This window comes from Topomyia yanbarensis, chromosome 2 (genome assembly GCF_030247195.1).
Source record: "Topomyia yanbarensis strain Yona2022 chromosome 2, ASM3024719v1, whole genome shotgun sequence".
NCBI classification, from domain to species: Eukaryota; Metazoa; Arthropoda; class Insecta; order Diptera; family Culicidae; genus Topomyia; species Topomyia yanbarensis.
This window is the reverse complement of record NC_080671.1, coordinates 422,562,035-422,622,982: the sequence shown is the minus strand read 5'-3', so window position 1 is coordinate 422,622,982 and position 60,948 is coordinate 422,562,035. Positions and strand designations below refer to the sequence as shown.

General features: G+C 38.3%; 2 protein-coding genes across 6 annotated transcripts; both read right to left on the bottom strand.

The window, feature by feature from the left end:
• Nucleotides 1–2,687: 2,687 nt before the first annotated feature.
• Nucleotides 2,688–20,081, bottom strand: LOC131685243 (glutamic acid-rich protein-like). Its single transcript, XM_058968836.1, has 4 exons — nucleotides 19,664–20,081; nucleotides 5,601–6,035; nucleotides 3,835–5,256; nucleotides 2,688–3,702 (listed from the first exon to the last, which is right to left on the bottom strand). The coding sequence occupies exons 2-4, from the start codon at nucleotides 6,023–6,025 to the stop codon at nucleotides 2,880–2,882; spliced, it is 2,670 nt and encodes an 889-aa protein (XP_058824819.1). The 5' UTR covers nucleotides 6,026–6,035; nucleotides 19,664–20,081; the 3' UTR covers nucleotides 2,688–2,879.
• Nucleotides 20,082–26,700: 6,619 nt separating this feature from the next.
• On the bottom strand, nucleotides 26,701–29,108 carry LOC131685242 (uncharacterized). 5 transcript variants are annotated; one of them, XM_058968835.1, is made up of 4 exons: nucleotides 28,978–29,003; nucleotides 28,845–28,893; nucleotides 27,967–28,184; nucleotides 26,701–27,876 (listed from the first exon to the last, which is right to left on the bottom strand). In XM_058968835.1, exons 3-4 carry the CDS (start codon nucleotides 28,158–28,160, stop codon nucleotides 26,823–26,825), a joined length of 1,248 nt encoding a protein of 415 aa, XP_058824818.1. In that variant the 5' UTR covers nucleotides 28,161–28,184; nucleotides 28,845–28,893; nucleotides 28,978–29,003; the 3' UTR covers nucleotides 26,701–26,822. The 5 variants fall into 5 exon arrangements, with proteins under 5 accessions (XP_058824818.1, XP_058824815.1, XP_058824814.1 ...); XM_058968832.1 differs by lacking the exons at nucleotides 28,845–28,893; nucleotides 28,978–29,003 and adding an exon at nucleotides 29,024–29,108 and having other exon boundaries at nucleotides 27,967–28,171; XM_058968831.1 differs by lacking the exons at nucleotides 28,845–28,893; nucleotides 28,978–29,003 and adding an exon at nucleotides 28,533–28,825 and having other exon boundaries at nucleotides 27,967–28,171.
• Nucleotides 29,109–60,948: the final 31,840 nt, after the last annotated feature.

The following is a 60,948-nucleotide window of genomic DNA, read 5'->3' as shown; positions in this document are numbered from 1 at the left end:
TGTGATGTCTAGTATTTATAGTAAGAGTACAGAGTGCACAGACCTAATACAGTAATTCAAATTGGGTACAATTCAAAAACCTGTCATTTAAATTTAAAATAGAGTTGCCAATATCGAGTATTACATCTGAATTTTGTTGAACAGGACAATCACCTGCGATGATGCGTGCACTTTTGGAGAGTTTTAGTACTCAGTCGTCCATTAAACTTCTTCTACTATTTTTTTAAATAATTCATAAGTGAACTCGGTTCAATGCTTTAGCCAATCGAAACAGTGGTGCTGTTATCTAGTTATATCTATTCCCAACAATAAAAATAATAAAATGAGTTTTACTGGTTGTCCAACAGATCTCACGCGAGCTCTTGACCATTGCACGTAGATACCTGTTTACGAAACAGGGAAATATTTTTTCCTTACCAACAGCGTATAGGGGGTCGTTCATATCTATCTAGCTATTGAACACTTCCGTGTCATAATCGTGGTTGCTGCTTTTATGTTCGAAAACATGCTTGCTTGTTGCCTTTATGATTGTGAATTTCCTTAATGATTGTGCTGGCTGTAGATTTTGAGATATTGTCGCAGTTTTTGCCGTTGTCAATATTACCTGAAGCGGTAAATAAATCGTAATGTGACGTTTTTTCACAGAACTGGAACGTACTAGTTTGCCTTTGATATGTGCAAAGAATACTATGTGTAATTGTACTATCGCATTATGTTTTGTACTGCATTTCTCCCATATGTGATATGTATCTCTAAGTAAGGTGTATCCGATCTTGTAAGCGAACATTGATTCTCTCATCGTCCATTTATATGAAGATCTTAATTACAGCATTGTCACACACTAATGGTTTAATGGCTTTAAATCATTCAAAATCGATGATTTCGCCTGATCCAATTTGTTGAACGTTATGAGCGCGGAATACCTGAGGTGGTGGAACTCAACAAAGGTGGCTATCGTAAGTATAGCCTGCATTTTCACCTTCAGAAAATGTTCCTCACCATAAATACTCGGTCTTATGCGATTCACCACTAATCACAGTATTTGGCCGGTGCACCACTTCTTGCTTCTGCGACTCACTCATCTCGATAGATTACTAGGGCATAGTATAGTAGAAGTTTTTCAGACAAGGAACACAATATAAAAGTAACTTTATTTGTCGTTCGCTTCACTCCGGATGGGACAGAAGCATAAACCACAATGAATCTCGTGACCATTGATTTTGGTTGTTGGTAACACCAATCTTCTAACTTTATCTCAAACCAAACGAGCTACAAGCTAAAGTCGCCGATAATAATGTTTTTGAAATTTATTTTCAAAGCATTTCGGGGGGGGGGGGGGCTTTCGCTCAAGGGGCCTGGTTCGGATTGCTTGCTTCCTGTGTTTATAAAACATTGTGCCCGAGCACTTTCTGCACCAGTAAGTATTATTTTCCAGCATTCAATCTCAGAAGCTGCTATAGTTCCTATTCATAAGGCTATAATGTTGAAAACTACGGAGGAATCTCGCTGCGAAACTGTATGGCTAAAGTTCTGGAAAAGTTTGCCTATAATGCGCTGCTTCTTCCAACATAGTTGACGAACGCCAACACGGATTTGTTAAAAATCGTTCCGCCACTTCGAACTTGATGACGTACACAAGCTTGCTAGTCCCAGCTGTAGAAAAACATCAACAAGTGGACGCTATATATTTTGATTTCGCGAGAGCATTCGACAATATGCCCCACAACATTGCTGTTTTGAGACTGGAGCGACTAGGTTTTTCGGCGGGATGGCTAACCAGATGGCTGCAAACTTACCTCTCACAATGATTCGACTTCGGCTTCACAGGCTCAAGCGCTTTCGAAACGTCAACCGGTGTGCCTCAAGGAAGTCACTTGGGGCCTCCGATCTTTCTTTTATTCATCTACAAGCTAAATGATAATCCGCATCAAGTCTGAAAAACTACTCTGCTGATGATATCAAAATCTTTCGTTCAATTGCCTCAATACTTGCTGAACGGCACGCATAAGCTGACCAACTCTGACGAAAAAATCCGTATACCTTACCGCAACGAAGCGAAATCGTTCACCTGGCTCAGGCAAACAGTCCGCACAGATCAACGTCGATAAATGTAAGCTTCGGACGCTCGGCAACTCTAAGGCGTTGCGAATATACCCTTCAAGCAGAGGCATCCAGAGGGAGGATTCTATCTGTGACTCGGGTATGTTATTCGACAGAAAACATTGTTTCGCCGACCACATCACTGTAACAACAGCGAAGGCGTTTGCAACATTGGATTTTATAAAACGGAACACAGTCGATTTTGTGGATTTCTACGCACTGAAATCTTCATACTGCGCACTGGTCCGGTGCACCCTGGAGTATGCTGTACAAGTATGGGCGTCATACAACGCCGTTCGATGCGACCGGCAGGAGCGTGTTCAGAGAAGCTTTGTACGATTTGCTCTCAGAAAACTGCCTTGGAATATAAAATAAATAAACGAATACGATTAGTGTCAGAAGAAAAGCGGTGCAGCGAAAATTGTGGACTGATCAAGTTGAAGGGGTCATGCGAAGCCTTGTTGTCCTCAGAGGGTGACGATCAGCCAGTTAACTGAGTTTACTGAACACGTTTCATCGATACATACTTCTAAGGGGTGTAAGAGAAGGTTTCTGCCCCCAGCTTATGGTAGGAATAAAAGGCTGTGTTTAAAGTTCACTAACTATATTTGAATTTAACGGGGTGATTAAGCTCGCAGAATGCTGGACTCGCCTCCTTCCTAAAATTATTCGCCGAAAGTAATTTTTATCTCAAGGCTTTTTGGTATCAATTCGAAATATCCAAATCACATATGGATAACCGCTGTAATCTCGCAGATATTCACATCCCGTTTACTATTCTATCGCCATCTATCCTGTGAGTGTGGTTGATCGTGATTGTGCCTTTTCTGTTCATTTCTTTTGCTCCAGTGTTCTTCTCTGTCCTTATAACGTTTCTCGTGGCTTTCTTTCTGTGATTTTCGATAGCCATTGTGATCCCCGCGATGTTTTTCGGACTTACGATGCTTGTAATGATCGTCATCGTCGTCGTCGTCATCATCATCATCATCATCACCGTCACTATCATTACCGTTTCGGCGGTTGTGGTGTTGCTTCCGGTCGTCATATTTACTAGAATAGTCCTCTTTATGTTTCGACTGTTTATTATAATCTTCGTGGTAATAGTTCAGATAGGATCCTTCGCCGGAGAACTGTTCGTCGCTATCGCGATCTTTCATTGCGTCCCATTGCCGATGATTACCATTTTTCTTGTGGTCTTTCCATTCCTTACTCTTCCCTTCCTCAGATGATCGTTCGTGCTTGTTTCCGGACTCTCCGCTCTCATGCCGCTTGTAATTCTTTTCGCCGGAGTGCTTGTTCTTTCGTTGTTCTCTATCGCCTGAAGCTTCCTTCCACTCTTTCTTGTAGTTTTTGTTTTTGAAGTCACCGGAAGACTCTTTCCACACTTTTTTCTGGTGCTTGTCGCTGTCGTGACTTTGATGGTGTTTCCAGGAAGATCCATCACCGGAGTAGGTGGCCGGTGTGTTGTTTGATTTGTAATTATGTTTTTCTCTGTTGTCTGGCTCCCGTTGGCGGTTGCCGTTTTTGAACTCTTTGTCCATGCCATTTTCACTGTCCTTCCATTTTTTGTGATGCTTATGGTAGTCCTTTTGTTCATGAGTCCTAGTAAATGGAGGGAAATAAAGAATGGTTTAGTATGACTTATGAAAAACCTTAACCAAAAAATAGGCTACTAATGAGTCAAACACTACATAAATACGTTTTAAATAGAATTAGAAAATTAATTTTACTTACTTCAAATCTTCCGTTGGGCGTTGATCTTTCCACTCCTTCCGTTCATCGTGTTTTCCCGTTTCTTTTTGCTCTTCGTACGGTTGCTTGTCATTCTCTTTTCGCTCCTGCGGTTGTTCGCGAAGATCCCTTACGTTACGTTGCAATTCTTCCTCTGTTTTCCTATTAACTTCTTCAATCGATTCCAGACCAACTTTCCGCAGGAAGTTATTCTTCGTCCTTTCCCAATCCCACAGCTTGGCGGCTTTGTGCTGCAGCTTACCGTGCATTTCCGGTTGATGTTCAAACTTTTCCCTTACCCATGCTGGATAGCTGTCCCACTGGATACCCGGGGGTGCTGGTTTGCTCTGTCCAGGTTGATTGCCATTTTTAACACTCGTCGTACTCCTTTCATCATCGGCAACGTACCCGCCATCTTCCGTTACAGTGTCCGGTTCGGGCTCCAAGTCTAGAATAGCTTTTAAGCCCTCGATAATTGCCGCTCCTTCTTCCTTGATTGTACCGTAAACAGTATTGTAGTCGGAAGCAAATACCGAGGGAGATGGAGCTTTCGGTGGAGGAGTAGGGACTTGCGGTCGCTGTTCGGGCACTTCATCGGGAGTTGATTTTACATGCGTTTTATAACTCTTAGGTTCCTTATATTTTCTATGTTTCTTGGCCCATTCCGCCTTGTGTATTTTCGCGTCAATTTTGCGTTGTTTAGCATCGCAGTATTTGGCTGTGTATTCCGAAAATAGTGAATCTTGTACAGCATTTTTGTTGTGGCAAAAATCGGGCAGCACGTAATCCTTATCGGCAAAATGCTGTTTCGCGTAAGCTTTCTGTGGAGGAACACTTTTCACGGCAGGTTGTTCTGGTTCCTCAGTGACGGGTGGTTCTTGTTCTGTTTCCTGTGATACTAGTTCCTCCATTTCATCCTGTATCGTTTTCATAAAGTCGGCATCAGCTTGCTGAACTTGTTCGTCCAATTCCGATCGAGTGTACAAATGTTTCAACTTGTTCATCTCATTTTTTAGAATATTATTTTCCAGCTCCAACTCGGAAATTCGTTGCTCATGCTGGAAGTTCACCTCGCCAGTTTGATGCTGGAACAGTCGAGAGTTTCCAACCAGCACTGCTGCAACGGCCGTAACGACCAAACCGACTAGATACAGAGAAGCACGGTTTACTTCCCTCCAGGGGACGATCGCATCTCCCCGTACCAGTGCTTGATCATCGTCACTGTGTTCACGTTTCCTCTTGAGCTGCTTCCGCCTTCGAGTGGTCTCACTTGTAGAGCTCTCCTTCTCTGGAAGGGCGGGTTGATCGCTCGACGGAAGTTGGTTTAAGTCAAAGCCTTTTTTAAAGTGCAATCGCTGTTGATCGGTTGCATCTAGAAGTGCCTCGGTACTTCCTTCGCTTATTACGCTGATGCCATCGGATGAGCTGAAGCGCAAATATAACAAAAGATAAGTTACGTGATCCGATAAAGGAGTTGATTTATAGTAACATTTACTGTTGGACTAGAGTAAAGAAAGATATTCTCTTGATAACCTGAACCCGGAAGCACGTGTATAACTCGCGTGTCATAAGATAAGCTGCACGTGTTATGATCGTTGCTTTATGATTCTGTTTCTAATTATGTACTTATATGTCACTCTACCTGTAAATTGTGATCTATAGCGGTAATGACCTTTGAAAATGCTAAATGTTTTGAATACGCAGCTTAATTATAGGAAAGGGCAATCTTTCAAGTCATATCCGACTATGGAAACAATAATAATACTTACTCAACGCTATGCTCACTGTCTCGTTTCTTCTTGGTTTGTACATCTTCGTGTGCACTTTCCTTGCGTTTGCATATTGGTGATTTTTTCTGGACGTTTTCTACCCCACTTGGTTTAACGCTACTATTTTTATCGGCCTCTTCTTCTTCTTCTTCATCGGCGTCGGAGCATATTTCTTCCTCTTCTTCGGCAGATTCTTCTTCCCCTTCCTCTTCTTCCACGTTACTGATATCTTCCTTTTCCAAGTCGCCTGGGTTGGCAGGCTTTTTGGAGTCCATAGCGTGCGGTTCGGTACTTTTCAGCGGACTGTCCACCAGTGTCCAACTCTCGAATAGCTCGCTGCTAGGAGAGTCTGATTTACTGCTGCTGCTAGCATTCTCAGCGGTGGAGGATGCTGCGCCGGTGCCGTCTTCACCTGATGGGTCCATTAGCGGTTTGCTAGAAAAAACGAAAAAGCGCATTTTGAAGATGAGAGCTGAGAGACTAACGATTTTCTTGTTTATTCTTCTAATTTTAAATCTGATTCGTGTGTGTTGGGTGCTAATGCTAATAGTGGGCTCAGAATTAATAGTGTTTGTTTTCTATACTATGCTACGCTTATTTAATCAGAATCCAAAAATAATAGTTAATTAAATTTAAATATTAAATTCAATTGAATTATTTTAATAAATTTTATCCATTAAATTAATCAATCTGTTCAATTCCTATAAATCATTGATTTATTTAATAAATTTAAAATTTATCATCAATCAAATCAATTCTTTCATTCAATTCATTCAATTAATTCAAATCATTTAATCCATTAAATTCCTTAAGCTCATTAAATTCAATAAATTAATTCAATAAATTGAATTATTTTTTTAAATTAAATTAAAGAAGTTAATTAAATTCGCTAAATTAATTAGATTAATTATGTTCATTAAATGAATTAATTAAATTAATTATGTCAGGAAATTAATCGAATCAAATAAATTTAAAAAAAATGATTAAAAAATAAATAAATTAAATTAATTAAGTCTATTATATTAAACAAATCAGATACATCCATTAATTTAATTAAATTATTTAAATTCATTGAATCAATTAAAATAATAAATCAATTAAGCTATTTAAATAAATTAAGTTAGATAAATAAATTAAATAAATTAAATTAATTGAATCAATGAAGTTAATTAATTGAATCAGTTAAAGTTATCTAATTAATTAAATAAATTAAATGAAAATAACTAAATAAATTAAATTAGTTCAATCAATTAAGCTATTTAAGTTCATTTAATTAATTTGGTCTTTAAATTAATTCAATGAATTGAGTTTTTGAAACTAATTAAATTTTTTAATTTAAATAAAAATTTTAAGCTGATAAAATTAATTAAATTTAGTTAATTGATTATTTTTTTTATTATTATTTCGACTATGTTAGTCGAACGCCGGTTGTCACGGTAAAGATAGATACGTCTACGTTTATCAGGACACATGTTAGTGAACTCGGGTGATTCGTAGTTATTCTGCCTAAGCTCGACCCTCATTAACAGAAGGCAAAGATTAAACCCGTACGATATTAAGCCTGTTCTAATGACCCTGCCACTTCTAGTTTTCCGATCTGTTTACTTCACTTGAGTACTATGGCTCTAAGTTTCATAACTTTCCCTACCCAGTAATCTCTAGCTAATTGAATGTCGTTAAAACGTAAAAAAGTTAATTGATTAAAGTAAACAAATTTACTAAGGCGATTAAATTAATTACATTAGTTAAATTAATAAAATTAAATAAATCCACTAAATACATTAACTTCATTAAATGCATTAAACTCATTAAATTAATTAAAATAATTAAATTAATCATATTAATTTAATTGATTGAATTAATCAAATTAATTAAATTGATTATATTAATCAAATTATTTAAATTAATTAAATTGATCAAACTATTTAAATTAATTAAATAAAGTAAAAAAATAAATGAAGTAAATAAATCAAATAAAATGAATTAATTAAATTAATTGAATTATTTAAATTAATTACATTAATTAAACTAAATAAACTAACTGAATTGTTTAAATTCATTAAATTCATTAAATTTATTAAATTCATAAAAATTCATTGAATTCATTAGATTCACTAGATTCTTTAAAATCGTTAAAGCCATTAAATCACAAAATTTATTTAATGCCTCAATCACAAAATAAATTATTAAATTAAATTAAATGTTTTGTTCATTTATATTGATGTCGATTTATTTGATTTATTCGAATTTTTGATGCATTTGATCTATAAAATTATTTGATTAATTTAATTCACTGGATTTATTTGGTTTATTTAATTAAATTTACTTATTTTATCAATTTTAGTATTCATTTGATTTATTTTATCAATTTTATTCATTGTGTAAATTTTTCACTCAATAATGATACACATTTCATACATTTTAATTGTGTTGTGTTTTTATTTGTCCTACTCGATATACAGTGAAGACCCGATTTTTATCAGCACCCGATTTTATTAGCTTTTTGACCCGATTTGTTTTCAATTTGTTTCTAATTTTGCACTGTCAGACCCCCTCAAGGGAAATTTAAATTAAATAGTCAGAAAGGGTTATGAGCCTATATCTAGGGACTTCAGAAGAATGTTTTAAGAGCTTCGGTTTCTTAAAACGAAAGAAAAATATAAAAATAAAATAGCTCCGGTATATTACGCTTTCATAATCTAGTTCACATTTTTATGCTACTCCAATAGTAAATTCAAGAATAAATATCACGATAACGCGCCGAGAAACCGCGAGTAGGCTCGTTAAATCATTAACATCATTTAAATCACGACTCTTTCAGCCAATATAATTAATACAAATCAGTATTTCAAAATTAAGTATTATGATCGTTAAAAGATAACGAAACATGTTCAGGAAACAACAACAGTAACCCAACTAAATAGTTGAGTGTAACCCAACGTTTTATTTTTCGAGGTGTTTTGTTACGTTTTTCGTAAACGGTACATTCAGCCGAAGGTCATCGTGCCGAAGGCCATTAGACCGACGGTCATTTAGCCGAAGGACATAAGGCCGAATGGTCATTAGGCCGAATCGTCACTAGGCTGTATGGTCATTTGACCGAATGGCTAGTAGGTTGAAGTAAGGACCAAATAAAGTAGTTGGAACTGAACATAAGATTTAGAACAATGACTAGTTTTCAATGAAGGGAATACCTCTTTTGCGATTTTTTTTTAACTTTAAAATTTAATATTTAGCAAGTTACGTCATACTTTTCGCTGCATATTTAAATGAAGAAAATACTAGGTTCGACATCAATATGTCGCTATGGGCTTGCCGCCGACTTAACCTAGTTAATTTTTTGTTCTCTGATAATTTGTGTAACTGACGTAATGGAATAAATAAATAATATTGGAGCAAAATGTGACTACGCCCACATCGTTTCAGTTCGCATGTTGTCCGACATCGCTACCGCTCCGTCTGTTTTTGACCGGTGACAGCGGCGTTGGTGGTGTCGCAATGTTGCTACCTGTCGACGGCGGTGCACAGTGGTCCCAAAGAGCAAAAAAGGGGGTTTTTTAGATTGCGTCAAAACGGTTGACTTTAGCAATATGGTGTCTTTGAGAAAGTTTCTTGGAGTAGAACCCCCCTTCTTTCTGGCTTATCAGATTAATGATTAATCCCCCTAATAGTGAGTTACGAAATTTATTTTCTTCAATAATTCAGATAGACAAATATTTACTTCAGCAAAGTTGTAGAGAAACTCGTTACAAACATTTTATCCGAAGACTTTAACTCTCTATCTTTTAAGGTTTTTGAGATATGGGACATTGTTTGTAAAAGGCCCCTTAAAAACAGTTTTTTCATCATAAGTTTTCTTCTAGATTTTTTCCATTATTTAAATGTTGTAGAACATTGTTTGGACTATTAAACTGCATTACTTTGCCGAAGACGGAAACTTGCTATCGCTAGTATGTGTGGAGATATTCACATTTTTTTTATTGAAAATAGCTCTTTTTCCAATGCCGATAACTTTTAAACAGGCAAAAACGGGCAAACCACTTCACAAACAAATTAAAGTGCAAGAAAAGCACAACAAATGCTGGAAAAATCAGATCTCCCCAAGGCGGCCCTCTATGGAAATACTTGAGCTGAAGTTTGTCTCATTCCGTCATCAAATGCAATTGATTAGTCGCCGTTTGGTTGCACTTGCGCCATTGTTATGAAGTAGGCGCAAGGGAATTGTCAGTTTCCGGTATCAGGCGTATGCATTGAGTTTTTGAACAACTGTAACTTTTGACCCAAGCAAACAGAAGTTCGGATAATACTTAAAAAGCACACTTTAAAATTCACAAAAAGTTCTTAGCGAACCTTCAAGCTGCTCAAGCTTTAATATAACTGCTTAACCCACTATTAGAACATAAAACGTATTGCAAAATTACTTAAAACGAGAAGCTTATGTAGTTCCTTTATATCAACTTTCGGTTGCTTGGGTATTTACTCAAGACGTGCTTACAAAAGTAAGAAAGGATAATTATTACGACTTTAACCCTTTATTTCAGAACTAACAGTAGGGTGTAGCGTAGTTGGTAAATGGATTGCCTTGTACGCAGCGCATCTGAGTTCGAGTCCCGACCCCGCACATAGGGTTAGAAATTTTTCATGAGATTTTTCTAACCCGAAGAGGCGAATGACCTTAAGGTTAAAACCTCTATAATCGAAATAAAAAAACTAACAGTAATATATGGTGATGTATTTAATGCCGGAACAGCTCTAGTATGGACAAACTTAGGCTCTAGTATTTCCACAGAGGGCCGCCTTGGGGAGATCTGATTTTTCCAGCATTTATTGTGCTTTTCTTGTACTTTAATTTGATTACAAAGTGGTTTGCCCGTTTTTGCCCGTTTAAAAGTTATCGGCATTGGAAAAAGAGTTATTTTCAATCAAAAAACGTGAATATCTCCACACATACTAGCGATAGCAAGTTTCCGTCTTCGGCAAAGTAATGCAGTTTAATAGTCCAAACAATGTTCTACAACATTTAAATAATGGAAAAAATCTAGAAGAAAACTTATGATGAAAAAACTGTTTTTAAGGGGCCTTTTACAAACAATGTCCCATATCTCAAAAACCTTAAAAGATAGAGAGTTAAAGTCTTCGGATAAAATGTTTGTAACGAGTTTCTCTACAACTTTGCTGAAGTAAGTATTTGTCTATCTGAATTATTGAAGAAAATAAATTTCGTAACTCACTATTAGGGGGATTAATCATTAATCTGATAAGCCAGAAAGAAGGGAAGTTCTACTCCAAGAAACTTTCTCAAAGATACCATATTACTAAAGTCAACCGTCATAGAGTTCCAGAGTCTTCGACAAGGTTTTTTTTTTATATTTTATTTTCTTCAATTTTCTGTAAGACAGGATACTCTATCTCGAATCATTAAAAAGTTAAGCTTCTGATTTTAAAAATTTTAGAACCACTCTATCCACTATTTAAAATAATAGAACAGTACTGTAAAGTGCAACATTTTATCATGAAAACGAAGCTATATATTATATTTTGTCCACCGTGAAAGTAATTTAAACATATTACAAAGGGTCAAGTCATGAAAAACCAAATTTTTAATAATACTTTTTCAATTTTCATTTTTTTCCAACCTATCCCTCAGATGTTTTTCAGAGTTTTTGAAGACAAACATTAACACATCAAAACCTTAGCTTCTATTATTCAAAAGATATAAGCACTTAATATATCAAAAATAGGTTTTTTTAATCAATCAATCAATTTAAAAAATATCATATTCGCCCTTTATTGCAGAGGCTGAGAGTAAGAGTGGGTTAAAATTTTGTTCAGAGCAAAAGTGGGTTAAAATATTCTGTTAGATCAGAAATGGTATAGTCATCACACCTCAGGCAAAAGTGGATCAAATATTAATTCGCGCAAAAATGGTTCGACAAAATTTTCAGGGCAAGACTGGTATAGAATATTAACCCATTTTTGCGCTAAGAAAAGAATCAGAATTTTCTTATTCGGACTTGTGGGAAATGAAATTTTATTAAATTTTTCGATGCCTTAGAAATCGTGTAATATAGGATCCGTATAGGTCAATAGGCATCGGAAATTGACGATTGCCGCCATTTTGAAATCCAAGATGGCGACTTCCGGTTCCCACAAAGTAGTGAGAACCACCATCAATATGGGTGTCATTTGAAAGGGAATGGTGAGCAGACATCGAAAATTGACTTTCACCGCCATTTTGAAATCCAAGATGGCGACTTCCGGTTGCAACAAAATAGTGAGAACCACCATCAATATGGGTGTCATTTGAAAGGGAATGGTGAGCAGACATCGAAAATTGACTTTCACCACCATTTTGAAATACAAGATGGCGACTTCCGGTTAGAGGTGTGCGCCACGCCGCCGCCGCCGCCGCCGCCGCGCCGCGCCGACGATTGCATGTAAAAATAGTAAGCACATTGGCGTGACGCCGGCGCGCCGCCGACCTTTACCTGAAATCGGCGGTGCAGCGCACACCTCTACTTCCGGTTACCACAAAATAGTGAGAACCACCATCAATATGGGTGTCATTTGAAAGGGAATGGTGAGCAGACATCGAAAATTGACTTTCACTGCCATTTTGAAATTCAAGATGGCGACTTCCGGTTACCACAAAATAGTGAGAACCACCATCAATATGGGTGTCATTTGAAAGAGGATGGTGAGCAGACATCGAAAATTAACCTTCACCGCCATTTTGAAATCCAAGATGGCGACTTCCGGTTACCACAAAATAGTGAGAACCACCATCAATATGGGTGTCATTTGAAAGAGGATGATCAGCAGACACCGAAAATTGACCATTACCGCCATTTTGAATTCCAAGATGGCGACTTCCGGTTACCACAAAATAGTGAGAACCACCATCAGTATGGGTGTCATTTCATACACCTTTAAAATTTGAAGATCCAAGGAATATTAATAAACCCAAAAATGGATTGAAGTGAACCAAAAGCAATTTTATTGAAAATTAGCATTTTTTCGCTTTTTTCCTCATATAACCTATTTTAAAACCACTAAAATTAATATGGAATTGCATATATAATATTTTTATTGATGCGAGAAACAAATCACAAAATTTTAATTTCGCGCGGGTCGATCATTCTTATCCAGGGGATGGCATCCGTATGTTGATGTACAGACGTTGACAGTATCCAACATATAGTGGGCCCGGTCGCTTCTAGGCTCATACCTCCCATGCTCTTGCGCTTCTAGGCTCATACCTCCCATGCTCTTGCATTGGGTTGTTTTATCTTTATAGTTAAACTGAATCGGATAGCGTTTCCGAGTGAACGTAACGATTGAGCATTTACTCGGATGTAAAACCATTCTGTTTACACCACGTAGTAAAGCTCTCCAGTTCACTATGAAGAAACTCGGAATCGGTTTTATCCCGTATTTGTCGAAAAATTTTCATATCATGGGCGAAAGAAAGGCGGGGTCCTTGTAATTTAATATTGATGTCATTAAAGTAGAGGAGGAAAATTAATGGACCGAGATGGCTACCTATTGAGATGCCGGATGTAGTGAAGAATGGTGCAGATAGGCAGTCCTTAATGCTGATTTGGAATTGCCTTCCATCGAGGAACCAACGCAGAAGTTGTCCATGAATACCGAGTTTGTCCAGCTTCGCTATTGCGACATCATGGTTGATTTTGTCGAAGGCCGAACCGATCCATGTGAATAGCATCGGTTCGCAATCCGTCAGTAAATCCATCGAGCACATATGTTGTAAACGAGAGCAGGTTGGTCGCTGTCGATCATTTAGGCATAAAACCGTGTTGTTGCAATGTAATGTTTTCAGTGAAAGAAAATCGGATCTAAAACGGCTACTACTGAACACCCCCTTTCAAACGTTACCCATGTTTATGATGGTTCTCACTATTTTCTGGTAACCGGAAGTGACCATATTGGATTTCAAAATAGCCTAATTGTCGATTTCCGATGTCTACTGACCACCCCTTTCAAATGACACCCATATTGATGGTGGTTCTCACTATTTTGTGGTAACCGGAAATCGCCATCTTGGATTTCAAAATGACGTAATAATCAATTTCCGATATTTACTGACACCCGCTTTCAAATTATACCCATATTGATGATGGTTCTCTCTACTTTGTGGTTACCGGAAGTTGCCATCTTGGATTTCAAAATGGCGTAACAATCGATTTCCGATGTCTACTGACCCTTTTTAAATGACACCCATATTAATGGTGGTTCTCACTATTTTGTGGTAACTGAAAGTCGCCATCTTGGATTTCAAAATTACGTAATAATCAATTTCCGATATCTACTGACACCCCTTTTCAAATGACACCCATATTGATGGTGGTTCTCACTATATTGTGGTAACCGGAAGTCGCCATCTTGGATTTCAAAATGGCGGTAATGATCAATATTCGGTGTCTGCTAACCACCTCCTTTCAAATGACACCCATATTGATGGTTGTTCTCACTATTTTGTGATAACCGGAAGTCGCCATCTTGGATTTTAAAATGGCGGTGATGGTGAATTTTTGGTGTTTGCTGACCATCCCCTATAAAATGACACCCATATTGATGGTGGTTCTCACTATATTATGGTAACCGGGAGTCGCCATCTTGGATTTCAAAATGGCGGTAATGATCAATTTTCGGTGTCTGCTGATCATCCTCTTTCAAATGACACCCATATTGATGGTGGTTCTCACTATTTTGTGGTAACCGGAAGTCGCCATCTTGGATTTCAAAATGGCGGTGAAGGTCAATTTTCGATGCCTGCTCACCATCTCCTTTCAAATGACACCCATATTGATGGTGGTTCTCACTATTTTGTGGTAACCGGAAGTCGCCATCTTGGATTTCAGAATGGCGGTTATGGTCAATTTTCGGTGTCTGCTCACTATCTCCTTTCAAATGACACCCATATTGATGGTGGTTCTCACTATTTTGTGGTAACCGGAAGTCGCCATCTTGGATTTCAAAATGGCGGTGGTGGTCAATTTTCGGTGTCTGCTCACCATCCCCTTTCAAATGACACTCATATTGATGGTGGTTCTCACTATTTTGTGGTAACCGGAAGTCGCCATCTTGGAATTCAGAATGGCGGTAATGGTCAATTTTCGGTGTCTGCTCACCATCTCCTTTCAAATGACACCAATATTGATGGTGGTTCTCACTATTTTGTGGTAACCGGAAGTCGCCATCTTGGATTTCAAAATGGCTGTGGTGGTCAATTTTCGGTGTCTGCTCACCATCCCCTTTCAAATGACACTTATATTGATGGTGGTTCTCACTATTTTGTGGTAACCGGAAGTCGCCATCTTGGAATTCACAATGGCGTAATTATCGATTTGCCATATGTACTAACCACCTCCTTTCAAATGATACCCATGTTGATGATGGTTTTCACTGATTGGTGATAAATCATTTTTGAAAACATTCTTAGAATAAAAATGGAATATATATATCCTCTCAGGGCAAAAGTGGTATATCTTTTTAACTCACTTTTGCTCTAAGGTTTTTTATCCCATTTCTGCTCTGACTGGTACTTAAACCGGTTTTGCTCTAAATAAAACGTATACCGCTTTTGCTCGCAGCGAATTTTTAACCCACTCTTGCTTTCAGCCTCTCAATTATAACTCTAATTATGACCTTATTTTTAGTTGAAAAAGAATTGTCTTTTATTTGCCTCGATGAGTGATATATATTGTTATTCCATAGAACCATTTTTGGTGAAAAATGGGTTGTACTTTTCAGCGAAAGTTAGATATGTGGTGCCATGAAAGAAGTTATTCGCCCTTTAGGGGGTCCTCTTATATAATTGTGCAAAAAGTACCTAATGCTTGATTATTTTTTTTTTGAAGAAGTAAAATTACTTAGACATATGCGCTATTCTGCAAAATGTTTATTAAGGTTCCATCTACAAAATAAATTTTTTCGAGATGTCAAAAATGACGTCCAAAATGGCGGTTCAAAAGGTGTTTTAAAAACTGACCTCATCTGCGGGCACGACACAGGTCGCAATTCGTCGTCTACAAGCATCAAACGATCTTGAAGATTACATTCCGTAGAGGCACCCCAACCTAAAAAACATGTAAAAAATTGATATAGAAACAAAATGGCGGCCACTTGAAAATAAAGAATCGCTTTTTCGCATCATTTTTCCACTTTGGCTGGCTGTAAAAAATCGTAAATGATCAAAATATTGCGATTTTGTAGGTTACAGCGCCCGAGAATGTTGTCTTCTTTTAGGCAGACAAAACCCGAAGTTGATTGGTTAAATGGTTTAATATGAGCCCGCAGGTTCGAAAAATCTTGTTCCGAGAAAGCCGCCATTTTGGACGCCATTTTTGACACTTTGCGCTGGAAAATTTTTATTTTATAGATGAAACCTAAATAAACATTTTCCAGAATAGCACACATATCTAAGTCATTTTACTGCTTCAAGAAAAAAATATTAAACATTAGGTACTTTTTGCCACAATCATAAAAGAGAACTTAAACAATCTTAAAGTTGTCTGAAGACTATTTCAGTTTTAAACCAATACCGAAAAAGATATTTGATTAAAACAGTTTTTCTAAGAAACTCTAAGAAGCACCTTAACCTTCGATTTTAAATTTGTTGTAACATGTAAAGTATGTCAAATAGCGCTTACATGTTTTCAACAAACTTTTCCAAATTTTCGTTCTACAACTTTGCTGAAGGTCGTTTGGCTCCAGCTAAAATCATCAAAAGGTTAATTTTTTTATCTTAGTAAAATTAGAATCATCCTAACTGTTGTTTTAACAAAAAGAAGGTGCTCACAAACTACGAAAACTTTTCCAAAGACTTAATTAGGCTAAGTTGTTTAGTTTTAGTAAAATCTCAAAATTTTAATGTGCAATGTTTTTTTTGTAATTCGTTTATTTGACACGGCTCATTGTGGTAACTTAACGGAGCCGTGGGTCTATTAAAGTATTACAATATGTAAAAATAAAAATAAATAGAAATAAATATTATGTAGTATCCTTCGGGTCTCGTCCACGCGATTTTCTATTGCGCGGGGAGATCTTCTTTCGCGGCAAGGTACCAGAGGGGTCGATTATTTTTTTTGTTTCCGTCGATGCCATCATCGTCTATGTTCACGATCAGATGTTCCTCTTTTCTTATGGCCCTTACGGGTTACAAGTGTAAACCTGTTTTCATAGGTATTGGCTTCCTCGCCGATGATGCTATGATTCTGAAGCATTAGATGCTGCTTTTATAGTTGGTATTAGGGCCTGAACAGCTGCCACAAAATTGGTAACCGTTTGTGGTTCTGGTGATGGTATTGAAGTCTGTGTTTCGGATTGCTTTTCCGAAGATGCGTGGAAAATTGGCTGTGATGCATTCTCCTCAGCATCTTCCGCACAAAGTGCTCTATGATGTGTCGTCTGGTTGCAGTATTTGCACGTAGGAGTCTGCCCTTCGTGGGTGCATATCGTGGTCTGTTTAATGTTATTTCCGTTACATTTGAATTGTATGGTGAAGTGGGAGGGAATAGATCTTTCCACTCGCATCCTCACCACAAGAACACCGTTAGGATTACCCGGGAAGAAGTTTCTCCAAGTGTCAGGTGTAACGGATTCCACTTTTCCGAATTGCGACATGTATTTTGTAATTGATTCACAGGGAGTACGCGGTGATAAATCATCTATAAAATCATTTTCTATGTACACTGGATTCTTCATTTCAACACTGTCACTTTTAATCACGTGTTTCAGGTTGTTCTGTAAAGCGAATTTCTGTATGCTTGGTCTAATGTGATGAATGATATCAATACTGCACTGTGCAGATGATGATATAATAAAATCCGCTTGTTTTGAAGTCATGCTACTTCTTTAGTAAAATACCTTTTCTCAGCGAATTTTCACAAACTTATAATGTTCCACGAATGTTTTCAGTAGAAGAATACCTTTAGAAATATATAGTGTTCTCATGAATTGATTGATGAGGTGATTTTTTAAGAATTTATTTTCAATTTTAACCGATTTTCCATACTAATTTCCATATAAACTTTGAAATTTTTGGAGGGTCCGTAGACGCAACCGATCGGTACCAAAATTTGCACAATTAACAATTACCAAGGGCCATAACATGAATCAGTAGAGTCTGGTGGAGTTAAAAGTCAAAAATTGAACCAGTCTAGTGTACAGTCATGCAGACATCAGAAGGTTGATGAAGCAAAGTAGACTATAGTGGACTGGGCATGCAGCGCGAATGTCAGGAGAGTAACCATCGTTGACTGACCGCGATGATGATGATCAGTTTTCATAGAAGCCGATACATTTTGATATACTGGTTCAGTTTTTACGCTATCCAAGGAAGCTGGAAACAGTTTTCACATCCTGTTGTATATTCTGCTCACCATAAACCTACTACACAGAACCCTAGTATAACAAAACGTGATCATCGCTTCTAAACTGTTTTTTAGGGTGACACCTCCTAGATGCATTAGAAATGTAATGTAATCTAAACCATATAACCAAATTTAAAATAAAATTTAAAAAAAAACATATATGGAGGTGTTCCATATGCGTGATGGAACCCAAATGTAACCAAAAAGTTACGCAGAGCCTAAATTTACCGTGGCCCACTCTAATCTTCAAGATACAACACAGTTAAACACAGGGTGTCATGCAATAGTATTTAGATTTAAAATGCACTCTCACCTCTCACGCTTCCTATTAGCAATATAGCGGCTAATTAACTGCGAGTTTACGTTAACTGCGTTAAGGTAAGCTGAGACAAATGTGTCATCGCTCATCACCAGCACTAACAGTATTGAAAGCGTGTACACGTGTAGCGAAAGGGCAACGCCATTTAAAATACTTTTCAACAGAAACACACGTTATACAAATGCGCTTTTTGTGGGAGGTAAAGATGAATTGCACTGTATATGGTCTAGCAAGTGCATTGGACGAACATCTCAAACAAAGGCAAACAAAGGGAGATGCTAGCTTTGGCCGGGCCGGTTTGTTAAATAGCCGATGTGCTATACCCCTGCAGCACGGATTATTGACCTTATGAAACCAGGTTGTTCTTGCGTTGCTCAGGTAAATGGAACCGATTGCCTTCTCCTGGTTAGAGATGGCAATGTAAATAGGCGTTTCCTAAGTTAGTCCTTTTTTATAAACTCATCTTACTTTTCAATGTGCAACTGTACTAAGAAACTAGAAACAGGATCAAGTCATGGGACAAATATGAATCTATTCATAGAAGTATGGTTATAAGTGTGGTAAAGAGATCTCTGCCTGGTAAAGTAGCAACATCTTTGATCTGATGTAGCAATTGCCTATTATGCCGTGATGATACTACGCAGTTCTATTTACCCTGTATAATAGCTTGTTTAGTTGACATGGCACTATGGCAGACGGATATCTAAAATTAAGTGATGGAATGAGTTGTTGGGTGATTATTTTCATGCCCTAATGCTTGCTAATATAATTTTTTATTATTCTCTGCTCCCGAACTATTTTTTTCACCAAACATTCTCTATTAAAATATTATTCTCTAGCGAGACAAAAATTGCGCTTTTTCCTTTGATCGAGGTAATAACTATGGCGCACTTTATTTATTATCATCCAAGGAATATGTCGGCTTCCGGCGACACAATGTAATACCTCATTTAAAAGTACGAACCTGTACATTCATGGAGTTTAGTTCTAATTACCAACAATATCATACTGACAACCTCCAGCTGACGACATTGTATTCGATATGCTTCAAAGTAACAACACAATAACAATATGATAGAAGTGCAACGAGTCAAGAACTCGTGTTTAGGATTGATATATAGAAAATCAGCTGCAAGTCCCTAATTATAATTATGTCTACCATGCAGGACAATGCAAAGATATCAGAGAAATTCAAAGCAGTTAATTGTACAGAATCAGGTCGAAAAATGATCGAATCGATAAAAAATGACGTAGCCATATAATTAGTTTTCACTTTCCTATTGGATATTTTATGCATCATAAACCTACTACATATAACATTAACATAGCAAAACGTGATCATCGCTTACCTAAATTCTTAACTGTTTTTTTCGGGTGACACCTTCTCGATGCCCTACAAAATTACGTTCTTCAAATTTGGCCGCAGTAATTTTCAATGGCTCAGCGATGATACTATACACACACACTGCACAATTTGCTTATCTACTAAACACCCTCAGCTCCACGAAAAAAATTCGCTCCACAGCTGCTTCCAGCGACGGTGTTTGCACTCTAGCGTTTAGCCAAATCTGTCAGCGAATTGTATATGCACGTCTACTTGGATCGAAACTATTGTTCCTCGCCAGCAGAATCTGGCAAAGGGTCATTTGAGAGCACTTATTTTGCACTTGCACTTCCACGCGTATGACGACGCTTCAATGCGGATCTGTGTCGCGTATCCAAATCGACGACGACGACACAACGATGTCAAAGGCATCACAGGGAGAATAAAACTCAGCGAATGAATGAATGAATGCGAAGGCGGGGGAGGTAAAACATGTGTTGTGGCATGGCAGTTTTGCACACGAACACCTTCGAACATGCTTGTTGTGTTTATTCTAGACTTTGCGAGTAAGCATGCTACACATACAAATTTGCTCAAATAAAGTATACACAACAAACTGGTTGAGGCAGATCAGTTCCAATATTTCGTATCCGCGAAAATCACTTTGTCTTTTCAAAAATGTTTACGAATCTTTTATCGAGAAAGTTTTAAAGCACGATGTGGACGGTAAACGACGTTTTGATGCTGCAATAATCTCAAGATAGTGCAAATTTTTATGTAATTTTAGAAGAGTTTGGAACTGTTTTAAATTTAATTACAATAATATTGTCCGAAATTTTGAAGACCATCTCGAATCAAGCTGTTTATGCTGTGCTGGCATAGTTTAGTGCAGCATAGATCGTACACGGCTTCACATACACGCTTGATGAGTATGTTTATGCTTTTGACTTCCCCTCGTATACAAACGGGTCAAGCGTGTGTGTGTGTGTTTGTGTCAGGTACAGAACTTCACCATCCTGACGCTGAATTGTATGGAAGTTAACGAGAACTTGTGTGGAAGTATGTCTCGACTATTTTGTGTTTTAACCCTTTTACGAAGAATTCAGTCCATTAGCGACTGCGAACCATTCTTATTTTAATCTAGATCGAAGTATTTTGAAATGAAGTAGATCAGCCATAGGATTTCGTCTGAAATTGAAATGAATTCCAACTGTGCACTAGTTACCCCTGTTGTAGCTGTTACTTGAATAAATTTAGCTTATTTTAGGCAATTAGACGCGGCTTTGCATGGATTCAGGCGTAATCGGCTTAGGGGGAAATTGAACAGGAATTGCTTTTTGCATCTGAGTAAGAATATTTATGAAATCAGTTGGAATTCTAATTCGATTTCAGTCAGAAACTGTTTCACTCTTCTGGAATCATATTCTATTGCCGCAAGATTGGATTGGCTTGGTATGTAGACGTTGCGGAAGTGTCAGCAACACTTAGGGCCGATTTATTCACCTTCGCAGCGAATGTTTGTAATGTCCAGTCAGTGCCCTGACAAGAATATTGCAATTGTGCTTGTAAAAATTGAGCATGACTATAATGACCGTACAATGCGTAGTGGCTACTCCATGATTGACCAGAACAAGTGAAATTGCACAGCGAATTCAATGAATGGGAGTAGCTATCCATCCTCAATGTGCATGTATGCAGAATTATATACTTCGAAATGCCAATAATGGCGCCGGCCACGTCCTTACAATCATCGGGGAAGGGGAGGAATGTAGTGTGACAAACGTTGTTATGTAGGCCGTATATACCTCTGCTTCTCAATGTTTGCCACGGGAATGAGTTTTTTTAGTAGGATGGGATAAAGTGTTACACAAATCTGTATTCACCTTGATAAGTGATACGATCTATGCAGCTCTCGGAAGTGTTATCATGTGTTTATTGCTCTAGGCAGAATTTATGCCGAGAATTTATGATAGATTTATCGTTTATTGAATTAATTTTAAAATGCTCAGTTTGTAAAAAAGCGATTCCAGCTCCGCATGGAAAAAATGTGTCATAAATTCTATAACAATCACATTTTTACGTTACGAAAACAGTACTATGAACAAAAATCATGTGTTTTATAATTATGTTAAATTTCCCTTCAGTAACATGTTTTGTAAACTTCAGTAACGGTTTCCGCCATGTCATCACCAAATCAATTTTCTGTACGTGAACTAGTTCACAACTTTATGAACATTATTCATAAAACTAAAGGTTGACTCATGATGTTATTCATAGATTTTGGAACATTAGCTCACAAAATCAAAACATTCTGGAAGTTTTTTCGTGAATCATTTCACGAAACTCGGAATTGTATTCATGAATCCATTCAATCCTTGTGAACCAATTCATGAATCCTAATATATTGGTCACGATCCAATATCCCTGATCGTGAGATAGTTCACAAAATCATGAAATATTATTCATGTATTTGTGAGTTGGTTCATGATTTCTAGTATAATAGTTGCGTCTGACCATGCGTGCCGGTGAAATAGTTTACAATATCATTCATGTGTTTGTGAGCTGGTTCAAGATTTTTAGTATAATAGGCATGAATTACCATTCGTGCTCGTGAAAGTTTTTCCGATATCATAAAATATTTATGTATTTGTGAACTGAGCTATAGTCACAACCGCCTTTTTTGTGCTCGTGAAATACTTCACAAAATAATGAAATGTTATTCATGTATTCGTGAACTGGCCATGAACCTAGTATTGTAGTAGTCACGACTGACCATGCGTGCTCGTGAAATAAATCACAAAATTGTAAAATATGTATTCGTGATTCGTGAACTGGTTAATGATATCTAGTATAATAGTCACGACTTACCATTCATGCTCGCAAAATAGTTCACTAAATTACAAAATATTATTCATGTATTCGTGAACTGGGTAATGATTGCTATTACACGATTAACGATCTATTTTGCGATATTGAGAAGATATCCGTAATCCGTATCGTATGTGATATTGAGAAGTTATCCGTAATCCTTTTCAATTTCATGTTCATGGCAATAAAATCTGCACGTGAACTATTTCAAAAAAATTGGAGTATTATTCGTGGAATCATTTCTGTTCCATGCACTTTTTCATGAAATATCCAGATACTAGTGAGCAGCAATAGGTATGAACAGTTGTATCGTTATTTATTTCATAAGGTTCAGTGTGATGCAGTGTGACAGAAAACCGAAAACTTCGCTGAGAACCACAAATGGTGTTCGTGATATAGTTCATAGAACATGATACCGCGAATCACTAACATGAACAGAAATTACGAAAATCGTGACTGGGATCCTGAAACTATAAACATAAATCACACAACTATTAACAAAAATGTCAAAAATCGTGAATAAGATCCTGACATCATGAACATAAATAAACAAATCTCTACTCGTGAATAAAATATCACAACAAGGTGAATAAAAATATAAAAATAATGATAAAGTTCCTGATATCATGAACATAAATCACATTACTCGTGACTAAAATATCAAAAATCGTGACTAAGATCTTCAAATCATGAATATGAGTCACTCTACTCATAACTAAAATATCACGAAACTGTGAATTGAAATTACGAAAATCGCGATTAAGATCCTGATATCATGAACATAAATTCCGCTAGTCTGACAAAAAAAACCTGATAGTAAACTCATGAATAAAATAGCACGGTAACGAGATGAGAAATCGGAAAAATAACAAGCAAGCTCCGGAAATCATAAACATCGTTTGACTGTTGGCTATGTATTCCCAAATTATAAACTAGAATGATGATAACAACTAAACTTGTCCAGAATACGACAATAGTAACCCACCCAAACATTCGTATGTAACGCCATGTACATATTCGGGGCGAACTAGTTTTTTTTGGAAACACAAATAGTTTCATGAGTACGAGGTTTATTTTTTTTATTTTCAGGAACTTGGTCACTTGGTTTTCGTAAATCGTTCAGTTCACGAAATCGTGTTCTTATTTTCATGAATTAATGAACGGATGTATTTCGCGAGGACAGTCAACAGCCGGAAGTGTTGCTTATGTTCAATTGAATCAGGCAGGTAACATTGACACGGAACACGGCATTCCAAAAAGAATACAATATAATGAAAAGCGATTACTTTTAGTATTATGAGACATTTGTCGATATATATATATATATATATATATATATATATATATATATATATATATATATATATATATATATATATATATATATATATATATATATATATATATATATATATATATATATATATATATATATATATATATATATATATATATATATATATATATATATATATATATATATATATATATATATATATATATATATATATATATATATATATATATATATATATGTAATTAAGGGCTCAATAAAATACGCATTATTTATCATGTAGAAATTTTGGTATTATTTTTAATGACAATTATGTACCTATTGGCTTCTTTCTCCGCGGACGATTGATTCTTATGTTATAACGGGTGTTCAATAAAATATGAGAATGATTGCACTACCTTTTTGTAAATAAAATAAAGAGCGGAAAAAAAATTTCTCTTCGAGAGAATTACTCTCTGAACTCCCTAGAAATGGGTGGCATGTTTCTTTTCGCTCGGCTGCTGTCAGTTCAATCGAAGATGGCGTCGAAACAGCAAGCACTCCGCGAGCGAGCATATTGCACGGTTTTACGAAACGCTCATGGAGCATCATGAGGATGGGAGGTACGTCTTCTGCTCGGACAAGACGTCTTCCCATTACACCAAGAAGAAGTATCTTGAGGAGAAAAAGATACTGTACATGCCGAAAGAAAGGAACCCGACCAACTTGCGCCAGTGCCATACCATTGAGGATTTTTTTCGGCTCCCTCACTGCCCCAGTGTACAAAAATAATTGACGGGCCAAGGATACGAAGCAGTTGACCACCAGGATCCGGAATTGTATCCGGAAGGTGGACTTCAGTGCCGTCCAGCGCTCTTGTGAGAGCATCGCGACTAAGTTCCGTCATACGGCTGACCAGGGCCTCTTCTTCAATATTTATTGACGTTTTTTGAAGAATAATTGATAATAAATATTTTTTTTTCGCGCTGGTATCACTGCCGAAAATTGTTTTGAATTTTTCTTGAAAATTATCAATACTCAACTATCATACATAATTCAAAAGTTATCATTCGCTGAGACAAGACCATGCGTATTTCTCACGCGCATCAAATACCCAGTGGATTAGTTTCATAGTTGGTCTAGTAAGCACTAAAAAAACAAAGAAATTAGTTTGCTCAATCTAAAGCAATGTCAGCTCGATTGGCATCAAACGGCGGATATGTGATCCCTTACAATACCATCACATTAGAGAGCATTTAAAGTTACATGCGACGAAATATGTGCAGAGCGAATATTGTGCTTCATCCAACCAACTGACCAAGGTGCTTAGAGTTCTAAGGTGATTCGTCCTCGGCAGTAACTAGGTGAGGAGAGAGGTCAGCTTGCAGTAGACTGCGGGGAAGAAAAATGACAGCGAACAACTTTGTTTACCCATTGAAACCAAAGTAAACATATGGAGAGAACTAGTAAACAATGTTGTTAGTTGTCCTTTCTAAAACCATCATGACTGATCGGCGTTTTTGAGGATCGTATCACCTGAGAATAAAAACTCCTTGCAACTGATAGTGATAAAACTGGCTCGAGACCAACGAAGTCAGCCATTCAGCTTGCTAAAATGCAGATTGCACGCCACACAGAAAGGCGAAAATTTGCGCTTGGAATGCGGTGCAGTAGCTACCAAGCGAATGGGTTTAGTCTAATCTCACTTCACGGCAGTAGACGCCAGTATCATCCGCAGACACTCAGCTTGCCAATCTGTACTTGACTTAACGAAGGACACAGTTGTCGGTTGCTAAGCATAGCGTGTATCCAGTTTGTGGTATATACAGGTATTCCATGACCTCGTGCTGCTTCCAAAATAGATTCGGAAGACACATTGTCAAGTGCACCTTTAATGTCAAGAGAAACCTCTTAACTTGATTGCTTTTGCGAAAAAAAAAACTCTTCTAATGTTGTAGACAATATTGTGTAACAGGTTGGTGGTATATAGTAGTCTTCCCCCGCTGATATGCATGTTGCAATGCATGTAGCAGGTGCTCAAGGTGGCTCACCCAAGCTAACATCCCGAATCTAGGAGGTCAGACTGATCGGTCTAAAGCTCTTTGCCACACGGCACCTTTTGGAATGAAGTTTACAATTTTTTTGCGCCACTCTAATGGAATGTATCCTGTGGCAAGACTACAAGTAAGAGCTGTTATCAAAAAATGATTGAAGCGTTCATATCCTCTTTGAAGTGAAACTGAAATGATTTTATCTTTTCCCGAAGTCTTATACGGAGCGGAACTTAAAAGCGCCCCTTTGATCGATTCGATAGTCACAATTCCAAAAGAAAATATCCCAGAAACAGGACCACCTGAAAAAAAATTAGGGCCAGTCATCGTTGATAACTTTTTACAGCCTGGAAAGTGTTTGTGTCAAAATTACAGTTGAGTACTTCGTCTACTTCAGGTGGGTATTCACCATTCGTAATTCTAATTGAACTGACATAAAGGAAGATTTTGAAAGTAACTTATTTAATACACTAGTCTCGTTGAAACTTCAGACATTTGTGCATAGGCTTTTTCAACCACTTCGCTCAGCTCAGCTCAAGTTCGCGTAGGACAGTAAGGATACAGTTTAATCATATTTGTACGGTTAGGGACTCCGAGAGCACGTCGACCAACATATCCATCATGCCATAATTCATCCATCTTTTTTAAATACATAGAATTATTAAAAAAAAAAATTAAAAATTGGAGAGCTTTGAGTGGGGAATTACTGCTAGATCCACTATTTTCCGTTACCTTCAATATTTTTACAAATCGAAAGAACGTCAAAACATACAAGTTCCACTAGTCAGTCATTTTGCAATAGTCAAATAAATTGAAGACATTTTAATTTGTAAAACACATAGCTTGTCACATCATCAAAGAGCACGAGGATTAGAAAATTTGATCGTTTTATTGCACTGGGAGATTATTTGTATAGTAGGATAAAATATGCGATTATTTCAAACTATGTAACTCATACCACAACACTAATGAAACTCGCCTTTCTTCGTATATTAATGTCCTCTTTTCGGTAGCTGTTGCTTAGAATCCACCGGCAAGCTTCGGCGATTATGTCCATGCTTTCCACGGTGACTAGTCTTCATCGATAGCTTTTTAAAATGCATCGACCTGCGGTGTTTCGGCTCGGGTTTAATCTCCCCATAGTCGCAATCCGCGGAGTACAGAGCATCCTGGGTTGCATATTTGTTGTAGCAGAATATGGGCAGTCGCTTCAGGTTACCCTTCAGAGGAGGAGCATCGTCCTTTAAAAATGCATCACCGGGATGGGGATCTCTATCAATCTGTTTGGTTTGATCAAAATTACATTCCTCTGAGAAGAGTGCATCTTGGACTGCGAAGCTGTTGTAGCAGTAGGATGGGAGTGCTCGGAACTTTTTGACATCACCCTGCGATGGGAATGGCATTTTCAGATTGTCAGGTTTTGGAATATTATCTTGTTCAACTTTGCTATCTTCGGAAAAGATTTCGTCTTGCGAATTTGGATTTGTGTAATCATCGGGCGGTGGACCACCTAGATTTAATATATGTTCATCATCAGCTATTTCTGGTTTCAGAAGAGTTCGAGTGACTTTATTCTTAACTTGTGATGTCAACATTTTGACTACGCTCTGATAGATTTGTTCGCCCAGTTCGGTTGGCGTATCAGCGCATTTCAGGCATTCTATCTGATTTCTTAGTTTGCTGTTCTCCAACTCTAACTCAGAAATACGCTCCAAGTTCTTGGCTGTATTGTTCATTAGATCCGCGATTCGAGCTTCGTGTACGATTTTTAGTTCGCCTACTAGGTTGTGATACATTCGTGAGTGACCGTATAAAATAGCGGCGTTCGTTGCCAAAACCACACCAAGTACTAGAGGAGTTGTCCAGGTGATCATTTTTCGGGGTAACTGTGATGTTTCATCCTTGGCCGGCACTTGATCTGCATCTTCTTTGTTCTTCACATCCTCTTCAGGGACAAAATGTGTATTCAGTAGGCGAGTATGTGGAAGTGCTTCCTCGCTCTCGCTGATAACACTGATACTGTCCGATGAACAGCTATCTTGAGAACTGAAAGTAGAAAAGCTGATTTGTGAAAAGGCCTACACATTTTTAAAAATGGGATCAATTTTCTGTATGTTTCATATTCATTCCACTTACTTCAGGCTGTTCTCACTAGATTCTCGTTTCACCCTGTTTATTGTATTTAGATGGTCTTCACTTTGCTGTTCGGAGTCGGTTAAAAGCGACCAGCTCTGGAGATCTTCTACGCTGGATGTGATGGATCCGCTTTCAGAGGAAGTCGGGTTTGTCGATTGCACTTGGTCGTTTGCTGCTATCGGAGACTCTTCCATATCTGATAGTTCTAGTGATTGGATTTAAATAAACAAAGAAATGTGGCTATGATTTGAGCTGCGAATTACTTTTCGTTCTAGTATCTTTTGTGTTAGAAAAATTAGGAAACAAACACTTGTACTGTATGGCTTCAAATTATAATTTATCTCAATGAACTATAACTTAGAAATTCTGCCGACATTTAAGTTGAAGACATTCAACGAAGTTCGTTTGTAATCCTTCCCAACAAGAGGAAACATCAAACACGATTTATTGCTCTAATAATTAACAATTCAATTATTCGAGCTTTCACTAGAATATTGTAATTGGTTTTGCCATTTTGGTTTGTGTACCTCAGACGAAAATTTTGAGAGAACCTTACATTCACTGACTTGTGTCGAAAATGACGAAATTCTTTCTGTTTGGGTTCCCTCCTGATCCAGTAGTATTGGACGTTTGTATCCTTTTGCAAGCCAATATCAAATCACCACGTCCGAATCGAAATAAAACTTCTCTTTTTGTGACGTGTAAATTTGTAACAAAGGAACAAGAGGAGACGAATGCTGACGACGGTCGATGTTTGCAAACACGACGCGTATGCGAACCGGACAAGATTTCGATATCAACTAATACACATAGAGTAGGCTCTGCCATGGTAAATGTTATCTGATTTGATTATTTTATAAATAAACAATAACACTTATCTTGTTCGAACTGGTTAAAGTATATTTTTAAAGCTGGTAGGAAGGTTTCCTGAAATATTTCAAAATAACGAAACTAGTTTATTTCACTGCCAACAGAAACAAGCAATTAAAATCCTTTCTAAATTGAGATTACTTTCATTTCGACGAACCGGCAAGTTAAAACGTATGTTTGTAGCTACCTGCTAACTGCATCCTTTGGCTTTGATTTGTGTTGGAGTCAGTTCTGTTTTTGTTTGCTTTTTGGTCTGGTGTGAGAAACGTGGCCTTGTGTAGGTGGAGCAGTACGTACAGTCCCTGTCAATATGTATAAGTGAGGTTCGTGTAAGTTGTGTCAATTCAATGCTCGTCAAGTTGCATGCATGGTGACTGAAAAGTGACGCTTCAGAGAGCTCTTGCGGTCGGTAGAGAAATCACGATCGAATGCTTCAGCTAGCGAATGCTTGGGGGATGTGAGCTAATGTTAAGTAGGGTTGCGAACTTTGTGTCAGTGGTTTTTAACCTTTTCTAGCACCCTTTCAGAAAGTACTCAACACGTTGCCCCATCAGAAGAAAGGCAGATTAGTAGACAAAATTAAATACACTTACTCCATTGAAAATATTGATTATGAAGCTGTTTCTGTAACTCGACCTATACTTATTATAATTTTAACATACTGGATCACTATTTTGTAATGTTGAGTTGTATTTGATGAATGCTTAAAACAGTTCAGAATGCTGTTTTTTTTTAATTTTTTTGGTAAATGTTATACATTTTATCTTCTAATTGGAAATTAGAAGGACCACACCTGTTGCTTGAACTCACAAGAATATTTGTTGATTCATTCATTGATGCTTTCTGGTACCAATTTTTCTCCTTGAAAAGCAAATTGGGTGAAAGCCATTTCTGCGCATAAAGTGCACAAAACCTGAAAATAAATCAGTTGTTGAATTGCGCTTCGACTACGTCTCACTAGAATCCGAGACTGACTTGGAGCCGGAATAACTTTTTTATATCGTTTAAAAAGGTTCTAACCTTAGAGTCATTCGTCTCTGTTTTCGGGTTCGAAAAATTTCTGTTGACAAAATTCTACCCTTAGGTTCGGGGTTGGGAATCGAACCCAGGCGAATCGAACCCCAGTCTACTTTCTACTTCTGCCTGAGTGTGAGTTTTAAATCTGTATAGCACAATATCAGTTTTGCAAAATTGCAAAAACTTTTCGATTGTGTGAGGTAAAAAAGCCGAACTGATGAAGAAAAATCAAAATTTAGGCAATATAATACCATTTCATCTATGGACCAAGCTTTCTAGTTATATGTTGCCATGATTGTAACCTTCCTAAAGTAATCATACAATTTTGTGGACTTTCGACTGGATACATACAAATGTAGCGAATGCAGTGGTCTTAATCATATATCGAAACTATAAAAAATACATAGAATCGATGACAATTTTATAGATGGACTGAGATGCGTTTTTGCAACGGTTTATTGAGTGGCAGTGTATTCATTCATAAATAAGCTTTGTAGTATGTAGGGTAGGCGAGCCCCTATTCATCTCATTAGTCAAGATTTCACACTATTTTGATTGTAAATCGGCTTACAGTGATTGGATTGCACTAAAATAGGCACCTGCAGCCTTGCTTCGTTTCTAAGAAGCAGTAACATAATAATCTGGCTTGAAAAATGTAAATTCCTCGCGTTTGAGCGGAACAAAGAGTCGAGTACAACGCACCCCTATCCATCCTACCATTTGACCTTATTGTTGAATAGAGATAGCAGACATTGCTCTAACTAATTAACTAATGTATTCAAATGGGTGGGATGAATACAGGAGCTAAGATGAATTAGGGCACAGTAGCCCTACCTATTAGAAGACTCAAAGTAGGATAGGCTGAGTGGAAATCGATCACGTGAGATCAATCAATTGATCTAACGTAAATAGTAAACTTTCATTGTGGTTTCTATCGATTCGCGTAAATTTGTTGCTAAGAACGATTTGCCTTTCTCATATAGAAAGGTTATGCAATCACTCTGAAAACGTCAACCTAATCCCGGCCCGGAGGGCCGAGTGTCATATCCCATTCGACTCAGTTCGTCGAGATCGGAAAAAGTCTGTATGTGTGTATGTATGTGTGTGTATGTATGTGCGTATGTGTCAAATAATGTCACTCATTTTTCTCAGAGATGGCTGGACCGATTTGCCCAAACTTAGTCTCAAATGAAAGGTGCAACCTTCCCATCGGCTGCTATTGAATTTTGGATCGATCGGAATTTTGGTTCCGGAATTACGGGTTTCAGGGTGCGGCCACACAGAAATTTATCATATAAACTATAGGAAAAATTAAAAATAGAATTTTTATTTTTGATGCTAAATGTGTTCAAGGTGCATGAAACGTCGAGATTTGATGCAAACTCGAAAAAAAAAAATTGACGACGATTCACTTTTTTGGATTTTGGCACATTTTGCCTTTCTCATATATTGCCTTTCTCATATAGAAAGGTTATGCAATCACTCTGAAAAACGTCAACCTAATCCCGGCCAAATTTTTTTTCGACTCGCATAAGGTTTCTGGATTTTAACAGGGGCATAATTGATGGTTTACGGAGAGGGGTTACACCCCCCTCTACTGTTCACTCCCCTCCTTTAAAAATCTCCTTAAATCACCCCTCAGACCACCACCCCATCCAGCCCTCATACCCTCCCTTTCAACCTCATCATCTTTAAATCACCACTACATCACAAAGCATACCAATTTAAGCTGGGGAGTCGTTCGTCCATGGGACTTTCGCCCTCCTCACATACCCACCCCCGCATGACAAAATGAGTTAGCAAGCAGATAACATTGATCTAATGCTGATTAGGCTAATGGAGTATGATATTTTTTTTGTTTCAAGTGTTTCACCGTCGACACGTAGCTCATCAAGTTCGTGGCTGGCATGCCATTGTGTATAAGTGCAAAGTGTACTAAGAATGTAATGGACATTTCCACAATTATGTTGAACATAAAAAGCCTCCGTGCCATAGTTTAGAGAAATGAGAAAGGCACAATTGCATCGCTAGGTGGATTAAAACAGGTTTTTCTTTGTGCAACGAAAGTACAGATTGCTATCATGCAGGATACGCATGCAACCACTAACAATTTAGATATACCTACTTACATATTAAAATCTTTGGATTTATCTATTGGAATGTATTCTTAGAAGTATTTCTGAGCGATATGTGCAAACAAATTGAAAATTTACCGTGAAATGGCTGAATTATAAGTTTAAATTGGACCACTTTTCGTTACATACCATTTTTGTTGAATTTGCGAAGTGCACCCCCATATCGACAACAAAGACGTAGTTCTACGTAAAAAACAATCCATTCATAAGTTCATGAACAAAAATTCACGATTTCGTGAACTGAACGATTTGCGAAAATCGTGACCAAGTTCCTGAAATTATGGACAATGAACCTCGTGTTTATGAAACTATTTGTATTTAAAAAAAGGTTTGCGTCAAAATTATACATGACGTTACATTGCAATGTTTGGTTGGGTTACTGTAGTTGTTCCCTGGACAGGTTTTGCTTTTGTTATGATTCTTGTTCATAACTTGGGGATACACTGGTTTATATGAAGTGTACACCCAAAACGAATCTTTGAGAGGGGTAATGCATCTGTTTTTTCGCTTTCGAACTGTGAGCGAAAACCTCCCAAACGATGCGTTAGTGTTCAACCAGCCTCATACTTGTGCAATACAATATCGGACCCCATAGCTACACGCTGTTGGCTCATACAGTCCAGAGGTAACTTGAATAACACATACCATCGTCTCCATGTTGTCCCATTTGTGATCGCTGCTGCAATGATGAGAAGTTTATATAGCTCATTCGAATAACTACTCATTATGTGTCGTTATGGCCTAAGGTGCAAAGTAAACGTTTTAGCGAGTAGATGTTTGTCGGTTCCAGTCCTGATGCTACCCGTAAATCTTTTTTTCTAGTAAGGCTTAGTTCCCGACACATACATACAAACGAAATATTAATAACAGCGGGGAAATGGTACAAAGCAAAATGCGTCAATGACGATGCTTAAAGACCGGACGCGGTGGCGGGAGGCAAACGATATTATCTCACTCATCATTAGTGTGAAGTTTATATATGCCATTTTACTATTGCACCAGTATGTCGTCATGGTACGGGTAGTAAAGAGGTGTTTTTGCCGAATAGAAGTTTGTCGGTTCTAATCTTGAATCTGACATCAGGTTTTTTTTACAAGAAGTTTCAGGTCACGAGCTATTTATAGCAGCAGAGAAAATAATGAAACAAAACAAAATGCAATGCAGTTACTGATCCTCTTAAAAGCCTTCTGATACGTTTTCTCCCTATAGTGCAAACATTTTTGAAGCAGTTGACTACTAAATGGCCCCTCCTGGCAGCGATCGTATCCTTCGATGGCTAAGTCATCGAACGAGGTCAGCGATTCGATCACTGTTCTACAGTGGAACAGCAGAAGTATCCTCCCGAAAATCGATTCCTTTAAATTTTTACTAAATAGTTTAAAATGTGATGCTTTCGCATTATGTGAAACTTGGTTAACTTCCGATATAAATCTCAACTTCCACGACTTTAATATAATTCGTCTGGATCGAGAAAACCCCTATGGAGGAGTACTTTTGGGGATCAAAAAGTGCTATTCTTTCAACCGAATTAACCTCCCTTCGACACCAGGCATTGAAATTGTCGCTTGTTAAGTTTTAATCAAAGGTAAAGACCTTTGCATTGCTTCCATCTACATTCCTCCGTAGGGCACCGAACGCTTTGTAATATCACGGAATCCTTACCGGCACCGCGGCTAGTTCTGGGAGACTTTAACTCGCACGGTACGGTATGGGGCTGTCTTCATGATGATAATAGATCAACATTAATCCAAGATCTTTGCGATAATTTCAACATTCAACATTTCATCTTAAACATGGGAGAAATGACGCGGATCCCTACACCACCAGCACGCGCAAGCGCGTTGGATTTAACGCTTTGCTCGACATCGCTACAGTTAGATTGCATGTGGAAGGTGATCCCTGATCCCCACGGTAGCGATCATTTGCCTATCGTGATTTCAATTGCTAACGGTTCAAGAACATCGGAAACAATCAATGTCTCGTATGACCTCACACGGAGCATTGATTGGAAGAGTTACGCGACCGCGATATCCGTTAAAATCGAATCCACTCAAGAACTTCCTCCGGAGGAAGAGTACAGGTAATTGGCTGGCTTGATTCTCGACAGTGCGAATCAAGCTCAGACTAAACCAGTACCCAGCGCGAATACCCATGGACGGTCTCCCACCCTGTGGTGGGATAAAGAGTGCTCAGAGCTGTACGCGGAAAAGTCCACTGCATATAAGGCCTTCCGGGAAGACGGGTTACCCGCTAGCTATCAACAGTACGCGTCGTTAGAAAGGCGAATGAAGAGTCTAATGAAAGCCTAAAAACGCAGTTATTGGCGCCGGTTCGTCGACGGGTTAACGAGAGAAACAGCGATGAGCACTCTTTGGGGTACGGCTCGACGTATGCGTAACGAAAACAGTACCAACGAGAACGTGGAATATTCAAACCGTTGGATATTCGCTTTCGCCAAGAAGATCTGTCCGGACTCTGTCCCGGTACAGAAAACGTACCGCGACGCGTCTCCGAAACACCATTTTCGATGGTGGAATTCTCACTTGCTCTCTTGTCTTGCAACAATAACACCCCAGGGTTAGACAGAATCAAATTCAATTTGCTGAAGAATCTGCCTTACACTGCAAAAAGGCGCTTGTTGAACTTATTTAACAAGTTTCTTGATAGTAACATTGTCCCTCATGACTGGAGGCAAGTGAAGATCAACGCCATCCAAAAACCAGGAAAACCAGCCTCCGACCACAACTCGTACCGGCCAATTGCACTGCTTTCCTGTATCCGAAAGTTTTTCGAAAAAATGATCCTATCCCGCCTCGACAATTGGGTTGAAGCAAATGGATTACTGTCACATACACAATTTGGCTTCCGCAAAGGCAAAAGGACGAACGATTGCCTTGCGTTGCTTTCTACAGAAATCCAAATGGCCTATGCTAGCATGTCTGAAAAGCATATGCACTTTTCGCATGGCGATTTAACAACCCAGGGCTCATGCCTAAGTCCCCCGCTCTAAATTTTTTACGTGAATGACATTGACGATTGTCTTGCCAATTCATGCACGCTAAGGCAACTTGCAGACGATGGGGTGGTCTCTGTTACAGGGCCCAAAGCTGCCGACTTGCAAGGACCATTACAAGAACCTTGGACAATTTGTCTGCTTGGGCTCTCCAGCTGGGTATCGAGTTCTCCAAGGAGAAAACTGAATTGGTTGTCTTTTCTAGGAAGCGTGAGCCGGCGCAACTCCAGCTTCTACTCATAGGTGTAACGATCAATCAGGTCTTCACATTCAAATATCTCGGGGTCTGGTTCGACTCTAAAGGTACCTGGGGATGTCACATTAGGTATCTGAAACAGAAATGCCAACAAAGGATCAATTTTCTCCGGACAATAACTGGAACATGGTGGGGGGCCCACCCAGGAGATCTGATCAGGTTATACCAAACAACGATATTGTCCGTGATGAAGTACGGGTGTTTCTGTTTCCGCTCCGCTGCGAACATACACTTCATCAAACTGGAAAGAATCCAGTATCGTTGCTTGCGCATTGCCTTGGGTTGCATGCACTCGACCCATACGATGAGTCTCGAAGTGCTGGCGGGCGTTCTCCCGCTAAAAATAGATTTTGGGAACTTTCATATCGATTGCTCATCCGATGCGACATTTTGAACCCGTTGGTGATTGAAAACTTCGAGAGGCTCGTCGAGCTTAATTCTCAAACCCGATTTATGTCCTTATACTTCGACTGCATGGCACAGAGCATCAATCCTTCTTCGTACAATCCCATCCGTGTCCGTTTCCTAGATACTTCTGATTCTACTGTGTTCTTCGACACATCCATGAATATATCATATACGCCCGCATTCCCAGTATATTTTATGATAAATTCCGAGAAGTCGACTGTGACAAAATGTTCTACACTGACGGATCAAATCTCGATGGGTCCACTGGTTTCGGTATCTTCAATGATAATGTCACCGCTTCATTCAAGCTCAATGATCCTGCTTCAGTTTACGTCGCCGAATTAGCTGCTATTCAGTATACCCTTGGGATCATCGACACTCTGTCCACAGATCACTACTTCATCATTTCGGACAGCCTCAGCTCTATCGAGGCTCTTCGAGTGTTGAAGCCTAAAAAGCAATTCCCGTATTTTCTGGGGAAGATACGGGAGTCCTTGTGTACGTTATCTGAAAAATCTTATCAGATTACCTTTGTTTGGGTCTCCTCTCATTGCTCTATCCTGGGCAATGAAAAGGCCGACTCCTTAGCAAAGGTGGGCGGCCGACTCATTAGCAAAGGAGGTGGATGGTGACATACGAAAGACCAATCTGCTTCGACGAATTTTTTAGTATATGTCGTCAGAGGATACTCAACAGTTGGCAAACCTCGTGGAGCAATGGGGAACTTGGACGATGGTTGCATTCGATTATCCCAAAGGTATCAACGAAGCCTTGGTTCAGAGGGATGGATGTGGGTCGAGATTTCATACGTGTAATGTCCCGGCTTATGTCCAACCACTACACATTAGATGCACATTTGCGGCGTATTGGGCTCACAGAGAGTAGTCGGTGCGCTTGTAATGAAGATTATCACGACATCGAACACGTTGTCTGGGCGTGCGCTGGGTATTGTGGCGCCAGATCGCAGTTAAAGGATTCCCTCCGGGGCCGAGGTAGACCATCCGATGTTCCAGTTCGGGATATTCTGGCAAGTCGCGATTTTCCCTATATGTCTCTCATCTACCTTTTTATTAAATCGACAAATATCCTAATCTAGCCCATATCCTTTATTTCTCGTTCTTAAAGTTCCCTGTCCTTCCTTTTGGAGCACCAGAGTGACACTATGTGACTGCCGTCATCTTTACCACGCCTGCAAAAATGAAGTCAAAGCGAGAGCAGGTCGATGGTCTGATCACTCTTGAAGGATACTCCGCCGTCAACCCGATCCTAGGCATCTATCATCTACCAGCCTGAGGCTCTAACTCATGTCACTGCTCTTCTCTTTGCCTGAATGTTACAAGTTTTGTTCTTTCCCCGTCATCGTGCTCGCCTACTCCCCCTGTTCCTGATACAACTCATGCTGCTGTTATAAAAACCAATTTGTATTATATTACTAGTTTTAAGATAGCCTTAAACCTTTTCATTTTTTTTCGTTTCCCATCTTGTATATCTAATTGTATTCCTAGTTTCAAGATAGCTGTGAAATTTCTCATAAAAATTTGTTCTCCTTCTTTTATATTAATCTACATTTCTAGTCTTAAGATAGCTGTAATTTTTTTTGTAAAAACTAATTATTGTTCAATCTTGTATATCGTATCGTAATCGTATTTTTAGTTTAAGATAGTTGTAAAAAATGTTCCTCTTAAAATTAAAAAAATATTTGTGCATTGTAACCTTGAAGTTTTAAGATATTCAAAATGTAAAAAAAAAAAGAATTTGGCACCGCCACGCTAACGCATTTGTGCCTATTAAATAAACGAACTGAATAAAAAAAAGCTAAGCTAAGCTAAGCAAGTTCACATATACATGAATAATATTTTATAATCTTGTGAACTTTTTCACGAGCACGGATATTGAACTAATAATATGTTTAATATATTGGGAGTCATGAACTAGTCCACGATAATTGCAAGGATTCCTAAATAATATTCTGAGTTTCGTGAAATAGTTCACGATAAAATGTTTGGATTTTGTGAACTAATTCACAACCAGGAGAACCAGATTATGTTCAAGATGTAATAAATCATGAATCAGTTCACATGGTATAATCGGACTCTGAATAATGTTCCTATATCTATGAATAAAATCGATTTGGTAATGACATGGCGGAGACTTACGTGTAAGAGTTTCGTTTCTTACGACGAATTTTGTGCTATGTGTTCTAAATATTTAATATTACTAAAATTTTCGTTCATCAAGTCAATTTGTAACGTGAACATAAAAAGCTATTTACACTCACGAAAATGCTTCGTTGCAGAAAACAGACGAATGAAATCGTGCATTGTATAATTTTAATTTTTAATAATTTTCGTTCTATTTACGAATTTATTTTATCAGTCTATCAATTTTAATATTTTTATCAGGCAACATTACTAGTTGTGTATTGAACGATACTTATCTGGTTCTGGTGAATATGGAGCGTAGTAAAATTGTATATGTATTCCAAGAACTTAACGAAAAATATTGAACATGGTTTTTACTAACTTTATCCCTCGCGAATTTCTCTTTAAAACGGTCGTTAGACTGTTCAGTTCCACTTATATTAGAGTGCAGATGCGCATCTCTGCACCCAGACTGCCTAGAGAATCTGAGAATATGTTTGACGAGATAATAAAAGACGAAAAATTTATTTCGCATTTTAAAATATTATTATTTTATTATCTTGAAATTATTTTCCCAAAATTTCTTTTCGATCGGATCATTAAAATTTGAGATATATTATTTTTTGAGAAAGCTCGATGAGATTAATACAATATCTGTAGTTCCAATTTACCAATAAATTTAAAGTCATAAACTGTTGTTCTTTTTTCTGGTACCCTAATAAGGATACTTTTATTTATGCGTAGCTGTGCCGAAGAAGTGTGAATGCTCGCATTAAATGTATTAAAGAATATTGGTGTCCGTGCACGGAACTGAACCGGCACTGAATCGGATCGGATAGGTGTAAATAGTGCTTAAGAGTTCAATTATTTTTATTGGATATATTATGAAGATTGAAACACTTTGAAAACTGTCATTTACATCTACATTTACTTAGCAAATGCAATTATGCTCTGATACGCTGTGATGAAACTATCATAAAACATGAATGAAAAATCTCTTATCGTATTGAGTTTTGTTCGTGTACAAACTAACAATACAACGTAATACATTTCCGGTTCCTCGTGAGAATGTGAACTTTGAATGTTTCCTCCATTCAATTTAGACAACAGCAGATTTACTATCAACCACCAAATATTGTTAAAGGTTAAAATAAATCTAGCAAATAAATGACATGATTTCCCCATCACTTATGACACCGCTGTCACTTTATTTCCCCTTTCCAGCCGGAGGGGCGCAGGTGAGCACCGCCAATATTGCCCAATTATGGTTCTGATTACCAGTTTGCCATTGTACCGTTGCTTTGTGCATCTTCAGTACCCGACCGAACGCATCCTTTTCACGTGTACCTACTCTACATTCGTCGGTGTTTTGTGCCAGGTTTGATTTTTTTTCCAACTAAATAATTTATGCAGAATGGATGTTAATAAATGTTTTGCTTTTACTTGAGTTCTACCCCGTCCCCCCCTCGACCATCTTCCGTATCCATCTGTCTGTAGTAGTGCTCGGTGGCCATGGTAGTGATGGGCAGGTTCCCTTATTATCGCTGCTTTTTGCACTGCTTTGGCTTGCGTTTTGTGGTTTCGAAAAATGTTCCAGACGAACCAACTTCCCTGCTCTCGGATCCGGCGGCTCGACGTTTCAATTTTGCCTGTGTCGGAGTCTGCGAACTTCAAAGTCTGAGCCTCGATGCATTGTGCCGGGTGTGTTTATAAATAATATGTATTTCTTAAAAGAACTTTTAGCTCGAGGCGTTCCATAAATTGACATGTGATGATTTTATAACTAATTGAAAGTTAATATAATATTATTTGGTGTGAGCATTATTGGGTGCCCTGATGGTACTTGGTGTTCATTTACATATTCTTGGATGTTAGGCCAACTCGAACGAGTCTGGTTCGGTGGCTGTCCGGGTCCGTGATTGGCACGGAAATAAGTGGTTACTCGTTAATGATATGAGTTGCGAGGTTGCACTGAGGAGATTCGTTGGGGTAAGTCGGGTGTATCAAATAGGTCGTTTGTAGACGCTTCGGATCCGATTATTGGACGTTTGAGGCAAAGGAAATGATTATTCTTATTTTTGGCGTGTTTGCTAGGATGACCCAAAGGGAATAACTTCACTAAAGGTCAATTTCTTCACCCTAGCTTAATTGCTAAACAAGGTTTACCAGTGCATTTAACCTGACCTAAACGTTAAGCTAGGCTGAAGACATCGACCCAGAAAAATCTGTATTTTCATTGAAACTCGGATGTAATGTTGATGTTTATGGTGATTTTACAGTCATTCTAAATTTGTTTTCCTTACAATACTTCGTTTATTACGTATACAGCATGCGCCAAACAAAACCGGTATAATTTATACAGTGATGGCACATTATTATCAACGCCATGGTGTATTTTTAACTGATAAAATCTTATTTTTTCTTTCTTTTTAATGATTTTTTAAAATGTTCTCCTTTAAAGGGTGTACGGAATCAAATTGCATCACTTTTACATTGCTGCAACTTTGTTTCCATTGGGTATTTTCTATTGCAATTTTGGGTGAATTTATTTCAATATGTATTGTTTATTTGAGTGGCAGGAAAAAAATGACCCCTATCGGCCCACCTCTGATTCGATTCCTAGTCCCACCAGGAGTTCTTGCACCAAATTTGAAGCAAATCGGACAAGTCTAGCTACCGGACCAACGTGCCTGAAGTTTGTATGAGATTTTTCGACAATTTACATGGAGAAAACCCACTAACTCGCATTTTTGACGCTAGGTGGCACTGTATGCATCGTATTATCACTGTAAGTGAAAATAAGAAAGATAATTGTCTACAACTTTGTTGAAAACTGCTAGTGAATCCGGATTTGTTAAAAGAAGTTATTAAATTTTTAGCGAAGTGATGTCTGAGTCAGTTTTCCATGGGGCCTAGCAGTGCATGGTTGTGTATCAGTACTCGATTCGCACGAACTAAACATTTTTGTGAAATAACCGTTAGATTTAGCTCAATAGTATGTTCGCGTTCTTCTGGTGTGGAGAGACTCCGCATGATCTCTCGACATATCCCGCATATAAATTATGTGGGGACAAAATGAAACATTCTTTTAAGGAACGTTCCGATGAAAAATGCAAAAGAGCGCTACGCCACCGACAACGACTAATTTATACGTTTCCTTATATACTAAAAAGCGATAGTCTGACCATCCCATTGTGGGAACATCTTCTAATGTGCCTATAAATTTCCGAAAGAAGAAAATTAGTTTTCTCTCCAAAGCTTCCTCGTAAAGGCCTGAGAGTGTCCCTTGAAGGGTGCTGTTAGAAAATCGGTGTAAGTGGTTCCTGGTCTCGGTAATCTTGGAAACTAGCCGGAATTTCCACATGGGACATCAAACACTCCAAGTGTGTTTTCACAACGTATTTGCACTACGATTAAAGGTTAGAAGAAACGAGTATCCGACGCAAACAACCGTGAACAGTCTCCTAATTCGTAGTGGGCAGAGATTGCTTAGAATTGTACGCGAAAGCGACTTTTGAACGTCGGATCGCCTGAATTTTTCCCAATATACGCGACGCTACAAATGCAAATGAAAAACTTGATGAAAGCTGAAAAACGCGATTATTGGCACCAGTCCGTCGACGGATTACCGAACTGATCATCAGAGAAACAATGTTTCGTCTGGTGGCTAGGGCCTACGTTGTGTATTCGATTAATCCTGTGATTGGAATACACGGAACCTTCGTCGTGTAATGACAACTATGCATCCCTTTTATGCTAATTATTATGAGAGCGCAATAATAAAAGAGACTGTGCTGCCAGCATTCTCCCCATAAAACTAATGGTTTTATATTTACCTATTGACGACCATGCCAACATCGTTACAGTTACAGGAGGCTCTCCGTTTTTTTAATTCGTTTATTTGACACGGCTCAATGCGTTAGCTTAGAGAAGGGTCTTTTATATATTTACAAGAAGTAAAAAATAAAATCGACAATAAATTTTATTTTGTGCCTGTAAGATCCCGTGCGCGCAACTTGCTATTGCGAGCGGAGATCTTTTTTCGCGTCGGGAAGATGTTCCTTCTTTCGCCAACTTCGGGATTATCCATGTCTGTCTTGTTGTTGTCTACGTCCGTATCATCATCTTTATTACTGCCATGATACTCGCGATCAGATGTTCTTCCTGACTTCTTGCCTGCGCGGGTCATGAATGTGAACACTCCATCCTTGGAGGTAGCTTCTTCACTGGTGGCATTAGTTGTTAAGTTTGAAGCTGTTGCAGTTGTGATTATTTCCTTAATTGCAGCCACAAATTTGGCAACCTTTTTGTGGTGCAGGTAAAGATATTGGAGCCTGTGTGTTGGCATATCTTTCTGGAGATGAGCTTTCTTCAGCTGTTTCTGGGCAGGGTTGTCCGTAGTGTGCCGTTTGTTCACAGAACTGGCACGTATTCGTTTGTCCTTGATATGTACAAAGAGTTCGCTGTGTAATGGTATCACCCCCTTCTGGTTTGTACTGCAGGGTAAGGTAGGAGGGAATGGGTTGGTCTACCCGCATTCTCGCCACAAAGACACCATTCGATATACCTGGGAAGCAGTTTCTCCATGTGTCCTCCGTAATAGATTCCACTGCTCCGAAATGCGACATGAATCTTTTAATTGCCACTTTGCAAGTAAGTGGAGATAAATCATGTAATTTAACTTCAATATTCCCATTATCCATGTATATAGGGATCTTGATTTCAGCGTTGTCATAAACAAGCACGTGTTTTAAGTTGTTCTGCGAAATGAATCTTTTCGCCTGGGCGAATTTGGTGACGTGCTCAAGCTGTATGCAGGTGACTTCCGAAAACCGAAGCTGCATTTTCACGTTCAGCAGATGTTCCACATCACGAATACTTTGTCTTATGCGAAAAGACCTGAAGTCTATGGCCACTGTGTTAGACTCAGTCATCTTGATAGATTACGCAAGAATACAAATAACGGTATCCTTTGTTCTTCAGACAATGCGCACAAGTATCTGTTTTTTTCGTTCACTTTGCACTGGCTCGAAAAGAAGCAGGAGCACACTGAGTATCGTGACCGATGCCTTTGATGGTTGAAAATAGACTGAGGCTCTCCGTTTGATGAAGCATGGAAAGTACTCTTTGTATTTCCCGGAGAAAATATGGGAGTTTTTGGGTACTTTATCTGAAAAATCATAGCAGATTACCTTAGTTTGAGTTCTTTCGCAGTGCTCCATTCCGGGTAATGAGAAGGCGGACATTTGGATTAGAATGATAATGAGAAGGTGGACATTTAGGCATTAGAAGGAAGATCGCGTAGCTTCAACGAGTTATTAATTATTTTTTCTCAGAGGACGCTCGAAAATTGGCAAATTTCGTACAGCTATGGAAGCTCAGGTATCGACAAACCTTGGTCCAAGAGAATGGATGCGGGTCATGACTTCATTCGGGTGATATCTCGGGTCACGTACCATCATTATACGTAGAATGCCCATCTCCGGCGTATTGGGGTCGTGGAAAGCGGCCTCTGCGCTTGTGGTGGCGGTTGTTATCGCGATATTAAACATGTTGTCTGGTCGTGCGCTAAGTGTTCTAGTACCAGATATCCGTTAAACGAATCCCTTCGGCCTCGTTTCATTCCAGTCCGAGATACTACACCAAATTCGCTACTGGTACTTTTTGCATGTAATCAGTTTGGACAACGAAAAGTTTTTTCAAAAAGCTTTTATTTCTTGAAAGTGCCCGAATTGAATTTTTGACGGTAGGTAGGAAGCATAATTACCTATCTTGGAACAATTTCATACAAATCAAAGATGGTTTTTTTTGTAAATCGACTTAAAATTTTGGAACTCTATTTTTTCAGTGTAGGAGTCGATGAAGAATTTTTTCAATATTTTTATTATTAAATTTGACTAATTTTGTGAAAATCACTCCTGCAACATTTTTGTGAGATTTGTCATTTTTAGACTTATGCCATGTGAAAAAAATGGTAAAAAAGTTTGACCCTTTTCAAAAGACAGTCTAGATGATTTTAGGAAAAAACAAAGCATGCAAAGTGGCTTTTTGTGACAAAGTTTCCATGTACAGAAAGTTTTATTAAAATCTGAGATGGTGCTGCCAATATTTGTTCGAGTTGGCGCGAAATATGTCTTGTATAAATTGAAATATTTTTGCTATATCAAAGAACATGTTAAATTGGTTTATTATAATCTAATGTTTTCATTTGATAATGGCTCTGTAACAATACAAAGCAACATGAAACACTTTTCTTCAACTTAAATTTCTTCATTGTTCGATTTTAGCATTTCCAAGCATAGAAATGTTATTGATAAGAAATATATAGTTTTAAAAGGCGTCTGTACGGTGTATACCAAATATTAGAAATAAACAGGCAATCAGCGGTAGCTTAACGGAGCCTTGATATGTTTATATGTGTAAAAATTAAAAACAAAGGTTATTAATTACTTTCTATTGCTCGCGGAGACCTTCTTTCGCGGCGCGATAACGTTTATCTGCTCGCCTACTGCGTCATGGTAGCCATTTAATTCGTTCGTATTTTTCATATCAAAGTAATCATCGTTACATCAGTCTTGGTGCGTGACATCAGATGTACTTCCCTACTTCTTACACTTCGGGCGACCAGTGTGTTATTATGGCCTGAACAGCTGCCACAATTTGGCTATCGTTTGTGGGTCAGGTAATGAAAATTCTTTTTTGGTTTGGTTTACCATAGATAAGTTGCAAATTGGTTGCGATGCATTTACCTCTACATCCTCCGCGCAAGGTAGACCATGCTGAGCTGTCTGATTTCAGTACAGTATGCATGTAGGAGTTTGCCCCTCATGGGTGCATTAGGTAGGGGAACATGGGGAGACTTGACCAGGTTTTCAGCTAAAACTGCATAAATCTCTAAAAAAGCCTTCAATCCCCCAAAAATCATCCAGATGTAATGCGCAAAGTTATTGCGCGTCTTCATGATTTTTGCAGAATTTTTAATTTAATTTTTGAAAAGTTACAAAAGTTTTTCTGTGATCGTTTTTTCTGGTCAAGTCTCCCCATTGCGGGGAGACTTGACCAAGGCGTGGGGAGACTTGACCAAGAGAATTTTAAAAAATCATAACAAAAAATAATGACATAAAACATACTGTAATTATTTTTTTTCCCTATTGTCGAGATTCTTAGGTAGCAGTAAAAAATATAAAAGAGTTGCATTTGATAAATTTTGATTTTTTTAAATGCATTTCTTTTTAAGGATTAACTGTACTGCTTGCATTGCATGTTCACACATCACGAAATCAGTCCTACTATTGCTAACTTTTCTTACAAATTCTAAAATATAAAGACTTATGTTTGGGGTGGGATTTTTTTTATGGCGTGATTAACATTAACAGGAGGTACCAAAGCATAATAAATATTAGGAATTTTGAATCTTTCTTCAGCTGATCGCTACTTGGTCAAATCTCCCCATAAAATCTTGGTCAAGTCTCCCCAACATTAGTATTGCGTTCAATGTCATGCAAATTCTAGTAATAACTATTCCAATGTTCCAGTTTATGTAAAATCATTTCACTGCTTCACAAGGATTAAGATGGTATATTAGTCCTTTAATAGTAATTAGTAGTCGAGTAGATATGTCCATACAAAGTTTGATAAAAAATTACATCATTTAATGCAAATTTATTAATCACGTAATATTTTCTGCAAGGAAAGGATTTTTTACTTCAAACTTTCAAAATTACCTTAACGGATCGAAACAAGTATAAAAATATTTTTGAAAAAAAATTAAGAATCGAATAGAAGACGCCATAGCCGAAAATAGAATTTAGCGCTTGGTCAAGTCTCCCCATGTTCCCCTAATAGCTCTGTGAGTTGTGAGTTATATTTTCAGGAAATAAGTCTTTCGAACCGTATCCTCATGTATTTCCGGTCAGAATAGTGGCTCGAGACACTAATGTACAGCGACCATTGCACTGTTTGACAGAAAGAGAATTTGGCTTGGTGTCTCCAGTTTGAGAAAAGCATTGGAAACAACTTTGTTGAAAACACGAGAGCTCTGTGTATGCAGCATATCTGTACAGTTAAATATGATCTGGCAAGGAGTTCGAATCTGTGGATTAAATCAAACAAAACGATGGATTCGAAGTTGTATAAGCAAAGTGATTTACATCGAGGCTCACAAGCGTGCAGTGAAGTTATGGCCAGATTTTGCAAGCTGCCACTACAGTCGGGAGGTGCTACAGCGGCACCTCGACAAAAAGGTGGATGTCCCCCCAACTGCCCACAATCTCACGCAATCTAAAAATACCGAGGAATTAACAAGCGGAAGTTAAAGAAAACTGGAAAGACAACTCAGTACGCTTCACAAATGGCTCTATATTAGTAAACAATGATCGGTTTACCAGTCCAGTGTCGTGTTTTCGACGTGGGTGTGATGGATCAATTTTGTTTATTCGACTTTCATTTCGTTCGATTTATTTTATACTACAGGTTAATTTTATTAATCGCTAGCCAACCAGTTAACCAACATGAGTCACACCTCAGGTTATTCTCCACTGAATTTGCAGTGGCTCGTTTAAAGATCAATCAATAACCTGGAGAATTGAATGCCAGTAAACGACATCTTGATTTCAGAGAAGCGCGGTAGTGTAGAAATACGAGCTGAGATGTCGGTGTGCGTATTTTAAGTGTCATTCATATGTCAGTAAGTTACTTATATGAATCGGTAAGAGCCATTCCGGATTGAGACGAATTTTGTTTTTTAAATACGTTAATTATGTTGTTTTCTGTTTACTGTTTTCTGTTTTCTGTTTTCTGTTTTCTGTTTTCTGTTTTCTGTTTTTTGTTTTTTGTTTTCTGTTTTCTGTTTTCTGTTTTCTGTTTTCTGTTTTCTGTTTTCTGTTTTCTGTTTTCTGTTTTCTGTTTTCTGTTTTCTGTTTTCTGTTTCCTGTTTTCTGTTTTCTGTTTTCTGTTTTCTGTTTTCTGTTTTCTGTTTTCGGTTTTCTGTTTTCTGTTTTCTGTTTTCTGTTTTCTGTTTTCTGTTTTCTGTTTTCTGTTTTCTGTTTTCTGTTTTCTGTTTTCTGTTTTCTGTTTTCTGTTTTCTGTTTTCTGTTTTTTGTTTTTTGTTTTCTGTTTTCTGTTTTCTGTTTTCTGTTTTCTGTTTTCTGTTTTCTGTTTTCTGTTTTCTGTTTTCTGTTTTCTGTTTTCTGTTTTCTGTTTTCTGTTTTCTGTTTTCTGTTTTCTGTTTTCTGTTTTCTGTTTTCTGTTTTCTGTTTTCTGTTTTCTGTTTTCTGTTTTCTGTTTTCTGTTTTCTGTTTTCTGTTTTCTGTTTTCTGTTTTCTGTTTTCTGTTTTCTGTTTTCTGTTTTCTGTTTTCTGTTTTCTGTTTTCTGTTTTCTGTTTTCTGTTTTCTGTTTTCTGTTTTCTGTTTTCTGTTTTCTGTTTTCTGTTTTCTGTTTTCTGTTTTCTGTTTTCTGTTTTCTGTTTTCTGTTTTCTGTTTTCTGTTTTCTGTTTTCTGTTTTCTGTTTTCTGTTTTCTGTTTTCTGTTTTCTGTTTTCTGTTTTCTGTTTTCTGTTTTCTGTTTTCTGTTTTCTGTTTTCTGTTTTCTGTTTTCTGTTTTCTGTTTTCTGTTTTCTGTTTTCTGTTTTCTGTTTTCTGTTTTCTGTTTTCTGTTTTCTGTTTTCTGTTTTCTGTTTTCTGTTTTCTGTTTTCTGTTTTCTGTTTTCTGTTTTCTGTTTTCTGTTTTCTGTTTTCTGTTTTCTGTTTTCTGTTTTCTGTTTTCTGTTTTCTGTTTTCTGTTTTCTGTTTTCTGTTTTCTGTTTTCTGTTTTCTGTTTTCTGTTTTCTGTTTTCTGTTTTCTGTTTTCTGTTTTCTGTTTTCTGTTTTCTGTTTTCTGTTTTCTGTTTTCTGTTTTCTGTTTTCTGTTTTCTGTTTTCTGTTTTCTGTTTTCTGTTTTCTGTTTTCTGTTTTCTGTTTTCTGTTTTCTGTTTTCTGTTTTCTGTTTTCTGTTTTCTGTTTTCTGTTTTCTGTTTTCTGTTTTCTGTTTTCTGTTTTCTGTTTTCTGTTTTCTGTTTTCTGTTTTCTGTTTTCTGTTTTCTGTTTTCTGTTTTCTGTTTTCTGTTTTCTGTTTTCTGTTTTCTGTTTTCTGTTTTCTGTTTTCTGTTTTCTGTTTTCTGTTTTCTGTTTTCTGTTTTCTGTTTTCTGTTTTCTGTTTTCTGTTTTCTGTTTTCTGTTTTCTGTTTTCTGTTTTCTGTTTTCTGTTTTCTGTTTTCTGTTTTCTGTTTTCTGTTTTCTGTTTTCTGTTTTCTGTTTTCTGTTTTCTGTTTTCTGTTTTCTGTTTTCTGTTTTCTGTTTTCTGTTTTCTGTTTTCTGTTTTCTGTTTTCTGTTTTCTGTTTTCTGTTTTCTGTTTTCTGTTTTCTGTTTTCTGTTTTCTGTTTTCTGTTTTCTGTTTTCTGTTTTCTGTTTTCTGTTTTCTGTTTTCTGTTTTCTGTTTTCTGTTTTCTGTTTTCTGTTTTCTGTTTTCTGTTTTCTGTTTTCTGTTTTCTGTTTTCTGTTTTCTGTTTTCTGTTTTCTGTTTTCTGTTTTCTGTTTTCTGTTTTCTGTTTTCTGTTTTCTGTTTTCGGTTTTTTGTTTTCTGTTTTCTGTTTTCTGTTTTCTGTTTTCTGTTTTCTGTTTTCTGTTTTCTGTTTTCTGTTTTCTGTTTTCTGTTTTCTGTTTTCTGTTTTCTGTTTTCTGTTTTCTGTTTTCTGTTTTCTGTTTTCTGTTTTCTGTTTTCTGTTTTCTGTTTTCTGTTTTCTGTTTTCTGTTTTCTGTTTTCTGTTTTCTGTTTTCTGTTTTCTGTTTTCTGTTTTCTGTTTTCTGTTTTCTGTTTTCTGTTTTCTGTTTTCTGTTTTCTGTTTTCTGTTTTCTGTTTTCTGTTTTCTGTTTTCTGTTTTCTGTTTTCTGTTTTCTGTTTTCTGTTTTCTGTTTTCTGTTTTCTGTTTTCTGTTTTCTGTTTTCTGTTTTCTGTTTTCTGTTTTCTGTTTTCTGTTTTCTGTTTTCTGTTTTCTGTTTTCTGTTTTCTGTTTTCTGTTTTCTGTTTTCTGTTTTCTGTTTTCTGTTTTCTGTTTTCTGTTTTCTGTTTTCTGTTTTCTGTTTTCTGTTTTCTGTTTTCTGTTTTCTGTTTTCTGTTTTCTGTTTTCTGTTTTCTGTTTTCTGTTTTCTGTTTTCTGTTTTCTGTTTTCTGTTTTCTGTTTTCTGTTTTCTGTTTTCTGTTTTCTGTTTTCTGTTTTCTGTTTTCTGTTTTCTGTTTTCTGTTTTCTGTTTTCTGTTTTCTGTTTTCTGTTTTCTGTTTTCTGTTTTCTGTTTTCTGTTTTCTGTTTTCTGTTTTCTGTTTTCTGTTTTCTGTTTTCGGTTTTCTGTTTTCTGTTTTCTGTTTTCTGTTTTCTGTTTTCTGTTTTCTGTTTTCTGTTTTCTGTTTTCTGTTTTCTGTTTTCTGTTTTCTGTTTTCTGTTTTCTGTTTTCTGTTTTCTGTTTTCTGTTTTCTGTTTTCTGTTTTCTGTTTTCTGTTTTCTGTTTTCTGTTTTCTGTTTTCTGTTTTCTGTTTTCTGTTTTCTGTTTTCTGTTTTCTGTTTTCTGTTTTCTGTTTTCTATTTTCTGTTTTCTGTTTTCTGTTTTCTGTTTACTGTTTTCTATTCTAATAAAAATTGCACGATCGCGGCCCTATTTGGTTTATAACAAATCAGAACAAATGTTCTGGGAAACTAGAAAGAATTCTAAATGTTTTTAGTATGAGAAGCTTCCAATTGCACATTTAATATCCAACGATTTGGTATTCAATGTGCATTTGTGAAAAAATGTTACTACAGTCCGCATTTATGGTTATTTCTCTACTGTTCATTTCTCCCTATGATAAGTTATCCAACCGCAGAACTTCGACCTGACATGTCACGACAAAATTGCCTCCGGCTGATTAGATTTTTGCTCCAGATCATCCTCTCAAGGCTGCCGCAATCAATGCCATCAGTGCTATACTATAGATAGAGGCATCCAGGTGCCCTGATTATGCTACACAAAGCTCACGGGGACGCGATGGCAGCTGCTTGTACATAAGACACAAACCCAATTACGTCGCCACTCGCGCGGTCCGCGTATACTCGACAGAGGCAACGGTCCGTGCTTAGGTTGACCAAAGCAGGATCGCGGTTTGCGGTAGCTTCAATATGAATCTATAGTTAATCTGCGTGGCCCATGCTAGAGCACAGCGAGCGTAAGTACCAGGAAAGCGACTAAAGATAGAGACTAGTGCGTGGATGATCCGTATCATTTCTTCCCATCTAGTGATTTGGAACAGACGGAGACTTTAATCAACATTCCTATGGTGCCACTTTGAACTGCTGGAGATGAAACGCTAATCAAAGTAATTTTTAACTGGTGCTTGGAGGTAGCTTTGTATCCTAACGCAGTCGTTGTTTGTTGCATGTTTGAGAACTTAAAATTAGGTGAAATGTTATACTATGCTTTGTTTAAAAGATACTTTAGTGGAATTATTAGACGAATTGCAATATTTCTGCAGATACAAAATTATCAACATGACTATTTAATTTATTATTAACAATTTATAACTTTCTCATAAACTGAATGCTACAAGATTCGACCTTTTAACTGTGTTTCGAAAGGTACATAACCTCGACGAAATTAAAGAATTTTTAAACACCAAAATAGCAAAATTTTGAAAATTCCCCAAACAAAGCAAATAACGCCATTCGATCATTACCTCCGATTACTTGATTGTGGAATGTATCGGGTCTTGACTTTCGTCGCGGCACTATCCCGAGCACCCTGTTGGATATCAACGTCTGCCTGGCAATGTAAAAAATCTACGGATAGCATTTATTCTCCCAGTGTTTACCGAAATTGTCATTAATCATATTCTGTCACGCTACCTTACGTCTATACGTCAGACATGTTTGAAGCGAGAACCAGATGAGTTAATTTATTATCATTTAATATCTCCAGCAACAGATATTCGAATTATGTGTGTCATTCACGGATATAGCGGTGCACCATGATGTACAATTAAGTTAAGATCTATCTGCTAGATACAATACATACACAATTCGGTGCTGCCTTTGAAAAGTCATGTGACACTGCAGGTGGGTATTAAAGCTCTGCGGGAAAGTAGAACCGAGATCAATTGAATCAAAGGAATTTATCCGAAAACTTTTTTTTGTACTCGATGTTTTGTAACATCAAAAAGAAAGGAAAGGTTTTGTGGTGAAGGGTAAAAATCCTATTCTGACACTATTGATATAATATTCCTGAGAAAAAATGAAACATTCGAGCTGACTCGGGATAGTAGACGTGGATTTGTATAATAAAAGGAAATTTTAAAAAACAATGCAGTTGGACACATGACCGCTATTTAGTCGAAAATCCGCCAACCTAGTAAGAATTGCGGTTTTATAGCAGTTTCATAGACATTTTTCAAATTTGATCGCCTTTGAAGCTACTAATGCTATAAAACCTCACTTATTACTTGGGTAGCTGGACCATTCCCTAGTAACAATTGTGGTTTTATGATAGTTTTATAGCCACTCATAAAACTTAGATTGCACTTGTAGCGTGCTATAAAACTTCAATTGTTACTTGGGTTGTCCAACTAAAAAGCATCTGAATGTCGAAAATACATGTCACAGAAACTGATAATAGTTAGAGATGTTAACAGATACATTTAAACTACTAAAATCCACGTTTACCAGTTTTCAACGTCTGACAGTAGCTCCAACTTACGAATTAATTCCGTTAGTTGGATAGAGGCTGGAGCTCAACCTCTCATAATCACGATTTTAGATTAACCACTAGAAATCACGTATGATATGTACATGTCCTGCGGAAAATACACAAACACTCAGTATTTTTCTCATAAATATGACAAATTAAAAGAAATCAGATTTTTTTTAAAGGAAGATGATCGCGTCGACGGGACTTTGATGTTTACGCTACATGTCCAAATCAAACGCTATCTGGTTGGACATTTATTATTGATGGGTTCAGTCACACATTTACTCCTAATCTTACTCGGATGCCATACTTTGAGAGAGCAATTCCTCCTAAACAAAGGGTCGAAAGTCAAATCCTTTTTGTTCTCCAGTACACATGACACAAGGTTGTGATAAAAAGTAGCTTGCCTTTTTTCATGCATGACAAGAAAAGTTTAGATTCGGGACTTGGAAAGCCACCACAGCTTCCCAAGTGGACCATTGTCGGATACACATATGCTTTAACGGGTTGGCAAAAATGATAATGTCTTTCGAACAGCTTTTCTAAATGTTACGTTTATTCTGTTGAGCTACCCCACCCGGAAGCGAGGGGATTATGGGAAATTCGATAAAATCCATCTGGCTGCCCAGCCCTCGTCCCGTTCAACGAAAAGAGGGTAAATTCGTGGTCATATACATATGTGCCAAGTGCAGTGCACCACAGCACCGACCGGGGACGGCGAGGCGAAGCGAAGCAGGCGGTGGAACGTACCCTTTTCGCTTCGATCCGGGTTGGAAAATCCATTCTCCCACGAGACTTTATCTTTGTTACCTTTGACTTCTTTCCGTGTCCGGTTAGCTGTTTTCTCCTGGAAGCGGAAGAGGTTCTGCGTTCTGGATTGTGGCGAAACAACAAAGAGATGCTGCTGCTCTGCTAGATCTCCCAGCGAGCGTAGACCACGATTCGACAGTTGATGCATATTTTATTGAGTGCAATTGTTGGGGTTATGTTTTTTTTTTTTTCAATTTGTTTATTTGATAAGGCACGTATGCGTTAGCTTAAAGGTGCCATTTTTTCATTGTTTTACATTTTGAATTTCTTAAAACTAGGGGGTTACACATTTCAATATTATTTTGTTTTATATAATGAAACTAAAAAAAAAACTTTACAGCTAACTTATACATATAAAAGAGGGTATAATATAATATTCGTAAGATTTGGGGGACGGGTCATTTTGTGTGTTCTTTGTATAGTAAGATTGTAGGTGAAATTAGTTATTAACTAAGCGGAACATTTTACAAGCTTATTAACTAGAAATAACTAGAAAGAGTGGTTCAAGATTAAGGGGAATTAATTGGGGCTATTTTAAAGTAGTGGTACTGTTGGGCATTTCTTAACGGGATTAAATATTGATCAACTAAAACTAAGCACTTAAGTTTTGGGAATATATTCAAGGGGAGAAGGGGATCAAGTCATACATCTGTGTATCAGAGACATGGGAGGGAGAGCGGACAAGGCTGAAGGGGGGGGGGGGGGGGTGAGATATAAACTTTCAGTTTCCGGCATCAGGAATTAACGGCCAGGATTACAGATTCGAACGGATTGATCAACTAACACTAGAAGATAGGGGGGCACATAAGTTTTGGGAAGATATTCAAGGGGAGAAGGGGTGAAGTCATACATCTGTGTATCAGAGACATGGGAGAGAGGGTGGACAAGGCTGAACAGGGGGGGGGGGGAATATAAACTTTCAGTTTCCGGCATCAGGAATCAACGGCCAGGATTACAGATTCGAACGGATGTATCAAGTATTGGGACGCCGGTCGGTTTTCCTCGAGCCGGCAGGGGTTCCTCCAGACGATTTCGTAGTACGGCTCAGATACGGATCGGGAACACACCGCGCTGCGTGTGTGATGTTGTACTGTAGATCTCGTGTTGTTGGTTCATTCGACAGATGTTTTGTCTCGTCTTGGAGTCGTATCAAACCATCGTTGGGGTACGGTAGGCGGAAGAGGGCACTTCTGGGAATAATAAGAGAAAAGATAGGGGCATTTAAATTTGGATATTGATGGTTTTGAGGAACGTGTATATAAGGGACATGTAGAGAATATCGCGGCTTGCTAGTACATCTCGAACCGGGACATTGGGTGATCTTCCTCGGGCCCGAAGGGAATCGAATAGTTGAGATCTGGCAGAACAGTACTCGGCGCATGCCCAGACAACATGTTCGATTTCGTGATAACCGTCGCCACAAGCGCAGATACCGCTATCCACGAGCCCAATACGCCGGAGATGTGCGTCCAGCGTGTAGTGATTGGACATGAGCCGAGACATCACGCGAATGAAATCCCGACCCACATCCATCCCTCTGAACCAAGGTTTCGTCGATACCTTAGGGATTATCGAATGTAGCCACCTTCCCAGTTCACCATTGCTCCATGAAGTTTGCCAACTTTCGAGGGTTCTCTGATGAGTGATACTGAAAAATTCGCTGAAGCTAATTGGTCTTTCATATATGTCACCTTGTAAAGCGCCCGCCTTAGCTAAAGAGTCCGCTTCTTCATTACCTGGAATGGAGCAATGCGAGGGAACCCAAACTAAGGTAATCTTGTACGATCTTACAGACAAAGCACGCAGGCGCTCCCAGATTTTCCCCAGAAAATATGGAATGTGCTTTCTAGGTTTCATTGAACGGAGAGCCTCGATTGAGCTGAGGCTATCCGAGACAATAAAGTAATGATCGGTGGGCAAAGTATCAATGATCCCAAGGGTATACTGAATAGCAGCAAGTTCTGCGACGTAAACTGAAGCAGGATCATTGAGTTTGAATGAGGCGGTGAGGTTTTGATTGAATATACCGAAGCCAGTGGAGCCGCCGAGGCTTGACCCGTCGGTGTAAAACATCTTGTTGCAGTCGACTTCTCGAAATTTACTATGAAAGATGCTTGGGATCACTTGCGGACGTATGTGATCCGGGATTCCACGAATCTCGTCTTTCATGGATGTGTCGAAGAATACAGTTGAATCAGAAGCATGAAAGAGATTGACACGGTTGGGATAGTATGAAGAAGGATTGATATTTTGTGCCATGTAATCGAAGTACAAGGACATAAATCGGGTTTGAGAATTGAGCTCGACAAGCCTTTCGAAATTTGCAATTACTAACGGGTTCAAGATATCGCATCGGATGAGCAATCGATATGAGAGTTCCCAAAATCGATTTTTCAGCGGAAGGACGCCCGCCAGCACTTCGAGACTCATCGTATGGGTCGAGTGCATGCAACCCAAAGCAATACGCAAACAACAATATTGGATTCGCTCTAGTTTGATGAAATGTATGTTCGCAGCGGAGCGGAAACAGAAACTCCCGTACTCCATCACCGACAATATTGTTGTTTGGTACAGCCTGATCAGGTCTCCTGGGTGGGCACCCCACCATGTTCCGGTTATTGTACGGAGAAAGTTGATCCTTTGTTGGCACTTCTGTTTCAGATACCTAATGTGACATCCCCAGGTTCCTTTAGAGTCGAACCAGACCCCGAGATATTTGAAAGTTGAAACCTGAGCAATAGTTTGACCCATTAATTGAAGCTGTAGTTGCGCTGGTTCACGCTTCCTTGAAAATACGACTAGCTCAGTTTTCTCCGTGGAGAACTCGATACCTAGCTGGAGGGCCCAAGCAGACAAATTGTCCAAGGTATCTTGCAATGGTCCTTGCAGATCGACGGCTTTGGGACCTGTAATAGAGACCACACCGTCATCTGCAAGCTGCCTTAGCGTGCAGGAATTGACAAGACATTCGTCAATGTCATTCACGTAAAAGTTATAGAGAAGGGGGCTTAGACATGAGCCCTGGGGAAGACCCATGTAGCTAATTCGTGATGTCGATAAATCACCATGCGAAAAATGCATATGTTTTTCAGACAGCAAGTTTAGCAAAAAGTTGTTTAGAGTCGGTGAAAGACCATGCTGGTGCAGCTTCTCAGAAAGAATTTTGATAGAAACTGAATCAAAAGCCCCCTTTATATCTAGGAAAACTGATGCCATCTGCTCTTTGCTAGCATAAGCCATTTGAATTTCTGTTGAGAGCAGCGCAAGACAATCGTTCGTCCCTTTGCCTTTGCGGAAACCAAATTGTGTATCTGACAGTAAGCCATTTGCTTCAACCCAATTATCGAGGCGAAACAAGATCATTTTCTCGAACAACTTTCGGATACAGGACAGCATCGCAATCGGTCGATACGAGTTGTGGTCGGAGGCTGGTTTTCCTGGTTTTTGAATGGCGATGACCTTCACTTGCCTCCAGTCATGAGGGACAATATTACCCTCAAGAAACTTATTAAATAAATTCAACAAGCGTCTCTTGGCAGAGTCTGGCAGATTCTTTAACAAGTTAAATTTGATTCTGTCTGGCCCTGGGGCTTTATTGTTACATGATAAGAGAGCAAGTGAGAACTCCACCATCGAAAACGGTGTTTCGTTCGCGTTATTGTGAGGGGACGCGGCGCGGTAGATCTTCTGTGCCGGGGCGGAATCCGGACAAACCTTCTTGGCAAAATCGAATATCCAACGGTTTGAATATTCCACGCTCTCATTAGTACTGTTTCGGTTTCGTAAGCGTCGGGCCGTACTCCAAAGAGTGCTCATCGATGTTTCTCTCGTTAGTCCGTCGACAAACCGGCGCCAGTAGCTACGTTTTTTGGCTTTTATCAAACTCTTCATGCGCGTTTCCGCCATCGCGTACTGTCGGTAGCTAGCTGGCAGCCCGTCGTCCCGGAAGGTCTTATACGCAGCGGCCTTCTCCGCGTACACGTCTGAGCACTCTTTGTCCCACCATGGATTGGGAGGACGCCCGCGTGAATTCGCGTCTGGTACGCGTTTAGTCTGAGCTTGAATCGCGGTATCGAGAATCAAGCCAGCCAGGAACCCGTACTCTTCCTCCGGAGGAAGCTCTTGTGTCGATTCTACTTTTTCGGATATCACGGACGCGTAGCTCTTCCAATCAATATTTCGTGTGAGGTCATACGAAACATTGATTGTATTCGGTGGCCCTGAACCGTTAGCAATATTAATTACGATTGGCAGATGGTCGCTGCCGTGGGGATCAGAGACTACCTTCCACATGCAATCTAACCGCAGCGATGTCGAGCAGAGGGACAGGTCTAAGGCGCTCGGACGCGCTGGAGGGGCAGGAATCCGTGTCATTTCACCCGTATTCAAAATAGTCATATTGAAGTTGTCGCAAAGCTCATGGAGTAGGGTAGATCGATTATCGTCATGAAGGCAACCCCATGCCGTGCCGTGGGAGTTGAAGTCACCTAAAACTAGCCTCGGTGCGGGGAGGAGTTCCGCAATATCGCAAAGCCGTCGGTGGCTAACTGAGGCTCTAGGGGGGATGTAGGTGGAAGCAATTCAAAGGTCTTTGCCTTTAATTCTGGTTTGGCAAGCGACAACTTCAATGCCTGGTGTCGAGGGGAGGTCGATCCGATTGAAAGAATAGCACTTTTTGATCCCCAAAAGTACTCCTCCGTAAGAGTCTTCTCGATCCAAGCGAATAATATTAAAATCGTGGAAGTGTAGGGTTATTTCTGAAGTGAGCCATGTCTCGCATAGGGCAAATGCATCGCATTTCAAATTATTTAGTAAGATTTTAAACGAATCGATTTTCGGGATAATGCTTCTGCAATTCCACTGTAGAACAGTGATTAAATCCTTGACCTCGTTCGATGAATTAGCCATCGAAGGATACAATCGCTGAAAGAAGGGGCCATTTCGCAGTGAACTGCATCATAAATGTTTTTACTGCGGGGAGAAAGCTTATCAAGATACTTTTAAGGGGGTCAGAAATGTTTAACGCTGTAAGAATACGGTCCACAATGTCAGAGAAATTTATTAAGCCAGCACTGTTTTCTTTCTCTGGCTGAGATATGGGAACACTTGGGGTTTTTGATGTTCCTGGAAGTGCTGGGAACTCCTTTTCTGAGCTCAGGTTACTGAGACCGGGAGCGACTTGCTTCGGTTTTGCACCAGTACTTCCTTGAGTAGTTTTGGGGTTATGTTGCTTCGAAGGTGTGAAATTGAGATCAGTGGTCTTTTGCGAGAATGTTTTATCTTTTAGTTATGTTTGAGACCGAATAAATTTCTATGCAATTGTTGTATATTGTACTTTGGGCATAAGGTTGTAAAGCGTCCCCCAAAAAAGCGATGCATAAAGGGAGGGGGCGCACGCAGAGTGATAGTCTGTTCAGATAGTTTCCATAGAATAATGCAACATTTCAGTAATATTTATCTAAATTTTCATTTGATAAATGTGACAGTGAATCTACGGGAGGCACCTCGAATGATAACTCATCATAACTCAACATTTCTTGGATCAATCGTTTCGAAATTTCGCACAGCTCTTCTTCGCAACATTGCTCAAATAACTACAGAAGTGGTTTACAGAATTATTACTATTTATGGAACCTGGGGCTATACGCACCTATCTAAGCAAGTCACCCTTTTAGGTGGATAGAAGTGAAAGAATTTATCGGTCAAAGCTCCTAATTATTAGTTTGAAACCTCAGCTACATTTTGAATCCTTATAAATTCATTTGCACCACTCCATGGCAGTGCTAGGCGACAATTTGCAAAACTCTACATCTTTCCATCTTTTTGTACTGTAGGGTAATTCCTCTCTACGGGGCAATTCGGGTCAATTTTTAATTTTTTCCGCCATTCTATGAACCTATGAAATTTTTACTGGAGAAAAAATAAAAAATAAAATTATTGTGTTAAAGCTGTCACAGCTGTCGATTGGCGCATCGTGTATTTTCATTGCTGTCTTGTGTGCAATCGTGTGCGCAGCCGCAAGTCACTGAACGGTAGTTGATGGAATAGGGGGTCCGAATAGTCCCGTACACTCATTTAGCATAAAAGTGGTGAGCGTTTTGAAAACATCAGTGTTTTCACCCAAAACAAAATTCACTTTTATTTGTTACTTTAATCACGGTTTTACCATCATAATAATTTTTGTTTTGATGATTGCAAAAAATGAAGTACTACATCCAACTGCATATTATATGTTCCATTTGAGACTTGGTTTGAGAAAATCGGTTCAGTCATCACCTAAGAATCGATGTGACTTTAATTGTGAAATACGCCCAGAATCCAGAGCTTCCGGAATTGTCGATAGTGGACAATATATTTAAAGAATATTTGACTGACAATCAGTGATCAGGAGATATTTACTTCGGCCAATCGCCTGAAGAATTTCGAACATATGCTTTTGAATATGGAATACGCGTCAAAGTAAAATGCCGGGGTATTGAGACTGAAGTACATTGACAATTGTCGGTTAATATACAATTTGCTTGAAAAGACATTCAGCACGAACCTTTGATTTAATTGAATCTTCATTTTCTGACGTATTCATACATACCGCCAAATTACCCCGGGGCCGGGGTAAATTGGCGGGATTTCCGCGTCACACATTTTTGTCTATAAAAACAAAGACAATGCAACAAACACTGTGATAAAATTCAGGGATGTTGGCTACAGCCGCATGTTCTATTTTGCAAGATCTATCTACATCGAAGCGGTAAAAAATGAAAACTGGAAATACCGCATACTAGCCCCGGTCTCCCGTATACTTTTTTGTTCAAAGTGAGTCTGCGTCTACTTTCGTGGTAGTCGTGGGATACGTGCTAAGTGAAATAAGAATGTAACAGACATTTCCACAATTCTATTGAACAAAACCAGCTAATGAATCATAGTTTGGATAAATGAGAAAGGCGCAATTGCACCAGTAGGTGGATTAAAACAGTTTTTTATATGAGAAAGGCAAAACTACAGGATGAGACTTATCTGTCAAATACAATGTTTCAGAATAGCGGTTCCACGAATATGTGCGACAGTCAGAAAGTCTTACGATTTTCTGAGAAATCGAGAGGGTCTGAATTACCACGGTCTCAATAGCTCCGGGTTCCCCTATTTTTGCCTTTCTCATATAGAAAGGATATGCAATCACTCTAAAAATCGTCAACCTAATCCCGGCCCGGACTCAGTTTGTCGAGATCGGCAAATGTCTGTATGTGTGTGTTTTTTACAATGGAGAATACATTTACGTACTAACCCAGTACACGTGCTATTAGTAGATGCCAAGCTACCACACGGGGTGTACTGGGGGTGTGTCGAGCTCTCATGGTGACGCAGCCATTAATACCGACTAAACTCCATTGGGCTCCGCCATTGTTCTCCCCAGGGACTACCTCTCGGTATTACTTCTGGGCAGGGATGCCACATTGAAATCTGTGTTTTGGTCAAAAATATCTTTTAACCATCTGTGATAACTGAAACAGGAAAAAATCTGTGAAAATCTGCGATAAATTTCCAAAAAATCTGTGAAAAATCACAAAAATTTCCAAAAATCTGTGAAATTTTCATCAAAATTCCAAAAATTTGCCATCTGTGAAAAAGAATCTCTGATCAAAAATTGTGAAAAAATCTGTGACTTCACAGAAAAATCAGTTAATATGGTAACCCTGCTTCTGGGGGGAAAATGTATGTGTGTATGTATGTATTTTCTAAACTCACTCACTTTTCTCAAAGATGGCTGAACCAAATCGCTCAAACTTAGTTTCAAATGAACGGTATAACGCTCTCATAAGCTGCTATTGAATTTTTAGTTGATCCAATTCCGGTTCCGGAATTATGGGTTTAAGAGTGCGATCACACAGAAATTTTTGCCTTTCTCATATAGAAAGCATATGCAATCACTCTAAAAATCGTCAACCTAATCCCGATTTTTTCGATTGACATGGTTTCTGGGTTACACCCCGCTCTCCCTCACTAGTCACCACCAATTTAAATTCCCCTGACATCACAACTCATTGCACCCTCCTCAGACCACCACGCCATCCATCACTCATACCCCTCCCCCTCTCAACCGCTATTACACAAGGCATCCCGAATTAAGCTGGGGAGTGTTTCGTTCGTAGTTAGCAGGAAGACAACATTGAACTAATGCTGATTAGGCTAATAAAGTAAGATATTTTTTTGTTTCAAGAGTTTCACCGTCGACACAGTGTAAAGTGTACTAAGAATGTATTAGATATTTCCATAATTGACCAGCCATAGACTCATAGTTTAGAGAAATGAGAAAGGCACAATTGCACCACTAGGTGGATTAAAACAGAATTTCAATAACATGTCACAAGTTTTTTTTGGCGTAAATCGGATTCTCGGATACAAAGTGCTAGGAAAAATTCAAAAATCTTTTGAGTTATGATGTACACCGCATAACGAGTTTTGAGCTTGACTATTTTCCATAAAAATTTGAGGAAATGTTGTTCAATTGGGGCATTATTGTATGGAAATTCAATGAATATATTAACACTCTCTGTATCACCAAAACCGATTTTGTTTTAAAAGGCCTTTCT

Bases quoted from the DNA above. Each gene is read 5' to 3' on its own strand.
- LOC131685242 (XM_058968831.1), bottom strand. From the start codon at position 28,794: ATGGCAGAGCCTACTCTATGTGTATTAGTTGATATCGAAATCTTGTCC. The intron at 28,172-28,532 runs GTCAGTGAATGT...TCCAATCACTAG, and splicing joins TTTCGTCATTTTCGACACAA to AACTATCAGATATGGAAGAG. The intron at 27,877-27,966 runs GTAAGTGGAATG...TTCTACTTTCAG, and splicing joins TCTAGTGAGAACAGCCTGAA to TTCTCAAGATAGCTGTTCAT.
- LOC131685243 (XM_058968836.1), bottom strand. From the start codon at position 6,025: ATGGACCCATCAGGTGAAGACGGCACCGGCGCAGCATCCTCCACCGCT. The intron at 5,257-5,600 runs GTAAGTATTATT...TTTGCGCTTCAG, and splicing joins GACAGTGAGCATAGCGTTGA to CTCATCCGATGGCATCAGCG. The intron at 3,703-3,834 runs GTAAGTAAAATT...TCCATTTACTAG, and splicing joins CGCCCAACGGAAGATTTGAA to GACTCATGAACAAAAGGACT.